Here is a 72,089-nt window from a genome sequence, read left to right as displayed (position 1 = left end):
ATCATTGTGCACAATTTTACCATGGGTTCTGTTTCTGCAAAAGCACGGTCTCAGATCACAAATTTAATACCAATTTTGAAATACAGAGGGATTCACAAAGCATCGCATGCAAGTGAGCTGCCCCTTGCTTTTGCAAAAAGGTCATTTGCGTGTGATATGGGGTAAGCCAGTCGAACAGTCAAGCATGCTGAGAGCAGCCCATGGCTAAGCTTGTCTGCCCTGCGCATGCTTCAAATGTTCACACCCGCTGCATGTATGAGAGAAACGTTTGTAGCCTTTTTTTCTGTTGGATCTTACCTTCAGCCACCTGCAGCAGATTGGCATACCCCCCCCCCCCAATTACCTTTGCTTCCCCCCTATACCTCATCGCTCAATAACTGTTCTGCACACAATTGTGGGATAACCATAGGCCGCAGCTAGATTTATTAACATTTAAACTTTAAATTAACATCGGTAAAAGATAACCCCACCCCGAGCTACAGTTGTCATAACATAAGCACAAACAGTTGCCCCCTCCGCCGCGCGCCATGATAGCAAAGAAGCAACTTCCGCTTCCTGTTGTCACCGCAACTCTTCCTCTTCTCGGCTCCACCCTAACAGCAAGAGCCCTGTCCCGTGTGGACCTCCACACATTTATCCCGGGTCGCCCGACCTGCCTTTAATGACCTGGCTATGAGCCATTGCTCCTGTAGCTCGGGTTTTTGCCGCTGCGACAACTCCAACGCCATTCACCTGAAAAACCAATTCCACAACACTACAAAGGAAGCCTCACCCCCTCAAATTCAATGTGAGGGCGGGAGGGAGGGCAAAGCCGCCTTCGAGGATCAGGAAATGCCCTGAGCCTTGGAGGAATCCCAGCCTTTATTCCCTCCCAACTGCCCCGCCCCCAGCAACCTCTCCACCAATCAGATGCCAAAATCGGGCTTAAGGGCTGGCCGACTTCTTTTAAGCCAATCATGCCAGCCCTTGAGCCCTCCAGCCGAGAACACTGACCCCACCCCCCCACCCACCCACACACTCCCTCCTTCCTGCTCAGAGCCTTCTCAAACGGGCCCAGCCCTCCTTTAATTGGGCCCCTGGAGACAAGCTCTCAGGCCTTTCTTTCTGTTGAGCTTGGCTTGGAGAGGAAGGTTTACAAAAAAAAAAAGTTCTCCCTGGAGGCTGTGATACTTTTGTTTCAGCAGCACTTGTACATGGCTTTCTTTGCCTCTTGTAGCACTCCTGTTTCCATCCAGGCTGCTTTTGATGCCCCCACCCCCTCCCCCTCTGAAATACATTGCCTTTTCCTTGTATGCCTCCTTTGCTACCATTCATTGTTTTTTTTTTTCAGAAAGGGATTTCTGACAGGGAAAAGTGGCGTGGTAATAAAGGTAATAGAAATAAAACAAAAATGAAGAAAAGAAAAAAAAATACCTTTGTTGGTATAACAATACATTTTTGATTAGCTTTTGAAGGCAATACCTTCTTCAGATCAGATATTCAGAAATGAGCAAATTACTTAAGAATATTAAGAATATATATGTGAAACAAAAGCATTCCAGGCAGTGGTGTAGCCAGACAGCCAATTTTGGATGGGCCTGAGCCCAAAGTGGGTGGGCGCAATATTTTCTCTGCCCGCATCTCTTCCCCTTCTGCCTACTACAGTCTGTCTCCCTCCCTTCCTCAGACCATGTTGTCTTCTTAAAATTTTTATTTCCCTTCTCAGAGGAGCCCCAGTGCGGCAGCCATCCTCACAAGCTGCCTCCCACTGTCCCGCTTTCCCTCTCTGCTGTGATCCCCCCAGGCAGAAACAGGAAATTGAGTCATAGGGGAGTGGATTGCAGCAGTGAGGGAAAGCTTCGGGGCTGCCATGCTGGGGCCCCTCTGCGAAAGGAAATACTTTTTTTAAAGAAGATCGGGAAAGGAAGAGGAGCCGGACTGTGGTGTGGAGAAGGGGAAAAGATGCCGGCGTTCGCACTTTAAAAATGGCCATCGAGACTTCCAGAGGCCTCGCGAGACTTCTGTAAGTCTCGGCGGCCATTTTGATGCGCGAACGCCGGCAGCGCCAGTGGGGGGAGTCAGCGCTGGCAGCGGGGCGGCAGGCAAGACTGTCTGCCTCGAAGAATTCGACTGGTTTGTAATGCTCAGCTTTATAAAGTCACTTTAAGACTCATTATAAACAATGTTTAAGCCCTGGCCTAGGCCCAGTTCCATAGACATTAATGGTAATCCTGAGCAATTTTAATATCTATGGTTTTCAACAGATCTGGATGTAAATCAGCACTGATTAGAACTTTTCCTGACCTTTAATGCAGTTTATACACATTCACCATGAATGATGCCAAGGAGTTGATGGAAAAGACAGAACAAAAAAAGAAAAGGAAAAGAATGTGGATTCCAGATGAGTCTTTTCAGCTCCAGTATGAACAACATATTTTTCAAATAATTTCAGTGGCGTCGCGAGGGCAACTGACACCTGGGGCGGGTCGCCGCTGCGCACCCCCCTGGGTGCAGCGCGAAGCACCCTCCCCCTTCCGGGGCGCCACCCCCCCCCCCCCCCCGCGAGAACATACCTGGAAGGCGGTGAGGGGCGGGCGGGAGAGCCAATCTGCCGAGTGCACCCCGCTGGGGGGGTGCACCCGGGGCAGACCGCCCCACCGCCCCCCCCTTCCTACGCCACTGAATAATTTAGTTGACAGTGACAATGACCAGAAATCAAATTCTACCTCTCTCATTGGATTTTTATTTCACTTCTGAGAAGATGACTTTGAAAGTTACTGTTACTTACTTAGCCACTCCTGCCATTTAGATTTTAGACAGTGTTGAGCAGGAGCCTTTTGTCTTGGTATATGTGGGTACCAATGACACAGGAACATGTGGGAGGGAGGTTCTGGAAGCCAAATTTAGAATCTTAGGTAGAAAGCCAGACCCTCCAGGGTAGCATTTTCAGACGTGCTCCCCATTCCACGCGCAGGACCCAAGAGACAGGCAGAGCTCTGGAGTCTCAATGATTCAATGAGGCGATGGTGCAGGGCATAGGCGCCCGGTATAGGTGGCTTAGGGAGGCTAAGCCTCCCCAGCCAAGGCGACGGTGGTGTGCTGGAGCAGGCTCGCACCGAGCCGGCTCTCCTCCCTCCAGATCTGGTCACCAACCTGACTCGTCGAATTCTTCGAGGCAGGCAGTCTTGCACTGCCAGCGCTGACTCTCCCCCGCTGGCGCTGCCGGCGTTCGCCCTTTAAAAATGGCCGCCGAGACTTCCAGAGGCCTCACGAGACTTCTGTAAGTCTCGGTGGCCATTTTGATGCGCGAATGCCGGCAGCGCCAGCGGGGGAGAGTCAGCGCTCGCAGCAGGCAGGCAAAACTGCCTGCCCTGAAGAATTCGAAGAGTCAGGATCCGGAGGAGAATTAGCGGAACAACTCGGGAGGGGGTGGCAGGGGAGAGAAGGGAGTCGCTGGGCATAGGTGGATGGAGGGGAGAGAACCAAGGGTCACACTGGGTATGGGTGCATGCAGGGCAAGACAGAGGAGGGTAACTGCTGGACATGAGTGGATGGAGGGCAGGGGAAGGAGGGTCACCGGGCATGGGTGCATGCAGGGCAGGGGGAGAGGAGGGCAGGGGAAGGAGGGTCACTGAGCATGGGTGGATGGAGGGCAGGGGAGAGGAGGGTCGCTGGGCATGGGTGCATGCAGGGCAGGGGGAGAGGAGGGGAGAGAGAAGAAATGCTGGACATGGATGGAGGGGAGGGAAAAGTGAGGAAGGAGATGAGATGAGGGAAAAGGAAGAGAAGAGAAAAACTGCACATGGATGAAGAAAATAGGCAGAAGTTGAGGACCAGAAATGAAGAAGAAAGGAGGAAAGGAAAGAAATAAATGGAAAGGAAGCCCTGGAAACGGAGTTAAGAGGACAGATAGCAGCAGAATCAGATACTGGACCAGCATGATCAGAAACACAGTCACCAGACAACAAAAGTAGAAAAAATCATTTTATTTTCATTATAGTGTTTGGAATATGTTCACTTTGAGAATCAGGTGCTCAACATTAAAAGTTTATATTTATTTACTTATGTATGGCATTTTATCCCACATTAAACATGAATTAGGATGTTTTGTGGCTCTACATGAGAATTGTGATATATTATGATCCCTTGTTTCATATTGTTGACAGTCTGCATTTTCCGTATGGGTGGTATATTGGTGTATTAGGTTCTGCCCAGTGTAATATTTATGGTACAGTAAGGTTCTGAGTGTGTTTTTGCACAAAGTTGTGCATAGTGTTTTGCAGTTGAGCAACTGTGGCTAGTATATGCTTTGAGCAACTACTTTATTCTTTGACATATGATACATAGCTAATATCTAAATTTAATAAAAGGTATTAATTGTGACTTTTTTATTTATTTATTTTTTCTGTGTGTTATCAGACATTTATGGATTTAAGCTCCACCCCTGGCCCCACCCCTAACCCCGCCCCCTTTAGCCTCCCCACCGACAGTTGGCCCACCGACCGCCTATGTGGTCAGAAACAACATAAAGAATTTTTATTGGAAATCCTATCCCCTGAGATTACTAAACATCTCCGATTGTTTGCTAAGGACTTAAAAGAAATTCCTTTCGACACTTTAATGCTCAGGATTGGATCTGTGTGGAAAACTCAGCCATCCCAGGTAATTACTGTGTCAGAAGCTAAAAAATGGCAAGCAGAAGGGCCATCCCACAATAATAGGTCAGGAAACACAGGACAGGCCCAGTGGCGTCGCGAGGGCAGCTGACAACCGGGGCGGGTCGCCGCTGCGCACCCCCCCCCCCCCGGGTGCAGCACGGCGCACCCTTCCCCCTCCGGAGCGCAACCCCCCCCCCCCCCCCCCCGAGAACATACCTGGAAGGTGGTGAAGGGCGGGCGGGAGAGCCAATCCACCGAGTGCACGCCGCTGGGGGGTGTTGGCGCCTCGCTGGTTCCCTGCTCTCTCTGCCCCGGAACAGGAAGTAACCTGTTCCGGGGAAGAGAGAGCAAGGAACCAGCGAGGCGCCGACACCCCCCAGCGGCATGCACCCGGGGCAGACCGCCCCACCGCCCCCCCTTCCTATGCCACTGGACAGGCCCCCATGGCAGAGGTAATTTTAGAAATGCCTCAGGCTACATCCCTTTTCATGAGCTGAAAGCACAGAAAGACCAGTTAGCACAGCAGCAAATTAAGTGGGAGCAAGATAAATATTCCATGCAGCTAGAATTAGACAGAATAAAAAGTGAATTGATAGCTGCCCAGGATAAGCAAGAAAAAAAGGATTAGGGATGTCCTGATCTCCAGTGTCCAAATATCAAACAATCCCAAGTCTTTTGTGCCCAGCCTGACTCCTTTCACTTACCTGAGCACGCACTTCCAGCACCTCGGGAGAGGGGAAAGGAGACAGACTCGGAATATAAATTAAGGTCTGTAGCATACTTGATATTGGACACTTATTGGACAGCCAGATAGGGGGGTCAGGATAAATTAGCGTTGATTGACACAGGGGCTGGAATCAGTTTTACAAGTAGGGCTTCCCTTACTGCAGACCAGGAAAATGTGCAAACATATAAAATCCAAGGGGTCAATGACACAGTTACCAACTGTGTGACTATCCCAGTTAAATGGGGTATCCTGGTGCACATGCAAGGGGAACATGATAATGAAATTTTGGAAACCAATGCCTCCACTATAGTGAGCACAGAAAAGGAGATAATTGGAATTGATGTCCTCAACCAGTTAAATCTGGTAGTGGATATGGCTAACCTTACATTGTGGCAATGTATTGGATCTCCAAAAAGGTCTACAATTTTGATGCACGAAGTAATTCCCATGCATTTAGCTACACAATGCACAAAAGCAGACCAACCATATGATCTGAGCGTAATTCCCATAGAGATTACAGACATCCCTGTCTGGGCATAAGACAAACTAGAATGTGGCAGAATGTCCACAGAAATTCTGTTAGAAGGAGAGGATCCTCTGCCACAAAAACAATATCCAGTACCTCATCAGGCAATAGAACCCATAGCTAAGAATATACAGGTACTGGAAGAGAGGGGCATAATTAGACCAATCTCTTCTACATGCAACTCACCAGCATGGCCAATAGTTAAACCAGGAGGCTCCTTTAGACTGACCATAGACTTCCGTACCCTAAATCTAGTATCAAAATCTGTGGTGCCGGTGGTAGCCTCATACCCGGAAATGATCTCTAAATTAAACCCCAATTGTACATTTTTTTCTGTCCTAGACATTTCAAATGGGTTTTGGAGCCTGCCCTTGGCCCCAGAATGCCAGTACAAACCAGCATTTCAGTGGCTAAATAAACAGTACGCATGGACTATGTTACCCCAGGGTTATAAGGATTCTCCATCCATTTTCCGCAAATACATGCAGGAAACCCTAGCTCAGGTGTCTTGTAGACAATATAATCCAATATGTTGATGACATTCTAATTCAATCTGAAACTGAATCTGACCACTGGGCCAATGTAAGAGAGATTTTAAAAGCTCTTTTGGAAGCTGGACTTAAAGTAAATCCAGCCAAAGCTCAGCTGTGTAAACCACAGGTTCCTTTCTAGGAGTCACCATTGGCCACGGTGATAAATCCATAGATTCTCAGAGAATAGATCTCATACAGAAATTATCTCTTTCTACAGATCAGAAATCCCTGCAATCATTTCTAGGGCTTACAGGGTTCTGCCGTGATTTTATGCACAACTATGCTGAAGTGGCTGCTCCACTATACTCCCTGCTTAAACGTAAAGAATATGTTTGAGAGGCAAAACACACAGAGGCAGTGACTAAACTCAATCAGACTTTGACTTCGGCGCCTGTCCTTGCTCCCCCAGATCACAAGCAGAGTTTTTTTCCTGTACCCAGTGGTTGGGGAGAACAGTATAGGAGCTGCCCTAACACAGCGCTTAGGAGGGACAGACCAGCCAATTGCTTTCTTTTCTAGAGTTCTTATATCTCCAGAACTTAAAATGGGAACCTGTGAAAAACACGTTCTGGCTGCATATGCTGCTATGCAAAAATTTACGTATATCATTGGTGCTCAAACCACTTACATATGTAGCCACCACACCCCCCTTACATTCATTGTGGAGGGCAAATTGGCTTGTAGTAGAATTAGGATGGTGAGAATAGTCCATTGGACCCTGATGTTGCAGGCACAGAATGTGAAATTTGAATTACTAAAAGAGACTAAAGTGCAGGTTGCAGGGATCTTACTTGAGGGACACCCTCATGACCGTCAGTCTTCACCTAGTATCCCCAATCATTTGATATTTAAAGAACTGGTACTGGACAGAATATCCCCTTTTCTTCCTACAGTATATATTGATGGCAGTAGTCAATGTGAGCGAGGAAGGAGACTAGCAAGTTTGCAATTGTGCAACTGGGCCCAGATAACCAAGTAATTCTGCAGAGGCAGTACTCCTGCGGGTCAGCCTCGGCACAATACTGTGAACTGGCTGCCTTTGTGGCCTGTTTGCAGCAATATCAAGACTCCCACCCTGAAATACAGATAATCTTAGATTCAGTTTACGCATTCAGAAGTGCCATTGCATTGCTGCCATGGTGGTTTATTTATTTATTTTTTGCATTTGTATCCCACATTTTCCCACCTATTTGCAGGCTAAATGTGGCTTACAATATTCCGCCCTGGCTATCGCCATAGCAGAGTAAAGCTACAATTAATAATTACATAAGAACATGAGTAACAAAGTGGGATAAAGCATTAGCTATAATGAGATCAAAAATGTAATAACAGTTAAAGCTTTAATGCACTAAAGTTCAAATGATGGATCGTTGTGGTATGTTTTATTGAAGAGATGGGTCTTCAGTGATTTCCGAAAGTTGATTAGGTCGCTCATTTTTTTCACACCAAGTGGTAATGCATTCCAAAGCTGCATTCCTATGCAGGAAAATCTGGATGCATGTGTTAATTTATATTTCAGTCCTTTGCAACTGGGGAAGTGAAGATTTAGGAATGTGCATGAAGATCTTTTGGTGTTCCTGGGTGTTAAGTCAATAAGGTCTGACATGTAGACCGGGGCATCTCCATAAATAATTTTATGAATCAGGGTGCAAACCTTGAACGTAATACGTTCCCTAAGTGGGAGCCAGTGTAGTTTTTTCTCTTAGGGGTGTAGCACTTTCGTATTTTGTTTTACCAAATATGAGTCTGACTGCAGTGTTTTGGGCTGTTTGAAGTTTGGTTAAGCCACAACTTTAAATCCACAGATGGGTCCATTGTAAAAAATTCAGCACTATGGCTCAGGAACTCAGCGAAAACTTTCAGAAAGTTCATTTAGTGAAGGTGAAAGCACACAGAAAGAAAGGCCCTTTAGTAAAAAGAAACACTTTAGCAGATTCACTAGCCAAGGAAGCATGCCATGTAGGCCCTATATGGCCCTGGTATGAGCCGATCCAGATAGTAGCCACGGCCACACATTCCACTGATTACGATCAGGTGGTACCACCAGATTATTTCAGTACACTGCAGGAAAATGACTCAGAGCTTTCCAATCTGAAGGGACTAGTGCAACACACCCCAGATAACACTTACCAGCATACACCCTTTCTCACACTCACTATACAGAAAGACATGCTGTGTGTGAAGAAGGAGGAAGGATTGGTTATAGCTATCCCCAGAGCTCAAGGGAAAGATTGGATGCATTGGGTTCATGGAGCAGGTCCCATGGGGAACCCTAAAACTGAAGAGATGCTGGCAACTCTGAATATGTTGGTCTGGTGGCCAGAAATGAAACATGACATACAGGATCATGTGGCCTCCTGTGTGATTTGTGCTTCATTTGGGAGACAACCTAACAAGAAAAGTTCAAATGATGGATCGTTGTGTTATGTTTTATTGAAGAGATGGGTCTTCAGTGATTTCCGAAAGTTGATTAGCTGATGAGAGTGCCACCACGGGGCCCATTTGAGAGGCTACAGATAGATCATGTGGGTCCTTTTCCTTTAACAGCTAGAAAAAAAAAGATTTTTACTCACGGTAGTTGATTCCTTTTCCCATTGGGTAGAAGCATTTCCTGTATTAGATCAAACTGCCAGAACCACAGCTGAGGTGTTAGGAATTCCCCAACGTGTAAAAAATTGCATAGTTAAGACTATTGAGTCAGATAATGGTCCTGTTTTTGTTTCTCAGCTAGTCAAGGAATTGTTTGATTTTCTAAGCATAGAACAGCAATTGCACATTTCGTACCATCCCCAAGCAGCGGGGCAGGTAGAACGCATGAATCAAACAATCAAAGCACATCTTAGCCCTATGCTGAATCTGACAGGGAAAAATTGGGATCAGGCACTTCCTTTGGTCCTTATGCGTATCAGAGCCAATGTCTGTAAGTCCACAGGTTTTGCCCCATATGAAGCCTTAATGGGAAGGCCAATGCCTCCATGGGAAAACCTGTTACATCCTTTTCTCCCAGAGGATCAGACTGTAGTTCTTGCAAATGAGTGGATGAAATCCCTGCAAGAACACCTAAAAGAAATCCAGACCACTGTGCTGGCAAACACAGAAAAGTCTAGGGATTATCTACAGGAGGTGCAGGCCAAAGGTTTGGATTTAAGACCACTCAAAGTGGGGAGTAAGGTCATGCTCCTAAACCCTAGACCAAACCTCCCCTTTGGCACAGCAAAGTGGGATGGACCATACTTGGCTACAGATACCTTAGGCCCAAGCTTATATCAGAATCTAAGGCCAGGCAACCAGCGATGTTGTAAACACATTACTCAGTTGAAAGCATATGGATAATGAGTGGTTACCAGTTTCTGTTTTCAGAGTCCACCTGAATACAGCACAGACGATTGATTCCTGAATACAGCACAGATGACTGATTCCTGAATACAGCACAGAACAAAAAGATGTTGGAAGAGTGGTAACTATAGTAGTTACTCATGATGTATAGTTGAGGAGTCCTATACACGCAGTCAATAGGGATGATATTACTTAGTAAACATTATTTCTGTTCAGGTGTTATATAAGTAAGTTTAGAAGTAGGTTAGCTATTGTACTGTAATAATCAGTGTGTTTCTAGTATGGCACATTTTCTGTTTAGTGTGATATTTGTTCTCCTTTACCCAAGTCTCAGTACAGGAACTATCGTCCGAATATGCACAATTGGTTGGGCCAATTCCACAGATGGGGGTATATCGCTATCAAGAAATACCCCCACCATTCCCTGAAGGAAAAGACCTTGTTATCCTGAGTTTCTGTTCGGCGCAGGCCAGACCAGTATACTATTCCTTAAACATCACTCACGTGGAGTGGGTTCCACCAATTTCCACTTCCCTAGAAAGAACACAAGAATTGATTGCACCCCCAGAGAAATACTTTATAGGCCCTCCTGCCTTGATTCTGTACAATATTTCCTGTCAGGATAAAGGTACTTGGCAGATCACTTATACGTGGATTCAAAGTAATCAACGGCACATTACTGAGACTTCTTTCTTTTTTGATGTAACTTGCTTACCTGCCAAGACCTCCTCCCACCTCCCCTACCACTCCAGCTCCTCCTATTCTGTACCTCTCAGATATTAATTTGTTCCAGGAGGGGAAACCATCTCAGATTAAATATGATTCACCTCATGATGTTTTATATGATGTAGAATACCACTTTCTTACTTGGCATCTGTATCCTAAAGTATTTCTAGTCACTACCAAGTATCCAAACTGCTCTCAATTTGTTGCCAACCACATACATATGCTTAATGCATGGTTGGATATGCAGTCAGCCACACCCCCAGCCAATCCCTCTAGATAGAAGCGGGAATTATTGGACACCATTTTAGGTGGCACAGGAACTGTACTGGGAGCCCTTAATACAATTGATATGGAAGTGCTCCGGAATAAGATGGGATCCACAGCACAACATGCTTCTGAAGGGTTTACCTCACAACATATTATTAATGAGACTTCAGCTAAACTATCTAATGTAATTGTAGATACCTTTGCTCTTATATCACCCATTATAGAACAGAAAATTGTGACTTTAGCACATGAAGAATACAGGTTGGGAAAGAATATTTCATGGGCTACGGCCTGTGATCAAATACAGATCGAACTTATTACTATCTTAAAGAAAATTCTGACCATGTCTAAGTTAGGCCACTTGCCACCATCTCTTGTTCAGATGGCTAGCACCAAATTACCGGAATTTACTATAGCTCACCTTGATTGGTGGATGGTTAGTTTTCCAATCTGTTCACAACAAGGATGCTCGATCTGTATTTTGATCCCATGGTCAGGACAACATACTGTTATTTACCCTGTTGTTAATATTGGTGTGCAAGTTAATAATGTGATAATGTATCCTTTGGACCATCTCGCATGGGTGCAGCCCCTGGACAATAACTGGACATCATTCAAACCAATGGACCCTAGCCTGTGCCAGCGGACACCCTTTCATTTCTAGTGCGAACCTCATCAGTTTAAAGAGAGGGACAGCTCCTGTTGGAACAATTCATCCTCCTGTACTCTGACTGCCAAACGTTTGTATTCACCCACTGTCTCACATAGGGTGTACTACCTTGTTTTAATCTGTTCTTTCCTCAAAATATTTCTTTTTCCATTGCTCCCCAATTACATGACATCCGCCTCCCTAAGAACACTTTGCTGTACAGTTTGAACTATGTACAGAACAATACTTGGTGCAGTCATACACCGCTGGTCACCATCACCATTAATGAGACAACATATTCTGCACCTCTGCTTACCAGTGACTCTCTTGACATTCCAGATTTTATTCCATATGCTGTACATCCACTCCCTCTGGGCACGGGAGAAGAGACTTTACACAAACTACTGAACTTTACTGAACTCCATGCCTATATGGACCATCTGAAAACAACCTCCATCGCCTATGAGAATGGACAAATTAGACAAACTGTTCAAAATTTGCTACTAGACTCCCATGTTTCAGCATGGGAACTATTCTTTGGATATTCACCTACCGCTGATCATGTCTTTAATGTTTTAATTCACCCTATCATTATTTTAACTGGTCTACAAGTATTGCTATGCATTGTTATGATTTTCATGTGCTGTAAACTTAGACACATGTACAACTGTTTGCAAAGTTTAACCTATAAAATACCTTCTCCCCTATAAGGCAGCCATACACACATATACACACACTACTTTTTTCCCAGCATTTACATTTTAATCTGGCATGCTAATTTGGCTTTTTAATAGTCCCATCATCTACCTTGGAACCACTCTATTCTGGCAGGTTAATTTGGGTTTTTTATACCGGGCATCCTGGTACCTGTAGGCCTTAACCTCCAAAGTGCTGCCTCCCTTATGCACGGTCCATTCTGCTCCAAGATGGGTAAGAGGTGGCATATTGGGTATCCCTGCCCACTAATGACTGCCCAACCTAAGGCACGAGGCTTGGATTCATACGGGGACTTAAACATCTCACTACTGTGAAGATATGAATAAGCATGACTGGAGGTATGGGAACATGACCAGCCGTCACTACAGTGACAGATCATGTATCCAGGTTTGCTTCCATCTTTCCTCCATGCACAAAAAAAAACCAAAACTGGTGGAGATATCAGGATTGCTGGACATACTTAGATTAATATGAAACCAGCTTCTGATAACTCCCCCCTCCCTCAGGAATCCCTGATGATGGCAGATGGACCAAATATTGCCCAGCTGCCTGATAGCCCTTTGTTTCTCAAGTACCCCCTACTTAACATAACTTTGTCCGCTCTGGGCATTGGGGACCAGGGCTCTCTGAGAACAATGAAAGCCAGATAGATAGGCTCCAAGACTAGGGACTTCAAAAGATTAAAACCTGTGAAAGTGCTTACCTTCCTGACATCAGGAAATCAAACTGGAGTTTGCAAAGGAAATAACTGATTACAAAGGCTGGGAAGGAAAGAAGTTATTTGATCCCTCTCTGTTCCTGTTAGGTATATATAAGTCAGAGCACATGGCTCTGCTCCTCTCTCTTGCTCTTTCTCTGCACATCCCCCTCTTTAGCCACCAGAGCACCTGGCTCTGCTTCTCCCCCTCTTTTCCTTCAGCCCTACCCCGAGGCTCTCTCTCCCTTTTTCTCTGAATACCCCTATCCTTACTTTTCTCCCATTGATTCCCATCTAAACACACACACAGATACAGCATTACAATATTTATCTGTACTAAGTGCTGTGAGCCCATATATGCAAATACAATATATATATATATCCAAACTCGTGTGGATTGTGCATTCTTGGGAACCCACTGCCTCTAGAGACTGGACCCGGGACCTTAACTGGACAATGAAGGCTGACACGGCTCTTCTAGTTAGATCTTCCACTTTCCTGTATTTGCAGTCTTCTTGCTGTGCCCAGAAGGACTCATTCATTTGGGCACTCGTGACAGAAGAACTAGAACTTAGCAGGAGATCAAAAATAACAGAGAGTTGGATGGTGCCCAAATGAATGAGCTGTTCTGGGCACAGCAAGAAGACTGCAAATAGAGGAAAGTGGGAAAAAAAGTAAGTTTTGATTTCTTTTTTTCCCCATGGCTGGACAAAAATTGCAGACAATTGGAAAATTCTGTCCAAATTCTCCCAGGAGTAAATCCCTTCCTAAAATACCACCCAGAAATGAGCATATTCTGATCCCGACATTCTGTGTAAAATGAGACTCAAATTGGAAGCTTTGCTCCATCCTGTATAGACTCCATACCTCATTCTCATATAAAATAGATTGGATGGCTATTAAATAAATGCAATGATAGCTTTACTGGCTGGGATTTCCGTGTAAAGCGATAGTAGAAGATGCCACAAAACCAGGCAAAGGAGTGAAGTAAAAGTTCTTTAATCAAAGCACCAGTGACTGGAGCTGACACGGTCCATGTTTCAGTGGGAATCATATAATGTAGAAATTAATAATTAATAAAACAATTTGTAAAACATATGAGCAGATTGTTTTATTATTACTTTTTGATTTGCACACGTTTGTCATATGATTCCCTTTTTATAAAGCTTATTATTATTGTTATATCACTCATATATAACTCATATAGCATGACTATTCGTAGTATTTATATTTTATGCTATTTTATACTGATGGTGATCATTTTGTTTTATTTATGCGGTTTCATTGTGATGACCCTTGTCAGACCTGGCCACTGGTGCTTTGATTAAAGAACCTTTACTTTGCTCCTTTGGCTGTTTTTTGGCAAATTCCTTAGCCTTGCGACATCAAATCCTCCAGTTTGTTTTTTACTCTCCTGACAGAGTAATGTCTGTATGTGAATGGTCTTTTTAAAGACCCATACAGAGCTTGCAGCCATTACCAAGAACAACAGACTCCTGAGGCAGGCATCTTGCATGCTGAAACACGGTTGCCATGCCGAGTCTTTATATACGTTCGAAGAATAAAGTGAATTGGTTGAACCAGAGGTTTGCCTAGCTGTTCTTCATTTCCCACTTCTGCATCCCTTGTTGTTCTTCCCGTGGGATTTTTCCTGTTCAGCTACCGTTGGGTTCCTGGTTTTGGTTTGTGGCATTCCTCTACTAATGCTTTTACATAGAGACATCTACCTGTTTGTGTGTTTTGCTTCCCTGGGATTTCTGCATTGCATAGAACCAGTTTAAACGGGTGTGGAGAGCAAGCTGAGAGGGTGGTGTGTAATCCTGTCCCTTGCCCCTGGGGAGGGGAAAACACTTCAGCCCTGGAGACTGGAATAAGAGAGACAATCAGACTTAGATCAGACTATATCTTAGGCTCAACCAGTAAAAATCTTTATTGATATCTCACTAAGCCAATACAAAATAATTGTTCTCTCTGGAGCAGGTTGTCACCCAGTAGCCAGCAAAACTGCTCAGCAAAAACTTTCTTAGCCATCACATATATACTGTTGTAAGTTTCGTTTCTCCCAAATCATGTGATTTCTCCTAAACTAACTTATGATCATGTATGGATTTTCCTGTTTCCTTCCATCACACAATATAGTAATATACAAAAATGGCAATTTCCTGTATTCTACCATCTTCTCCTCTTGTGTGCACATGCACACTTTGTGGCAATTGGCTAATTCCTTATTAGTAAAGCGTGCTCACAGCGTGCCAAAACCATGTAGCAAGCTAGTATGAACACCTGGTGTCCTTCTATCTGACAGGAACAACTCCTTCTTTGGAGTGTCCTCAGTCTCTAATCACCACCAAAGTTATATCCAATTGTGTCTGCCATATATGGGCCACATAGCCTCAGTTCCTCCTGTCACCTTGACATGTAACGTACTTTCCATTTCCTGAGAAAGCACTGTAACTTACATGCAGCTGCACGAAGAAACTAAAATTATGCTGACGACAGCAAAGCAAGGAATACTGAGGGCCAACAGAGCCTTCTTACAGGCCTAGTATAGGAAGGAATATACAGTGGACAATGTGTAGAAATGTCAGTTTGGTTTGCCCCCCTGTTGCCACCTGAGAAACGTGTACCTAGAGATGCCACTGTCCCAAACAACTGTCCATTGCCATGGACTAAAATAACCAAGGTCATCTGAAGACTCATTCTTTGAACCTCTTCTCTCACTCATGAGAGGCAACCCTAAGAGAAGAGAAGACTGAAGCACAAAGTCCCTGGTTGATTAAATTCAGACAGAAATTATTCATCTTTTCCAACACCAAGCTTTAGGGAAGTTACAGGCAGGTACTCAAGTTATCCCCTGTCCAAGTAGACTTACACTCTAAGGGACCCTTTTACGAAAGCATGAGGGCTAAGCCCTAGTTAAAGGGCTCCTAAGTTTGCACCTGAGGGTGAAGTCACTTGCCTAAGGGCACAAGGACCATCACTAGCTACTTTACGGGCTCTCACCCACTACACAGAGAAGGTTGACAAAAATGATAAAGGGGATGGGACGACTTCCCTATGAGGAAAGGCTAAAGCGGCTAGGGCTCTTCAGCTTGGAGAAGAAGTGGCTGAGAGGAGATTTGATAGAGGTCTATAAAATAATGAGTGGAGTTGAATGAGTAGACGTGAAGCATCTGTTTACGCTTTCCAAAAATACTAGGACTAGGGGGACATGCGATGAAGCTACAAAGTAGTAAATTTAACACAAATCAGAGAAACATTTTCTTCACTCAACGTGTAATTAAACTCTAGAATTCGCTGCCAGAGAATGTGGTAATGGCAGTTAGCTTAGCGGGGTTTGAAAAAGGTTTGGACGGCTTCCTAAAGGAAAAGTCCATAGACCATTATTAAGATGTACTGTTCTGGGATCTTGCCAGGTACTTGTAACATGGATGCTGGGCTTGATGGACCTTCGGTCTGTCCCAGTACGGCAGTACCTATGTTCTTATATCATGCACATTGCCAATGCTGGAGTCTCGTGAGGCCCGCCCTTTTCATTCTCGGCAGCCATTTTAAAGACGATGTGGCAGCGGGCAGGAAAGATTAGGGATCTTTCCAGCCTCGATGAATCCACTAGACCACCAGGGTGGCTACCTTCAGGTATGTTCTGGTACCCTGCAGCTCAGGGGAGTGGGGAAGAGGTCTGGAGTAGGTGGGGTGGGGACTGTAGGGAGGATACTGAAAAAAAAAGTATTTTCAAACATGCCAGCTTATGCATACGAAAGTACACAGAGGAAGTATAATGAGGGAATAAGTTTTCATAAGTAGAGTAGTAATTTGTTATAAATCGTAATCAGTGTGTCATTTGGAGGGGCTGGTTATAGGGACACCCTAACCCTGTTATATTCATGCAGAGATTTTTGGGCCACTAAAACAGACATATGTTATGAGAATCAAGTGCTCAACGTTCAGAGTTTCTATCTATTTATTTACTTATTTATGGCATTTTATCCCACATTAAACATGAATTAGATTGGAACCTGGGATTATTTAATGTTTTCTTTTTCCTGGAGAGAGTAATGCATTGCCCCCCCCCCCCCCCCAGTCTCTCTCTCTCTCTCCCCAGGTATAACCAGCTCTGCGATTTGGGGGGGGGGAGGGGCGCAGAGGTGGACTGGGGAGAGAGCCTGTTGTTAAAAATTTACCAGCACACCACTGGGTGACATGCTGTGAAACTGTTACAAGAAATGTTACAGTTCTTAATATCCACTTCCAAATGTATCCTTATTAATCCAAGCTTAATAGAGGGGGTATTTATTAGTATTCATAACATATAACCCAGCTCTCCATATACTTCAATCAAACTCAACCACCTTCATATAAGGGGATCAAATTCTACTGATTTAGGATCAATCAGATTTCCTAACACCATCATTCAGGCTAATAACGTGAGCCAGGCACTTTCATGATGGGTAGGTATTCCTCACTCGATCCATATTAACTTTTAACTTTTAATAGTGTTTTCTTATACTTTTCTTATATTTTCTTATATTTCATAAAATCAGTTCGTACTTGAATCAAATTGAATCAGAAAGAGTACTTAACTCAATGCTGAATATTCACTCATATTTCTTCTTCTTCATTATACAACGCTTTACATAGAATATTCATCTCGGAGATTTATACCGACATGAATTCACGTTTCGCACCTAGTGCTGTATCAAGGTAAATCTCCTAAGATTGAGAAAAAGAGACGCATTAATCTTTATCATTTCAACAATCCCCAATTATACATTCATACCACAAAATACCTCAGCCAGGTCTAGAAACATTTCACCGCTTTCACCTTCTTGCTTCAAAAGATGGCCGCGGCGTGCTAGTTATTTAAATAAGAATTCACTCCAGACCAAACGTCATTATTCTATTGGCAAATCACAGAGCACCACGTATTAACTCCTCCCCTACTATTAAATGACTGACATCCACTCGATTTCTCGATTTAAACCTCTAGGATACATAGAATTTAAAGAGAAAATCCATGATTGTTCTTTATAATTCAAGATGTTTTCAATATTGCCACCCTCCCACCCTACTGTTACATGATCAATAATTCTCCATTTTATATCCGATATTTTATGATCACATTCTATCCAATGTTGTACCAGCGGAGCTTCTTCCTTTTTATTTTGAATCCGAGATTTATGTTCATTTAAACGTATTTTCACTGGACGTTTACTTCTACCAACATAAACCTTTTCACAAGGACATATTATTATGTATACTACCATCGATGTTATACAGGATGTGGAGAAACGTGATTTAATAACTTGTTTGGTTTGCGGGTCCGTCCATACTGGACCCGATAATGTTTGATCACACCATTGGCATTTATTACAGCTATTGTGCTGTGGATATACATTCTCATCAACAAACATCCTTTTCTTCCTTTTAGAGAGCAATTCTCCTATATTTTTAGATCTTGAAAACGCAAACATTGGTTTTTCCAAAAACATCTCATCTAATTGTAAAATTTGCCAGTTGTTCTTTATAGATTGAATCACATACTTAACTAAAGATGAAAATGGAAGGACACAAATTAAATGATCATCATTACTATCCACATCTCTTCGTTCTTGAAGCAGTAGTTCCCTCTGTGCATAACATGCACGCAAATAGGCTTTTTTCAAACATTTCTCAGGATATCCTCGCTCTAAAAAGCGGCGCTTTAATATTCCTGCTTGTATTTTAAATTCTATTAATGACGAGCAGAGCCTTCTCAATCTCAAAAATTGTCCAATAGGCAAATTACTCCTTAGATGGTGTTAGGAAATCTGATTGATCCTAAATCAGTAGAATTTGATCCCCTTATATGAAGGTGGTTGAGTTTGATTGAAGTATATGGAGAGCTGGGTTATATGTTATGAATACAGTTCTTAATATGACATTTAAGAACAGGGGGAATTGCTCTAGTTTTAAGATATATATTGATTAAATCTCCACCAATTACCTATAAGGTAATAAGATTGACAATTGCAAGAATAAAGAGGAATTGAGTATTATATTTATTGAATTACATTAACCTGCACTGCCAGATTTAAAAACATGGGCAAAGAACAGAAAAGACCATATATTTAGCTTCAAAAGGGTTTATTTACAATACAGGTAATGTAATCATGTTACATGCAAGAGGTAATAGCTTTAGAATCTTTACAGGAGAAATATGCTGCAAGATAACAGATCTGAATCAAAGTTTAACTTACAAGTCCTTTGTTGTAGAGCATGAGGCAGAGGTCACAGAAAGAGCCCAGGGATTCTTACAGTCAGTGAGGGAAGAGAAGTGCTTCAGAAGAGGAGAGTCTGTCTGAGAGGGGAGCAGCTCCTGCTTTTATCATGTTCCTATGGAAAAGACCTAGGGACAACTGAATCCTGGGTATTGTAGTTCCTAGAGAAGCCACATGGTATATGCCTTTTGTCTGTACATGTGCTGGTAGTTGATGGGGGGGGAGGGGGCAGATAAACATCTGATAAGATTTGTCTGAGGTAGCCAGCTGCATTTCTATAGGTAAGTTAGTGTCTTTTGTTTAGAAGCAGTCTCTGTGGCGCTGCCCATCCTGGAGTTCTTATTATGCTGATGTACAGATATTCACATCCATAAGGCATCTGACAGGATTACAAGAGTCTGTGTCTGTGAAGTAGGTGGGCTTCTTTTGTCAGATAGGTGGGTTTTTTCCAGTCAGAGTTTGTTTGAGACTAGTCTTTTGTTAAGGGTAGTAGATGTGTTAATGGCTTTAGGTCTCAGTAGTTTTCCAGGGGGGATGGAAAGTAAAATCTTTGCAGCAGTACCTTTTATATGATTCAGATCTGATCCAGCAAAATAATTCTGACAATTAACTAAATCATGCTACAAAACCTGCGCTCATATTTTCAGCCACTGAGCGAGGGCAAGTTAGCTGGGCAAATAATTAATTTGACATTTCTGATCTTGCCTCCTCCCAGTCTGCATCCTTTCAGAGGCACCAAGGAAAGACAAATATTGTGGCACTCACAGTCAGATGCTCGGGAGTGATGTCCTGGGTGCAGAGCAATATGACACACTTAAATCTTTCTAGATTTTTAGCCTGGCTACAATTTTCAAAAAATCTCAACCATAAGACATTTGTGACAGTTTAACAAAACTCACTCCTCGAAGTTTGATGTAATTTTATCAAGATTATGAAGGGGAATGAATTCAAGTTGACCTCTTCAAAATGATTGGAAAAAAGTCCCCCCAAAAATACCCTTTAAAATGCCTGCAGTAGGGTTTTTGTTGTGAACGGATCAGCTTTAGAGATTTAATAATCAGTGCACAGACACTTATCCCTACTCAGTAACTAATGATGCAGCTCAGTCTCAGAGGATGATTAGCTCACACGTTTCTGTGGGGTCTAGAGGGAGGGGTTCCCCAAGTTGAGGGCAGCAGTGCTAATCTCCCTGTGTAAGGGGTTTCCTGGCTTGTCTCTTCTTTTACTTTGTTTAATAAATAAAAACACGATGGTCTCTGTCCGAGCACCTGGAGCTGGGGGCTGCAGTCTGGCAGTTCTGATAGTGATCCTGACTGTGCTGAGAACCCACTTAACTCACTGCGGGAACCCTCCAGGTAAGAAACCGAGAGAGAGATCTCTGATAGTAACAGTACGGACGGACAGCACTCACTACAGGGACCCTCCAGGTAAAGATCAGAGAGAGACAGTGGGGTCAAGAGACAACTGATAGTGACAGTGCAGAGGACTGACAGAACTCACTACAGGCCCCCCCAGGTAAGAATCAGGGGGTCTCTGATAGTGACAGTGCAGAGGACTGATAGCACACAGGGAAGTGTCAGAGAGGGGCTTAGGATGGGGTCAGGAGATCTCAGCACTGAAATAAAAATATTCAGTGAGTCCTTTCTATTGGACTAAGGACATTTTTCTTGACTAGCCTTTGGAACCCTTTTACTGATATGCGGTAGAGCTGATGTGTGCCAAATCGACCCTGCCATTGGGGTAGCCCGGCAGTAGTTCCAAAGTTGGCGTGCGCTGTTTCCTGTGGTAGAAAATAATTTTCTCCCACAGGAGCATTCCCGGAGGTAATCGGCAGCCCGGCCACATTGTTGCACAGTGCCTGATTACCGAACAAGTAGTGCGTGAGCCCTTACCGCCAAGTAAATAGGTAGCATTAAGGGCTCAGGCAGTAAATAGTTGAACAGTACTTTTAATATTAGCACACGGCCATTCCTTACCGTATGCAGCAGATGAATCCAAGAACTGGTGGGTTGTGTTCATCTACCAGCAGGTGGAGCTAGAGATCTACATGGATTCATCGGCTGCTACTAAATGAAAGAAAATTATCAGCAGGTAAGGCATACTTTTACCTTTACCGACCCATTTTTAAAAAGGCCTTTCTACCTACTGTGGTAAAAAAAGGGGCCAGCGCATGCCAATTTCACGCATCCAAACCAGCACAGCCCACTTTTTACTGCAGCTTAGTGAAAGGGCCCCTTTGTGAGCTAAAACTTGCTTCCTCAGCTCAGCCAAAGATGGGAAGGGATTTAGCTCATGTCTTTTCTTTTTTTTTTTTGCTGTAGTAGTTCAAGGGGTGTTACCAGGGGCAGCCCGACTATTAGTCCACCTGAAGCGGGGGCCTCAATAAGCACTTTTTAGGAGCGGCATCTTGGGGGGGGGGGTGGCTTCACTGCATTTTACCTGGTTAAGGTAACTTTCCGAACCCGGCAGCGGCAGATTCAGTTATGATCGATGCCGGTTCCTAGAGGAGTCTAGTCAGCTGTAATATCAATACCCCTGTAATCATGTTTAAACTGGGTGTTTCCTGATGAAGCCCTGAAGTGGGTGAAACGATTTGGGCCCCGTTGAATGACAATCAGCAGTTGGACTGTGAGGTTACTAAGCCAGCTAAGAGAAAGCTACGTTTATTCATGCTATGCTGTTGCTTGGGAATTTTTGTACTCAGTAATGTTTTGAAACTTATGTTCTAACAAGAGCAGTTTAAATTGTGAGTAGGTGGGAAAGTTTTACCCTATGAAAGAGACGCGACCACAGACACAAAAATCTTATATAGATATCAGAGTCTTGTTGGTCAGACCTTGGTGGAAGCCTTGGTTTCTGAGGGTAATTCTCATTTCTTTACTATTGTGGTTATCAATAGAAATCAAACAAAATAAAACATGGAAAAGAAAATAAGATGATACCTTTTTTATTGGACATAACTTAATACATTTCTTGATTAGCTTTCGAAGGTTGCCCTTCTTCGTCAGATCGGAAATAATTATTTCTGATCTGACGAAGAAGGGCAACCTTCGAAAGCTAATCAAGAAATGTATTAAGTTATGTCCAATAAAAAAGGTTATCATCTTATTTTCTTTTCCATGTTTTATTTTGTTTGATTTCTATTGATAACCTTAAGAGTGGACTAACACGGCTACCACACTCCTTTACTATTGTGGAATGCTCACGCTACACAACCGTTTTGGGATTGTGTTTGGCTGTTTTTCAGTTTTTGCTGTATTACATTACGGAAGTAGGATTAACAGCCCATACTGTCTATTTGAATATTAGCCAGCGGCAGCGATTCCCATACGCTGCCCTGCCGCCGCTGACACCCACCTCTTCCCTTTACTGCAGCCACCTGAAGTAACTTCCTGTTTCGCTCAGGCAGCTGCAGTAAGGGGAAGAGGCGGGTGCCTCAGGCAGCATATTGCCTTGGTTTGGTCCTGGGTGTTACAGTCAGGTACAGTGGGGATTTTCTTGTCCGCAAGGGGCTTACAGTACAAGTTTGTACCTGACTTGCCCGAGATCACAAGAAGCAAGGGTGGGATTTTCGCTGGGTTTCCTTGGTTTGCAGCTCACTGAGCTAACCATTAGGCTACTCCAGTGCTAGTCCACAGTACTGGAAAATGTAAGGGAATAATGAAAAGCATTCCAATGATATTGTGAAGGGGGAATTTGTCAGGGGGGGGGGGCAGATGCTGTCAGTCCTAATCTGAATGGGAACTAACAGCTGAGAATGACAAGTCACTTAAGGATCAAGGAGTGATTGAGGCTGATGGGAGGGGGCTTTGTGTGGGGTCTGTGGGTGGGGGAGGTCAGGTGGGGAGTGTGTGTATATAAAGGGAGGGTATGTGTTTGTGGATATGTGTACATATGAAAAGAGTGTCAGGCAGACTAGAATCTGCCTAGGGTGGTGAGATTTGGGGTGTTTGGCGCAGCTTCCACACTTCATGAGAGCAGCAATTTAATTCAGCTCTCAGTGCGACATGGGCTTTTCCTGCCTTGGAGGTGGGATGCAGCAGTTCTTGGACTCAGGGCTGTGCTCAAGGCCCCACCTGGGAGGAAGTAGGACAGTGGTGAGGGAGTTAACTCCTGCGCTCATCCCCCTTCTGCACTGCAGCCACCAAGGTCCATGTAAACTCTGCAGCAGGTCATGAGCTTTCTGCATCGGCCCCTAAGTTTCTACCTGAGGGGGCCAATGCTCAAAGCTACTGCGAGCATGAGCACATGATTAACCCCAGCTGTAGCCATGGGGGAGGAGGGGCCTAATTTGAGCTCAGGCCCCCTCCGAACCTGTAGCACCCCATTAAACAGCTGGTGGAGATGCTGAAACCCTACCAACCAAAGAAATTTGGCGCTCGAGTCTCCTCTTTGTGCTGCTGCTGTAATGCAGAAGCCGACAATGTACCTCCAGCCGCCAATACCAGGACTTCTCTCTCGTGTATGCTACATTTGTGCAAGAACTGAGCATGCTTAGGGAGTTCCAGAGTTGGCGGCTGGAGGCATATCACTGACTTCCACATACATCAGCAACACAAAGAGAGGGGAGCAGCTGGGGCACTGAGTTTCTTTGGCTGACAGGGCTTTGGCGGCATTCCCAATAATAAATGTATTGTTAATGCATAGGGGAGGAGGGAATGCATTGCCTCCCCCAACCAGTGGTGTTCCTTGGTCGGCTGCACACTCCCCTGGATGCAGCATCATTCTCCATGGTGCATCACCTCCAAACACCCCCAGGTGCATTGCTTTTACTTTCTGGGGTGCTGGGAGCAGCTGTGCGGCTGTCGGCTCCACCGGTTCCCTGCTCCGGAACAGGAAGTAACAGAGGGAGCAGGGAACTGGCGGAGCCGACAGCTGCATGGTTGCTCCCTGCACCCCCCCTTGCAGTGTGCATCTGGGGTGGACCGACCCACCCTCGGTACACCACTGCCCCCAACCAACCCCTCGGCTCCCCCCCCCCCCGCAAAAAAAATCAGATGGCTAAGCCACTGGTGCATACATTATTGTGTGCTGAATGCTCAGAGGACTCTAGGGCAGTTATTAACGTATGGTATAGATGGCCATGTAAAATTTATTGAAATGTATTTAAATGGATGCTAATGAGGCCAGTAAATATTCCTTTGTGATGCACAGACAGCAGAGCTGCAAGGCACAGTAGGAAATGACAGCCTATAATGCTGAAAGTTTTTGCTAAGTGAGGCAGTGTAGAAGGTTTTGAGGAGAGGATTTTGTTGTCTTCTCTTACAAGTGGATGGAGGCTTTTGCAAGTTTTAAAGACAGATAGGAAGGAACAAAGGTGCACATGTCTGACTAAAGCTGAAAGTAAAAGTTCACATATACACCTCATGAAAGACTCCAGAGGAAATTGGAGAGTCATGGGATAGGAGGTAGTGTCCTACTGTGGATTAAAAACTGGTTAAATGGTCAGTATTTTCAATGGAGAAGGGTAGGTAGTGGGGTTCCACAGGAGTCTGTGCTGGGGCCGCTTCTTTTAAACATATTTATAAATGATCTAGAGATAGGAGTAACTAGTGAGGTAATTAACTTTGCTGATGACACAAAGTTATTCAAAGTTGTTAAATCACGGGAGAATTGTGAAAAATTATAAGAGGACCTTACGAGACTGGGAGACTGCACTTGCTCACATTAAACATCATCTGCCATTTAGACGCCCAAAGTCATCCAAGGTTCCATATTAGGAGTCACTGACCAAGAAAGGGATCTAGATCTAGATGTCATCATAGATAATACATTGAAACCCTCTGCTCAGTATGTGGTGGCGGCTAAGAAAGCAAATAGAATGTTAGGTACTATTAGGAAAGGAATGGAAAACAAAAATGAGGACATTATAATGCATTTGTATTGCTCCATGTTGTGACTGCACCTTGAATACTGTGTGCAATTCTAGTAACTGCATCTCAAAAAAGATAAATTAGAAAAAGTACAGAGAAGGGCGATGAACATGATAAAGGGACGACTTCCCTATGAGGAAAGGCTAAAGCGGCTAGGGTTCTTCAGCTTGGAGAAGAGATGACTGAGGGGAGATATGATAGAGGTCTATAAAATTATGAGTGGATTGGAACAAGTAGACATGAATTGCTTGTTTACTCTTTCTAAAAATATTAGGAATAGGGGGCACGCAATTAAGCTAGAAAGTAGTAAATTTAAAACGAATCGGAGAAAATATTTCTTCACTCAGTGTGTAATTAAACTCTGGAAATCATTGCCAGAGAATGTGGTAAATGCAGTTAGCTTAGCAGGGTTTAAAAAGGTTTGGATAGCTTCCTAAAAGAAAAGTCCATAAGCTATTATTAAAATGGGGAAAATTCACTGCTTATTTGTAGAATAAGCAGCATAAAATGTACTGTTTTGGGATCTTGCCAGGTACTTGTGACCTGGATTGGCCACTGTTGGAAACAGGATACCGAGCTTGATAGATCTTCAGTCTGTCCCAGTATGGCAATACTTATGTACTTATATCTGATCTTCTGTGCCTAAATGTGAGCCTCACAAAGTCTTCAAGTGCTGGTAATATTTGTGAATGCTCCAATTAAATAGACCAAAATGTGTATAGATGTGGATGTTTGGGACACTATACATATTATATTAGTAATATTTGTGAGGCTCATAGTTAGCACACATCAGAACTTTTTCTTCAGAATATGACACTTCCATTTTTGTCTGGGCCTGTGCACAAGAGTCGTGCTTCGCTTACCCCAACACCTTTGTGTACATGTCAGGCGCCCTCCTCCCCCTGTTAGCTGTAAGTTTTCTGTGCAGAACATTTGTATATGGTTTGCTTTGAGCATTGTTGTTTGTTTTTTTTGCATTACTGTTGTGCCATCCATAGGAGCCAACTTTTCGTAATTATTGGGGGTGCTAAGCCCAATGGAAATAACTCCTCCCTCGACACATACAAGGAATTTTCTCAATATTGGGGGTGCTCAAGCACCCACAGCATCCACAGAGTCGGCTCCTATGGTGCCATCTGTGCACTGTTTTGAGCATCAGCCCCTGAGGCAATAAAGGATTAAGAGACTTTTTACCAAAAGTCACATGGATCAGCAGTGGGATTTGAACCTGGCTTCCCTGGGTCTGTTGCTGTGGTCACTCCTCCCTTCTGGTCCTCTATGAAAGGCAGTGGAATGGGGTATTTTAGCCAATGCTGCATCAGGAGAGGAAAAGGGGAAGGTGGGGCTGGAGATAGGTTTGGTTTGTAACCAAACAGGTGCAGTGTAGGCCACCCAAGTGGAGGAGTGGCCTAGTGGTTAGAGTGGTGGACTTTGGTCCTGGGGAACTGGAGTTGCCAGGTGGGCTGGTTTCCCACCCAATTGGGCTGGTTTTTAAGCCAGGATGCGGGAAATTATCGAAGGTTGCGGGCTGCGGGAAATTGGGCTTCTTTTTCACTGCAGCTGTGCAGGGTGGGGGCTCTTTTTTCGGGACTTCTATTGGTCTAATTTGGTCCAATAGAAGCTTTTCCGGGGCTTCTATTGGTCCAATTTGGTCCAATAGAAGCTTTTCCGGGGCGGGGTTGACATCGGGGGCGGGGTTTATGACGCCAGAGGTGTCATTGGGGGCGGGGAAATGACATCAGAGGTGACATCAGGGGGCGGGGCGGTGACGTTGGAGGCGGGGGTCGATGACGTTGGAGGCGGGGTTTGACATTGGGCGGGTTTTGGGCTGGTTTAAGGCTGATTTTGGGTGGGGAAAAGTTTTCCCATCTGGCAACCTTTTGATTCCCACTGCAGGCACAGGCAGCTCCTTGTGACTCTGGGCAAGTCACTTAACCCTCCATTGCCCCAGGTACAAATAAGTACATGTAAGCCACATTGAGCCTGCCATGAGTGGGAAAGCACAGGGTACAAATATATATATATAAAAAAAATTAGATTGGAACCTGGGATTATTTAATTTTTTATTTTCCTGGAGAGCGTAATGCATTGCCCCCCCCCCCATCTCTCCCCAGGTATAGCCAGCTCTGCAGTTTGGGGGGGGGGCACAGAGGTGGACTGGGGAGAGAGCTTGTTAAAAATTTACCAGCACACCACTGGTTGACATACTGTGAAACCTGCGCTCATATTTTCAGCCACTGAGCGAGGGCCAATTAGCTGGGCAAATCAGAGGCACCAAAGAAAGGCAAATATTGTGGCGCTTTATTTTCATTTGCAAAGCAATATGACACACTTAAATCTTCCTAGATTTATAGCCTGGCTACAAATAAGTACCTGTCATTCCATGTAGAAGCTGCCCTTGCAGATCAGGATCCCGCAGGACGTCAGACTCACAGAAACAGAAGCCTGCGCATCCTGCTAGTGGAGGAGTGGCCTAGTGGTTAGTGCAGTGGAACATGGAATGTTGCTACTATTGGAGATTCTACACAGAATGTTGCTAGTGGAGGAGTGGCCTAGTGGTTAGTGCAGTGGAACATGGAATGTTGCTACTATTGGAGATTCTACACAGAATATTGCTAGTGGAGGAGTGGCCTAGTGGTTAGAGTGGTGGACTTTGGTCCTGGGGAACTGGGTTTGATTCCCACTGCAGGCACAGGCAGCTCCTTGTGACTCTGAGCAAGTCACTTAACCCTCCATTGCCCCAGGTACAAATAAGTACCTGTATATAATATGTAAGCAGCATTGAACCTACTATGAGTGGGAAAGCACAGGGTACACATGTAACTAAAATAAAAAATATATATAAGGGTAACGTTTGATGGGGGGGCATCTCACCCCCATAGTTCAGAGCTTTAAGGTGCAGTTTTCATTACAGGATTAGGGCTGCCTGCCTTACTTTAGATTTGGAGACGTGAAACAGGGGGGGGGGGGATGTGTGTGAGTGAGGGGTCTTTCATGCTCTTTAAATTGCTGCCTCCCACCACCCCCTCAAGAAACTATTTGTGTTTCCCACAGCCCAGAACAAGTGAAGGCCCTGGTTGCAGAGGCAAGAAGTAGCTATCCGTCCTCCTTTTTCTGGAGCCATATGGTAACCCTAGTAGCTACGGACTTTTTCAAACTAATGTACAAAGTTCATTTACTTATAACATAAACTAAGTAGAGTGAAACGTCTCTTTCCTTTTATCTGTCTGAATATGATAGTCTCTTCCTCAGGATGTGATAGGTGGCCTCCTCCTGTCTCTCGGGGTGAGACGGCCTCTTTCCTTTTCTATCTCCCTGCTTTTCTGCCAGACTATTACAGTCTCTCTCTCTCTCTCTCGCAGCGGTTTTCTTGTGTCAGTGGAAGGCTGAGTGTCACTTCGGAGCCGGCGGGCAGGGGATGCGGTACCTGGAGCGGCAGTTCAGTAACCGGGAGGAGATCGCGTACTTCGACAGTGACATCGGGCGCTACGTGGGCAGGACGAAGCTGGGGGTGGCGTGGGCGGATTATTGGAACAATGACACAGTGATCATAGAAGACAGACGGGCTTCGGTGGAGACATTCTGCAAACACAACTACAAGAATAATGAACCCATCACCGACCGGAGAGGTGAGAGCCCTGACCCCTCCCCACCACAGGAGAAAAGCAGGAGGAGGCTCCCCGCCCCTTTCTGGGAGAAATATGGTATAGGGCACGGTCAGGGCTCCTTCCCAAGACGTCTGAAAGCTCAACCCCCTCCCCTCAGGCAGCTGAGATATGAGCACAGACCCCTCCCCCCCTTTCCACTCACACAGAGAAGAGAGCACAGCCATTCCTTCCCCCAGAAGGTGAGAATACAATGCCCTTCCCCCTCACTCAGAGACAGCAGAGCAAACAGGAGGCAGCCCAGCCCCTTCCCCACCTGGGAAACTAAAAAAGCACTAAAGACATTAAAGTGCCCCTCTCCCCACCACTATCTTATATATTAAATCTAGTCCACAATGGAAAACAATTAAAAACAAGCTAGCCAAAAAAAAAAGCCCCATCAGCCTTTCCATCCAACCTTTCTTAACTCACCCAGGGGCCAGTGGAGAAAACTTTCTACACAGTTATGGATTTTAACGTTGTTTTACCACAGAATTACTAGTTGAGCAATGCAGAAACAATTTCAGCATAGGTATCATTCAGAGGCGTATTTTCAAAGCACTTAGACTTACATAGGTAGTATCTTTATAAGTCTGTGCTTTGAAAATGTAACATAGTAGATGACAGCAGATAAAAACCTGTACAGTCCATCCAGTCTGCCCAATAAGATAACGTGTTAACATGAGGAAACCCTAACCGCACACAACAGTAACATGAATATTAACGCAGTGATTACCCAGTCTGTGGCTATGCAAGAAAAAACAAGTTTTAGATGCTCAGCTAACACAGGAAAAGTTTTCACCAGGTCCGGGACAGCATGGAAGGGTTGCTTGAGAGGAGTAAGTGTCTCCCCCATGCCACAGATGTCTTTTTACATTAGCCTCCCTGATGGTCTAGTGGCCACTCTCCCTTCCTGACCCAACAATCCAGACCCCCTACCCCCACTTAAACTTTCTTTGGTAGTTTAGTTGCCCTCCTCCCCCCCCCCCTCTTCAAAAATCTTAACCTGATCCAACCCCCTTCCCCTCCCCCAACTAAAAATGATTTAAATCCCTGGAGGAGTACCTAATAGTGCAGTGAGCTGAGATCATGGGGAACTGGGTTCAGTTCCCACTGCAGCTCCTTGTGACCCTGGACAAGTCACTTAACCCTCCGTTGCCCCAGGTTCAAAAACTACCTTAGACTGTGAGCCTACTAGGGACAGAGAAAGTACCTGCTTATAATGTGTACAGCATTGCATACATCTAGTAGCGCTATAAAAATGAGAAGTAGTAGTGACATCCTGCAGCCCCGCCCTCAAGCCCACTCACTGTACCTATTAATGGGGGGCAGGAGGGAATCCCTCTCACTCTTGTCCCCAGCACATATTGACCCTCCCTGATTTTCCCAGGATGAATCGTACAGGGCTGAGTGCCACCATTTTGAAGATGACGGCATGTGGGCATTGCTCCTGCCCAGGGGCGTAGGCAGACCTGCCATTTTGGGTGGGTCCAGAGTTAACCTTGGTGGGCCCTTCTCACCCCCAATGCTACCCCTGTACATACATACAATATAGTGGGGGGGGGGGTTTAATGACCCGTCTGCCCGTTTCTCTCTGAACCCCCTCCCCGGTCCTACCTCAGAGCCGTTGTTCGTCGCAATTCCTATAGGCATCCTGTGCCGGCCCTGCAGGCTTCTCTCTACCACATTCCCACCAAAAAAACAAGAAGTGACATCATTGAGGGCGGGACATGATAGAGAGAAGCTTGCAGGGCCGGCGCAGGATGCTGCCGGCAGTAGCTCTGAGGTAGACTGGGAGGGGGGTAGAGAGACAGGCAGATTTCAGGCCACAAGTGAAGAGGGAGAGACAGTAGTGAGGTGCTGCCACTGAAGAGTTTTGGGGGCCTTCTGGGCTGCTGACTGGGTGGGCCTGAGGCAAGAATGGGTGGGCCTGTGCCCACCCAGGCCCACCCTTAGCTACGCCACTGCTCCTGCCTCATTTAAGGTACAGTATAGGATCTGAGGGGAGGGGTGACTAGACACCAAGGATGTTTTTATGGGGTTGTCAGTCAGGGCCAGTCTTAGCAAGTGCGGGGCCCTATGCAGACCAATTTGGTGGGGCCCCATCCTAGCCCCGCCCACCCTAGCCCCACCCCCACTCTAGCTTCACCCCATTGATAAGATTATTCCATTTTTGGAACATTTTTTTATTTATGAAATTTCAAATAAAGACAAATGAAGCTAAACTTGTACAAAAAAACTGATTGAAATAATAAGCACAATGCTATCATGAAACCTCCCCTCCCCAGAAATTATTCAGTTCAAGTCCACTACAATTAGTAGTTCCAATTCTCATAACAAAGGAGAATAAAGGAAAAATATTAAGAAAAGAGCCAGTACTTTCAAATTCCCCTATTACTTTGTAACCCATCAAACCAGAGAGGCAAGTAGCCACATCAGTTACTAAATAGTTTGAACTGATTGTACCTACTTTATATCAGATTTTGCTACTTCATGATTTCCATTCTCAGATTTTAGCTTAGTAATCTTTTCTTCCTGTGATTGCAGTCTAGCTTCCAAATGACTAATTCAAGGTGTCATATCATTAATTACTGGATGGAGTGTTTTAGCTAAATCTGTTATTGCCATCCAAATTTTTATCAGGAGAAATATCTGCAGATCTATGTGAAAATACTACTACTACTTAACATTTCTAAAGCGCTACTAGGGTTACGCAGCGCTGTGCAATTTAACATAAAAGGACAGGCCCTGCTCAAAGAGCTTACAATCTAAAGGACAAGTGAGTAGACGATACGATGGGGGCAGTCAATTTGGGGCAGTCCGGATATCCTGAAGGTAAGAGGTGCCGAAGGCAGCATTGAAGAGGTGGGCTTTAAGCAGAGACTTGAAAATGGGCAGGGAGGGGGCTTGACGTAGGGGCTCAGGAAGGTTGTTCCAGGCATAGGGTGAGGTGAGGCAGAATGGGCGGAGCCTGGAGTTGGCAGTGGTGGAGAAGGGTACTGAGAGGAGGGATTTGTCCTGTGAACGGAGGTTTCGGGTGGGAACATACAGTGGGGGAAATAAGTATTTGATCCCTTGCTGATTTTGTAAGTTTGCCCACTGACAAAGACATGAGCAGCCCATAATTGAAGGGTAGGTTATTGGTAACAGTGAGAGATAGCACATCACAAATTAAATCCGGAAAATCACATTGTGGAAAGTATATGAATTTATTTGCATTCTGCAGAGGGAAATAAGTATTTAATCCCTCTGGCAAACAAGACCTAATACTTGGTGGCAAAACCCTTGTTGGCAAGCACAGCGGTCAGACGTCTTCTGTAGTTGATGATGAGGTTTGCACACATGTCAGGAGGAATTTTGGTCCACTCCTCTTTGCAGATCATCTCTAAATCATTAAGAGTTCTGGGCTGTCGCTTGGCAACTCGCAGCTTCAGCTCCCTCCATAAGTTTTCAATGGGATTAAGGTCTGGTGACTGGCTAGGCCACTCCATGACCCTAATGTGCTTCTTCCTGAGCCACTCCTTTGTTGCCTTGGCTGTATGTTTTGGGTCATTGTCGTGCTGGAAGACCCAGCCACGACCCATTTTTAAGGCCCTGGCGGAGGGAAGGAGGTTGTCACTCAGAATTGTACGGTACATGGCCCCATCCATTCTCCCATTGATGCGGTGAAGTAGTCCTGTGCCCTTAGCAGAGAAACACCCCCAAAACATAACATTTCCACCTCCATGCTTGACAGTGGGGACGGTGTTCTTTGGGTCATAGGCAGCATTTCTCTTCCTCCAAACACGGCGAGTTGAGTTCATGCCAAAGAGCTCAATTTTTGTCTCATCTGACCACAGCACCTTCTCCCAATCACTCTCGGCATCATCCAGGTGTTCACTGGCAAACTTCAGACGGGCCGTCACATGTGCCTTCCGGAGCAGGGGGACCTTGCGGGCACTGCAGGATTGCAATCCGTTATGTCGTAATGTGTTACCAATGGTTTTCGTGGTGACAGTGGTCCCAGCTGCCTTGAGATCATTGACAAGTTCCCCCCTTGTAGTTGTAGGCTGATTTCTAACCTTCCTCATGATCAAGGATACCCCACGAGGTGAGATTTTGCGTGGAGCCCCAGATCTTTGTCGATTGACAGTCATTTTGTACTTCTTCCATTTTCTTACTATGGCACCAACAGTTGTCTCCTTCTCGCCCAGCGTCTTACTGATGGTTTTGTAGCCCATTCCAGCCTTGTGCAGGTGTATGATCTTGTCCCTGACATCCTTAGACAGCTCCTTGCTCTTGGCCATTTTGTAGAGGTTAGAGTCTGACTGATTCACTGAGTCTGTGGACAGGTGTCTTTCATACAGGTGACCATTGCCGACAGCTGTCTGTCATGCAGGTAACGAGTTGATTTGGAGCATCTACCTGGTCTGTAGGGGCCAGATCTCTTACTGGTTAGTGGGGGATCAAATACTTATTTCCCTCTGCAGAATGCAAATAAATTCATATACTTTCCACAATGTGATTTTCCGGATTTAATTTGTGATGTGCTATCTCTCACTGTTACCAATAACCTACCCTTCAATTATGGGCTGCTCATGTCTTTGTCAGTGGGCAAACTTACAAAATCAGCAAGGGATCAAATACTTATTTCCCCCACTGTAAGGGGAGATGAGGGTAGAGAGGTAGTGAGGGGCAGCAGATTGAGTACATTTGTAGGTAAGAAGGAGGAGCTTGAACTGAATGCGGTATCAGATTGGAAGCCAGTGAAGTGACCTGAGAAGAGGGGTGATATGAGTATATCGGTTCTGGCGGAATATAAGACGTGCAGCAGAGTTCTGAATAGATTGAAGGGGGGATAGATGGCTAAGTGGGAGTCCGGTGAGGAGTAAGTTGCAGTAGTCAAGTCGGGAGGTAATGAGAGCGTGGACGAGAGTTCGGGTGGTGTGTTCAGAGAGGAAAGGGTGAATTTTGCTGATGTTGAAGAGGAAGAAGCGACAGGTCTTGGCTATCTGCTGGATGTGTGCCGAGAAGGAGAGGGAGGAGTCGAAGATGACTCCGAGGTTGCGGGCAGATGAGACGGGGAGGATGAGGGTGTTATCCACTGAGATAGAAAGTGGAGGAAGAGGAGAAGTGGGTTTTGGTGGAAAGACGATGAGCTCAGTCTTGGACATGTTCAGTTTCAGGTGGCGGTTGGACATCCATGTAGCAATGTCGGTTAAGCAGGCCGATACCTTTGCCTGGGTCTCTGCGGTGATGTCTGGTGTGGAGAGATACAGCTGGGTGTTGTCCGCATAGAGATGATAATGGAAGCCATGAGATGAGATGAGGGAGCCCAGGGAAGAGGTGTAGATTGAGAAGAGAAGGGGTCCAAGGACAGATCCCTGGGGAACACCAACAGATAGCAGGATGGGGGTGGAGGAGGATCCATGGGAGTGAACTCTGAAGGTGCGGTGGGAGAGATAGGAGGAGAACCAGGAGAGGACAGAGCCCTGGAACCCGAATGAGGACAGTGTGGCAAGGAGTAGATCATGATTGACAGTGTCAAAAGCGGCGGATAGATCGAGGAGGATGAGGATGGAGTAGTGGCCTCTGGATTTGGCAAGGAACAGGTCATTACAGACTTTAGAGAGTGCTGTTTCTGTCGAGTGTAGAGGGCGAAAACCGGATTGAAGTGGATCGAGGATGGCATGAGAGGAGAGAAAATCAAGGCAGCGGCTGTGAACAGCACGCTCAAGTATTTTGGAGAGGAAGGGTAGGAGGGAAATGGGGCGGTAGTTGGAGGGACAGGTAGGGTCAAGTGATGGTTTTTTGAGGAGAGGTGTGACTACGGCGTGCTTGAAGGTGTCAGGGACAGTTGCAGTGGAGAGAGAGAGGTTGAGGATATGACAGATGGAGGGGGTGACAGTATGAGAGATGTTGTTAAGTAAGTTGGTGGGGATGAGATCAGAGGAACAGGTGGTACTTTTCGAGCAGGAAAGAAGGTGAGCGGTTTCCTCCTCGGTGATTTCTGGAAAGGAGGAGAAAGAGGCCTGGGTTGGTTGGTCGAGGGTTGAAGGGTGAAAAGGAGGAGATGGTTTGGTAGTGAACTCAAGGTTGATCTTTTGCACCTTGTCGCGGAAGTAATCGGCCAGTGATTGAGGGGAGAGTGAGGGGGGGTAGGAGCGGAGGGCACTTTGAGGAGGGAGTTATGGGTGGCGAAGAGACGGCGGGGGTTGGAGCTGAGAGAATTGGTCAGTTGGGTGTAATAGTCCTGTTTGGCAAGGAATAGGGAGGAGTGGAGGGAGGATAGCATGAATTTGTAGTGAAGGAAATCTGAATGGGTGCGAGATTTCCTCCAGAGGCATTCGGCAGATTGGGTGCAGGAACGAAGGTAGCGGATGCAAGGGGTCAGCCAAGGCTGGGGATTAGTACGCTTTGTGGGATGGGAGGTGGATGGAGCGAGGGTGTCCAGAGCAGAGGAGAGAGTAGCATTGTATGCGGACACAGCCTTGTCGACAGACTCGGAGGACAAGATGGAGTGGAGGAGATTGGAGATATAAGAGGATAAGGTGGGAGGGTCAATAGCCTGGAGATTAAATAACCCAGATATGTTAGAAACAGCCTCTTCCAAGCCAGAAGATCTTACTTGCTCAGCTTCTCTAGCAACTAATGTTGTTGGGCCAAACCCCTCTCAGGGAGGCAGACATTTCCAACCCTTGCACCGTCCGCAAGCGTCGTTAGATGAGAGAGACACTTTTCCTGATCTCCTGCCTGCATGGAATCCGATTTCGATTTGGCATAAGTGCACAACTGTTGGCGTCAGCAACGATGGCTCACCTCACGTCCTCACCACCTCCGACCAGGCTCCAGCTTTTCCTGCTCAGTGACTCCCGCCCTCGCGTCCGGAAACAGGAAATACATCAGAAGGCGGGACATTGAGCAGGAAGCTGGAGCCTGGAGGTGAGCCATCTCGCTGCAACTGTCTGTCGTCACCGCCGGGGGCAGGGCCGTATCTGCCTGGGCTGGCTCGCTGGCATCGCTCAGTTAGTCGCCGGGGTCTGGGGACTCGGGAGCTGACGGCGGACTCAGCGGGCCGAAGCCGGGGGTGGGTGCCGTGCCGGTGGTGGCGGGAGCGGAGTGGCCGAGCCGCGGGAATGGGGATCATCTCAGGCGACTAAGGCAAGCAGCGGCGGAGGTCGGAGCGGAGGCACGAGCGAGGCAGAGTTGAGGCGCTGCGTGGGGCCCCCTTAGGTGCGGGGCCCTATGCGGTGCCTTGGTCGCCTCTGCCTAAGACCGGCCCTGTTGTCAGTCATGTTGGGGAGTGGGTACTGCTAGATACCCTCTCCCCAAACCAAGGACAGGTTGGAGGTGGTTAATTAGGGATTGTTGCAAAAATCAATTGGGACAGAGTGGTCATGTTGGGGGGGGGGGGAGAGGGGATGCTGCTAAACACCCACTCCTCTCAACCAACTCTTCTACGCTGCCTCGGACCTGGCAAAACATTTTCTGCATTGTCCACACATCTAAAACTGTTTTTCTTACATTGTCTCTGGCATTTTAGTTCTGGATGAGACCTGTGCCTGGTGGCTTCAGGTCCTTAATTCATTCAGCCCCAGGAGGATGCCTAATACTGAAGAGGTTGGGGGGGGGGACAGGGTGGGGGCACTGTTCCTTCTGGCCCACCATAGATATGTCCACTCATAGGCTGCTGCATTGGATGGTTGCATTGGACTTAATGCAGAAAAGAGTCCAATCAAGAGTCCTAAGGGATTTTTTTGTCTTGTCTCAATATCAGTTTCTCTGCAGCTCTTTACTGACTTGTTTTTTAAATACTCTTCTGACCCTGCAGTTTCCCCTCCAGCTCAATTTGGAACCAGAAGGGCAATTGGAGGAAGGGGGTAACTGCTTGGTGTGCCACACCCATAGGGGGTGCCAGTTTGCCTTAAGGGCAGAGTTTTGGCACTCCCTCCTGTCACTGTAACAGGAACTTTCTGGGGATTTAACATGGCTGCTGCCTTGTTGCTGCAACACAGAGGGGTCCAACCTCATCTGAGGGACTCCCCCCCCCCCCCCCCCACACACACACATACACACACAGTTGACTCTGTCCCCTGGCCTGCTTGAGGCACTGGTTGACCTGGCAGTGGACTTGGGAACCAGGGCTAAGGAACATCCTCATGGCCTTTCCTTCCACACCTCTCCGACTCTACTGCTAAAACTCAGCCTGTAATAAGGACTCATGTTTTTAATCATGACTATGAGTTCTGCCCCTATCCCAAGGGGTTGTGAGCGCTGCCTCCGGAGCACCCGAAACCCCACTCAACTCAAGAATTGAACCAGGCTTCTTCCACATGGCAATGTACTGCCATTAGCTCTACCCAGCTTTTTTTTTTTGTGGGGGGGGGGGGGGTGGAGGATTGAGCAAGTGAAAGTGTCCCTGAACCCCAGTGCTGCCTCCTCCCTCTCCCAGTACTGTGATGAATTTATACACTGCCCCCAGGCGATAACCAGATTTCTGTTTGTTTTCTAGTGCCTCCTAAGGTTACAATCATCCCTACCAAGTCCTTCAGACTGGAGCACCAGAGCCTGTTGGTTTGCTTTGTCAGTGGATTCTTCCCCTCCGAGATTCAGGTGAAGTGGCTGAAGAACGGGGTGGAGGACAGCAGTGTGGTGTACGCAGAGCTCTTACAGAACGGAGACTGGACCTATCAGGTGGATGCCATACTGGAGACTGTCCCGGAGCACGGAGACACCTACACCTGTGAGGTTGAGCACAGCAGCCTGCAGAAGCCCCTCAGGGTGGATTGGGGTAAGAGACTCCCTACTTTCTATCTCACCTGCAGGGTCCTTCTGTTAGGACAGAGGGCTGTGAGATTAGGTGCCTTGTAACCACTGTGACCTGGTAGCGACAGGCTTGCTGGGGGGGTCCACTAGTTCACCCACCTCCCCCCACCCCCTCAAATTTCCTATAGAACTTTCCCATATGCCCACTCAACCCCGATGCCTTATCCACTGACAAATGTTTTTATCGTGTGAAGTTTTTTGTTATGTTGTTGGTTTATACGCACTTCATAGATACCGTTCTGGTCCTCAGCCTCTCACAAGCTTCCCTCTGACAACTTAAGCATCAAAACTCCCTTAAGATATTCTTCCACTACCTCTGTCTGCGCTTGTCCTCTGGAATTTAATCTCTTATAAAAGTGCATAAATTGAGTTTTTATTGCCCCGTCTGAATGTCCACAACATCTCTTTCCCCCTTCATTCTGCACCATCTTAGTTTACGCTCTCACCCTTAACTTTCTAGGTTCTTCTCCATTTTGTTCTCTAACTCAAAGAATTTAGCTGAGACTGAACTTCTGTCTGAGGAATCTCTCTTGACTGTGAGCTTCAGGCCCTAGTAGCTGATTCACCTTACACAAGGTTTCATCATAACATTGTGGTTCTTCACACCCATCCTAAGTTCCTTCCTAAGAAAGTGTCGGAATTCTACTTTAACCGGTCAGTTGTTCTGCCAACATTCTTCCCGAAATCTCCTGCCCATCCTGGTGAAAGCGCACTGCGCACTTTGGACTGCAAGAAAGGCTTGGTCTTATGTCTGCTATTTTTTTATTTTATTTATTTATTTCTTTATTACATTTGTACCCCGCACTTTCCCACACATAGCAGGTTCATTGCGGCTTACATAGTAAATAGAATTACAAAGTCTTGAAGGACAATGTTACAAGTTGTAGTAAACATAGTGGTAGTGGGGTTTTGAGGATATGTAAATTGAGCATGGAGAGGTAAACAAAGGATGAGCAAAAGGAGAAGAGATTGGGAGGGGTAAGGAGTAGGACGGATGGAGAGGAAAAGATTGAGGAATGAGCATAAGGAGATTGTGAGACATGGTCAAAGGTATAATAATCGTCGGGGCAGGAATCATGTGGGTGGGCTTAAAAGGTTAAGTTGGGTCATTAGGGTAAGCTTTCTTGAAGAGATGGGTCTTCAACATTTTTCTGAATGGTAGATAGCCGTTGATTGTTCAGATGGATCTTGGCAGAGCGTTCCAAAGCTGGCTGCCCAAAAAGTAGAAACTGGATGCATAGGAGGTCTTGTATTTAATACCTTTGCAGTAGACAGCAGGACAGCAAATGAAGGCAGACTAGAAAGAGGAAGGGGAGAAGGCGAGATGCTGGACCAGGTCGGAGGTGGGGGGAGGATGGAAGGAAGGAAGGGAGATGCCGGACTAGGGGTGTGGGGGGGGGGGGGGGGAATGGAAGGATAGATGCTGCACCAGGTTGGGAGGGTAGAGGGTAAGTACATAAGCATCGCCATGCCAGGACAGACCAAGGGTCCATTGAGCCCAACACCCCGTCCCCGACAGCGGCCAAAAGAACAAACAATTTGTCCCGCCCATCCCAGAAATAGTGGATTATTCCCACGTCCATTCAATAACATTCCATGGCCTCCTCCAGGAAGCTGTCCAATCCCCTTTCAAAGTCCGCCAAGTCAACTGCCCCAACCACCCCCTCCGGCAATGAACTCCAGAGTCCAACCACACGCCGAGTGAAGAAAAACTTCCTCCGATTCGCCCCAAATCCACCACACTGCAGCCCCACCGCACACCCTTGCCCTTAACTTTCGAGGTAGCATCTTCACCAGCTTTATTCTCTAACTCAAAGAATTTCTGCTGATACTCAGTGAACTTAAGCCAGGGTATGTGGAGGATGATCTCAGTCTGTCAGATTTACTGCCTACGCTCGAAGTTCATAAGATGCAACATGTATAGGCAACTTATCCAGATGCACATGGGAGCTCTTTTTGATCAAGCATGTGACATCCAGAACAATGAGAAATATTTCAGCATCTTTGTGTCGCATTTTTTTGGTCTCAGACTGCATTGTTTACTTGAGGATCTCCCCTCTTTCCACACAATTCACTGAGTAATTGCTTGAGACCGATACCTCTATAATCAATGCCATTGTGGTGTTTTTCTCATTTACTACTGATCTGATGATGAAGAAGGATTAACTTTGAAAGCTAATCAAAAAATGTATTTAGTCCAATAAAAAAGGTATCATCTTATTTTCTTTTATATGTTTTATTTTATTCTATTTCTCTTGATTACTCGTTTACCACTGTATCTGGTTTTCTGTGTCATTTTTTCCAGCTGTTTTATCTGCTCTAGCAAAGCCAGAAGCCTGGAACCTTCTTTTTCGTGGCTCTCATTTCACAAAACTCCCCTAACTATTTTCTACAAGTCATCCTATAATATCCCATCCCCTCCCTCTCCCTCATCGTCATGTTCCATATACTCCCTTATGGTCTCACCTCTCAGCAGGGACTTGCTGGAAAAATAGGCAATATTCAGACAGCTGATTTTACACTACAGAAATGTTAGCCAGTTAAATGACTTTTGCCCATATAAATCAAAGATCGGCACATGATCTGTAGAACTCAGGGGGATTGGGGGGGCTAAGTTCAGAGTTTTCCTGACCTGTGGTTGTGTTTTATCTCCAGGCTCATAATAGTTGTCTGTGCTTTATACAGAATTTGAGATGTCAGAGTCCGCAAAGAGCAAGCAGCTGTCAGGGATCGTGGGGTTCGTTCTGGGGGCCATTTTCATCATGGTGGGACTCATCATTTACCTGAAGAATAAGAAAGGTAAAATGATCATAATTTCACCTCTCCTATTACTTTCACCATCACTGCTAAAGGTGACCACACTCACAGCCAGATAACGTCACCTCTCCTATCACTTTCACCATCATTACTAAAGGTGACCACACTCACAGCCAGATAACGTCACCTCTCCTATCACTTTCACCATCACTGTAAAAGGTGACCACACTCACAGCCAGATAACGTCACCTCTCCTATCACTTTCACCATCATTACTAAATGTGGCCACACTCACAGCCAGATAATTTCACCTCTCCTATCACTTTCACCATCATTGCTAAAGGTGACCACACTCACAGCCAGATAATGTCACCTCTCCTATCACTTTCACCATCATTACTAAAGGTGACCACACTCACAGCCAGATAACGTCACCTCTCCTATCACTTTCACCATCATTACTAAAGGTGACCACACTCAGAGACAGATAATTTCACCTCTCCTATCACTTTCACCATCACTGTAAAAGGTGACCACACTCACAGCCAGATAACGTCACCTCTCCTATCACTTTCACCATCATTACTAAATGTGGCCACACTCACAGCCAGATAATTTCACCTCTCCTATCACTTTCACCATCATTGCTAAAGGTGACCACACTCACAGCCAGATAATGCCACCTCTCCTATCACCTGAAAAAGACAGGTACAAATCAAGGTAAGGTATACACAAAAAATGGCACATGTGACTTTATCTTGTTGGGCAGACTGGATGGACCGTGCAGGTCTTTTTCTGCCGTCATCTACTATGTTACTATCCAGCTTATAATCAAAACTTTTCGCCGGCGATCTTCCGACACAAATCTGGAGATCGCCGGTGATTTCACAAAAGCGGCTAAAAGCATATAATCGAAAGCTGGCTTTTTAACAGCATCGCCACTTTCCCGTCGCCTTGCAGGTGAAAGTTCAAGGGGGCGTGTCGCCGGCAAAGCGAAGGTGGGGCATGGGCGTGGCTACCAGATGGCCGGCTTTTGCGATAATGGAAAAAAAAAAAGCGGCGTTAAGTGGTATTTGGCCGGGTTTACTCGGTCCTTTTATTTTCACGACTAAGTCTCAAAAAGGTACCCCAACTGACCAGATGACCACCGGACGGAATGGGGGATGACCTCCCCTTACTCCCCCAGTGGTCACCAACCCCCTCCCATACTACAAAAGTTAAAATGAAAACCTTTTTTGCCAGCCTCTATGCCAGCCTCAAATCCCGTACCCAACTCCATGACAGCAGAATGTGTTGTATCGTCTGACAGCTTTTCCGTGGTTGCGATGTGGCTCTCGGGTGAGTGTGACACCTTTTCTGTTAGGTGCCCTGCAGAGTCACATCAGCAATGCATTGTGGTGGATGAAGGGTACTGGGCTCTACTCCCATGGTGCTTTTCCCTCTGCTTACTGGGTCAGAGTGTGCCCTGTTTTGTTTCCGGTAGTCCATGAGGTAGTGGCCATTTTTGTAAGCCAGTTTTAGATCCCTTTCACGTGTTAGCCATGTTACAGAACTTAGTTCTTACCTTGAATGTGGCTTAAAGAGAGCATTGTACACCATTCTGCCAGCTCGGACCTACTGCTAATCTCAGTATCAGGGAGACTCTTTGCCAGTGGGGCACAACCTCTGATCTGCAGTTAACTGTGAGTAAAGGTGCTTATTCAAATAAAGCACTTTTTCAAAGACATTAGTCTTCAGATGTCAACTGCTGTGCCAAGGTTATACAGCAGCAACAAGTCCTAGAGGCCTGAGTGTGTGCAGGTCCCTGGAGCACTTTTAGTGGGTGCACATTTGTGGGTAGGGGTTTTTTGGGGGGGCTCAGCACCCACAGTAAGGGAGCTATGCATGTGGGAGCTGTTTCTGAAGTCCACCACACTAACCTCTAGGGTGCCCAGTTGGTGTCCTGGCATGTAAGTGCACTACAAATGCTGGCTCCTCCCATGACCAAATGCCTTGGATGTCGCTGGGTTGGAGATGGCCGACATTTTTTTCCATTATCGCTGAAAAACAAAACCATCCATCTCAAACCCAGCGACATCCAAGGCATTTGGCCGGTCTAAACCGTATTATCGAAAAAAAAAGATGGCCAGCCATCTTTTTGATAATATGGTTCCAGCCAGCTGTTGCACCACTGGCGCCGGCGACGTTCGATTATTCCCCTCCACGTTACTACCACTGCTATAAATGATCACACTCACAGCCAGGTAATGTCACCTCTGCTGTCACTTTCACCATCACTGCTAAAAGTGACCACACTCACAGCCAGATAACTTCACCTCCTATCACTTTCACCATCACTTCTAAAGGTGGCCACACTCACAGCCAGATAATTTCACCTCTCCTATCACCTGAAAAAGACAGGTACAAATCAAGGTAAGGTATACACAAAAAATGGCACATGTGAGTTTATCTTGTTGGGCAGACTGGATGGACCGTGCAGGTCTTTTTCTGCCGTCATCTACTATGTTACTATGTTACTATCACTGCTAAAAATGACCACACTCACAGCCAGATAATGTCACCTCTCCTGTCACTTTCACCATCACTGCTAAAAGTGACCACACTCACAGCCAGATAACGTCACCTCTCCTATCATTTTCACCATCACTGCTAAAGGTGACCACATTCAGTCAGATAATGTCACCCAGTTGGTATGCCTATCAGCTATGCTTCACTACGTTTCTGGTGGCAGAAGCTGGACTGCATTGGGCAAGTGGGGGAGGAGGCCCAGGAGGGTTATTTCTGTGGAACTTCTAATCTGGCTCATTTTCTAACTTGATGTGTCTTTTCACCAGTTTTCTCCCGCATGCCTAGTTTCATCCCATTCTATAAAATTTTCAGAGCTACTTTTCCACTGGTTTGCAGTGAAGAGTTCTCAGAGCTGTGTTACACGTACTCCTTTGTCACCATCACAAATCCCTTACAGTGGTGACAGTAATCGGAGCACAATTTCTAAAAGTTATTTATCCAGTTAAATGAGCTATGGTGAAATTGCTCACCCTTCCTGCAGGTAAAAATGTGTGTTGATGATTCTTCGACGTTTTGTGGCTATCAGGATCTATTTTGCTTTGACTGGAGTTGCTCTTTGCTATCCTCCAGAAACTGTTGCCCTAGGTGACCTTTTTGTCTTGCCTAATAGTGGAGTCAACCCTACAATCGGTCCTTTTAGTTGAAGTTCATGATACTAGTGCATGTTGTGGTACTATCAGGCTTTGTTAAAGTCTTGCTGTGATTAGTTAGAACTTCATGAGGTCATCACTGTACATGACATCAGTGGGGAATGAAGGAGTTTGCTGATTGGCCAAGAACACTTCCTGGAAGTGTGTGTAAATTTGTACACATGCAGTTCAGATTTCTCTTTCTTTGCACCAAGAAATAGAAGAGTCCCTTTTTGCTATTGTTACTAGTGAACAAATGCAGTGACTGTGGATTGTTTGTTTGTTTTTTGCAGGTACACCTCGAGTTCAGATTCCTCCCAGTGAAGGTAAATGCTTAATCCATGTGGAAAGTGAGAGTGACTGTGCCTGAAGGTTTCCCTTCAGCTGCAGAGAGCTGATAGTGTACTGTAGTCAAGAGAAGAAAGGAGGGTGACCTTTGCAGATTATTTCCCAGGGGACACGTTATACTAGTGCTATTCATTACTGGTCTTCATGCCTTCAAACTGGTCAAGTTTTCAGGATATCCCTAAAAAATATGATTATTTTCTTACATAACTATGCAAGTAATAATCTTAGGTCATATAATTTTATTGTACTATAAATGTCAAATACAAAACCATCTCTTTATTAAACAATAAAACACAGTTTCCCTAATCCAGTTACACATCTTATAATTTAGGATACTTCCCAATGTCACTTGCGGATTCCAAACTGATAATGGTTCAATCTTTATAACACCTCTCTCAAACTGCATCTCTATTGCTAATTCATTTGTAGTAACAATGTTGAAACTTCCTTGTAAGCCACAGTCATCGATCTTCAACTGTGATAATGTCTCCACTATTCCTTGCCAACTTTCAGTTTCCACAATGTCACTTTCCAAACTCTAAAATGCTGAATCCTTGTTCCACTACAGCTTAATGTCATCAGCCTGTTATAGACAACCCTAGGCTGATAATAGTGGGAACATTATCACAGTTGAAGATCGATGACTGTGGCTTACAAGGAAGTTTCAACATTGTTACTACAAATGAAATAGCAACAGAGATGCAGTTTGAGAGAGGTGTTATAAAGATTGAACCATTATCAGTTTGGAATCTGCAAGTGACATTGGAAAATATCCTAAAACTGTGTTTTATTGTTTAATAAAGAGATGGTTTTGTATTTGACATTTATAGTATAATAAAATCATCCAGCTTATAATTAAAAAAGAAAAACGTCTATATTGCGACCCAAATCGGGAGATAGACGTTTATCTCACAAAAACGAATAAAGCGGTATAATCGAAAGCCGAATTTGGACGTTTTCAACTGCACTCCGTCGCGGATGCGGACAAAGTTGATGGGGGCGTGTCGAAGGCGTGGTGAAGGCGGAACTGGGGCGTGGTTATCAGAGATGGGCGCCTTTCGCCGATAATGGAAGAAAAATATGCGTTTTTAGCGAGAATTTAGGGCACTTTTCCTGGACCCTGTTTTTCCACGAATAAGGCCCCAAAAAGTGCCCTAAATGACCAGATGACCACTGGAGGGAATCGGGGATGACCTCCCCTGACTTCCCCAGTGGTCACAAACCCCCTCCCACCACAAAATATGCCGTTTCACAACTTTTTATTTTCACCCTCAAATGTCATACCCACCTCCCTGGCAGCAGTATGCAGGTCACTGGAGCAGTTATTAGGGGGTGCAGTGGACTTCAGGCAGGTGGACCCAGGCCCATCCCCCCCCCCCCACATGTTACACTTGTGCTGGTAAATGGGAGCCCTCCAAACTGCCCCCCAAACCCACTGTACCCACATGTAGGTGCCCCCCTTCACCCCTTAGGGCTATAGTAATGGTGTAGACTTGTGGGCAGTGGGTTTTGAGGGGGATTTGGGGGGCTCAACACACAAGGGAAGGGTGCTATGCACCTGGAAGCTCTTTTACCTTTTTTTTTGTTTTTGTAAAAGTGCCCCCTAGGGTGCCCGGTTGGTGTCCTGGCATGTGAGGGGGACCAGTGCACTACGACTCCTGGCCCCTCCCACGAACAAATGCCTTGGATTTATTCGTTTTTGACCTGGGCGCTTTCATTTTCCATTATCACTGAAAAACAAAAACGCCCAGCTCACAAATTGTCGAATAAAACATGGACGTCTATTTTTTCGAAAATACGGTTCGGTCCGCCCCTTCACGGACCCGTTCTCGGAGATAAACGCCCATGGAGATAGACGTTTTTGTTCAATTATGCCCCTCCATATGACCTAAGATTATTACTTGCATAGTTATGTAAGAAAATATACATTTATATGTGATAAGTATGGTGGAATTAAATGAACCTTGATCATATATTAGTTAATAAATATGTATGAGAGAGATTTCTATGCGTATTACCTCCAGTGTATGCAAATCTCTATCATACATAATCATTAGGGACATCTTGAAGATCCAACTCATCTGTGGCCCTCAAGGATTGGGAAAGGATACATGCCCTGATGGGGGGTGGGGGGAGGTCTTGCGTAATATACATATCCAGTGGCCGCTGCCCAGTCTGTATCCTCATCTTTTAATTTCTGAAGCAGCTTTCAAAAAACAGCCCTGACCAGGATTTACTTAGCGAAAGGAAGAGACATTGACAAGGAGAGACAGGGACATAAATGGATCATGAGGGAAAGATGCAAGGGACAAACGGACCTGTCCCTGCACTGGGATAGATAGAGTGGAGAGACCTAGATAAGTCCAAAATCTACTTCAGCATTTTGGAGACAGGCCACCTCCTCCCCGTTTACACTTCTCACATTCTTCTCCGCAGGTCTCCTGAACTGATCTATAAGATGTTGAATCCTGCAGCTGTAATAGAAAAAAAAAATATTTCTCCCCAAGGATCAGTGCAGCAGCATCCAGGACCACCGTACTGACCCAAACTGTAAGAGGCCACCTGCACACTCTGTTCTATAGAACAATCTATAGGAACCTGCCAGCCCAGAATATTCCACTCACATTAATAAATGTCCCCTACGGGATCAATTCCTCCTCCTTCCTAGCTGTGATGGAAAATATTATGGATTGCTTTTCAGTCTTGCTTTGATTGATAATACATTTTTAAAATCTTCCGTCTTTGACCAAAAGCGGCTTTCCTTGTATATCTCAAAGAACAGGCTGGAATGTAAGGCACATCTCAAGAACAATGTATGAGATAAGGCACATCTCCAGAACAGGTTGGAATGTCTCTGAAGCCAGGTTGTGCAGGAGGGAGATGGGGTATGCTTAAGGTTCGGGAGATAAGCCACCTGGCCAGTGGTTTGTTTACCTGAACTGAGAGCATATGACTGAATCCTCATGTACATTCCTGGATAAGTTTTACCTTAATAAAAAGGGGGCTTGTTGCAGCAGAGCTTTGGGGCTCATTCTGTGAATGGACGCATCATGCAGAAAAAGACTTGTTCCTGGTCATATGGAGATGTAGGGCTTTCGCTGCAATGGGCCTCCCAGCTGATCAGATAAGGGCCTGTTGTATGTGTGTATATATATATATATATATATTTATATCTGTTTTATAGCTTTCTTTTAGTTAGATGGTTTGATCAGTGTGCATATCTCCTAATCTGACTTAGTCAGTTTGTATATTTCTTAATCATTGTGATGCAGTAACAGTAATGACTTATACACTCTCCATTTAAAGTACTAATAAAGAGTTTCATTTACCCAATACAAATCCAAAATAATCTGTAGTATTTTATTCTGTGTAAAAACCAAAAAAGGCAAAAAAAAATCTGCTTACAAAAGCAGTGTAATAATATGAAAGCAGATAAAATGTAGATATATAAAAACACAATTTATTAAAACAGAACCCAGAGGTAAAACAATACCCAACGTGGCCACGTTTCACCCTCAGGCTGCGTCAGGGGTAAAACTAAAAAAAGGGGAGTAAATTACTAAACCCCAAAACATGTACTAAGACCTCTACATCTGTCTTGTCCAGCATCAAACCAAACCAAACGTGGTGCTTGAGATAATAGTTTTATTCTGTGAGCAGTCTGTGGTGATCAAGTGAGCAGGCTGCAATACCAAAGCAATACAGTAGTTGGTGCTATGAGCAGGATTTGTAGAGGGGAATGGAATTTTTTAAGCAAAAAATTAGAAAGAATAAAGCGAAGAGTGTTATTGAGATCCCAGGATGGGATGCAGTACCATATGATATAATAGCCACTGAGTGGTCAAAATGTGCAGGTTTGTGTGAGGAGTGGGACTCCTGTTTAAAGGGGTCAGAACCCTTAGTGTGGTTAGATGTATACAAAAAGTTAAGATAGAACGGGGGAAGGAACAATATTCTGTCGGAAGGTGTGGATGGATTCTGTTAACCACTTATCGGAAAATCCATCGGAACCGTGATGAACAGCTAGGAAAATTGCAGAATTAAAGCGACAAATGTGTGACTTGAGTAATCAAAATGTAATGCTTAACTGTCAAGATAAATTGTTAGCTGACAAGCTGGATACATATCAGACCATTGCAGAGCATGCCGCAGTATGAGTGGCACAATATAAATACAAAAAGCGGAAAGGGAGAGTTAAAAAGCAGGGATTAAATGGGGGCAAGGTAGTATGCTGTCAGGGATGCCAAGTAGAGATGTGAGCCCTTGTGCCCGATGGAGGAAGATTCCCCACTGAGCTGTCGGCCAACCCCGAGCTCCCCCTGTGTCTCCCTCCGTTCCCCAGGGGTTGAGCCCCCAGGTGCGGGAAGCCAACAGCAGGAGGACCTGAGTCCAGAACAAAGTCCACAGGGCACGGCCAAGCAGCGGGCAAAAGAAGGACCAGGAGTAAACAGAAGCAAAATCCAGATCAGGCAAAGGTCAATACCAGGCAGCAATCCGTAAAAGAACCAGGAACAGGCAGTGGTCAGTACCAGGCAGCAAGCAGAAGCAAATCCAGGATCAGGCAAAGATCAAAACCAGGCAGCAATCCGAAGAAGAACCAGGAGCAGGCAGTGGTCAGTACCAGGCAGCAAGCAGAAGTAAATCCAGGATCAGGCAAAGGTCAAAACCAGGCAGCAAACAGAAGAGAATCCAGAAGCACTGCAACTACCCAGGAGACTGAATAGAAGCTGAAGCGTGGGAGGACTGGAGGCAGGGCTTTAAATGTGCAGGAATCAGGCCCAAACATGCACAGCTGTCTTCAAGATGGCTGCCCCAACTGGAGACGCCCTCAAGCCCAAATATGGTCTTCCTGAGGCTGCCCAACACCAAGATGGCCGCCCCATCCTAAGACGCCCACCTCTAAGATGGCCGCCCTCTCCTGGATATGCCCAAATCCAAGATGGCCACCATATCCTCAGATGCCCATACCCTGCACAAGCAGGGAACATGACATATGCAGTCAGCGAGCTCAGGTATATATATCGACAGATCAGTTCCTCCGCCCCCCTGAGGCCAGAACCCCTGGTGCTAGAGTTAGTGCTAGCATGCCCCCACAAGTGGAAGAGGAATGGCAAGGGTATGAGGATTTGTATCCCTGGAAAGAAGTGCAGCATCTTAAAACAAGCAGGAAAGTATGATTGACAGAATGGCCAGGCTTCCACCCACTTAGCGCGTTTAGATTTGCGGCCCCATGTAAATATAGAAATTTGTTGGAAAAATAGGTCCTTTCAAAAAGTGCGTGCTCTAGTGGATACTGGAGCTGAGGCCACTTTTTTATATGGGAATTCACATAAATTTAAGGGACAGAAAGCTGTCATTACCAGATTGGGGGGGGAAACAAATTGAAGCTGTATAGACTTGGGTGGCATTAAAAATTGGAAATTACCTAAAAAGAATATAAAGTTATGATTGTGCCTATGCCTGAATATATACTGGGTATAGATATATTAAAAGGATTGACATTAACATTAGATGATGGGAGATATCAATTTGGAGTTAAACCTTACATCCAATCTCGTTCAATTACTGTGGGAGAGGTGAAAATGACCCCAATAGAGATTCCCCAGCCACATGGACTATTCATTTGAAACAGTATAGAATACCAGGGGGGCTACCTTGAGATCAGTATACTATCAAAGAGTTAATGGAGAAGGGGGTGATTAAAACTATCACCACAGATTGGAATAATCCGGTCTGGCCAGTCAGGAAAAGTGACAGTTCCTGGCGTATGACTGTGGATTATCGGGAACTAAACAAAGTTACACCCGCTTTAACTGCTGCAGTCCCAGATACTATTACTTTGAAAGAGAGAATACAGACACATTCTGGCAGATGGTATGCTGTAATAGATTTGGCTAATGCCTTTTTCACAATACCAGTCAATGAGAAATATTGGGATCAATTTGCCTTCAGTTGGCAGTGCAGGCAATATGCATTCACCCAACTACCACAGGGCTGGATTCATAGCCCCACTATCTGTCACTGGATGGTGGCAGATCATTTAGATGAGTTTCCTCTAGCTGATTATATGCAAATTGTGCATTATATTGATGATATTATGATTCAAGGGAAAACACAGGAAGATGTTCAGACTCAGTTGGAGTTGTTAATTGTACATTTAAAGGACAAAGGATGGGAAATAAATCCTGATAAGATACAAGGGCCATCCCAAACAGTGAAATTTGTAGGCATCCAGTGGCATAATGGTCTGAGGGAAATGTTGACAAAAGCTAAACAGAAAATTTTGGATTATTTGGCTTTCAGAGACAACACATACCCCACCTGGGGCAAATTTTAGCACCATTATATAGAGTGACTAGAAAAAAAATATGATTTTGAGTGGGGAGAAAAGAACAACAGGCTTTTGAAGCAGCACAGCAGGCAATACAAACTGCCTTAGATTTGTGGCCAGTGCAGCCAGGAGAGGTAGAGCTAAGTGTCTCAGTAAGTAGTCAATATGCAGAGTTGTATGGTGCCTATATGGCTTTGAAGACTGAGAATTTAGGACAATGTTACATTTATACTGACTCATGGGCTGTGGCAAATGGATTAGCCACGTGGCTACCTACCTGGCACAAGAACAAGTGGAAGATTAATACCAAAAATTTGTGGGGTAAAGAATTGTGGCAAGACATTTGGAATTATGTACAAAATACTACTGTTACTGTTTTTCAATTAGATGCTCATTGCAAGGGTGACACTCTAGAACGCCTTCACAATGCAGTGGTTGATGAACAGAGCAAAATGAAAGCTCTCAAGGTGGAAACTTTGGAAGAATCAGATTAATTGCTCAGGTTTGGCGACATGGGCGCACCAGAAATGTGGACATTTGGAGAAAAGGCCACTTACAGGTGGGCAACAGATCGTGGTATTAGTGACAGTTTTAATAACATCCGTAGTTAAACTAAGGGGCAATTACAAAGGGGAAAGTTACCTGGACAGATTTGGCAAATGGATTATATAGGACCTTTACCCAATTCACGGGGATGTCAGTATGTATGTACAGCAGCCGATACTTATTCTGGATATTTAATTGCATATCCTTGCAGACGAGCTACCCAGATTAATACCATCAAAACTTTAGAATTGATATCCCTTTGGTATTCCCCTTCAAATTCAGACTGATTATGGTTCCCATTTTAGAGGTCAATTAGTACAACAATACGCTTCAGACCATAATATATATTGGATTTTTCATATTCCCTATTATCCACAGGCAGAAGGTTTAATTGAATGAATGAATGGGCTGTTGAAACAACAAATACGTAAAATAGGAGGATCATTAAAGAATTGGAAAATAAATTTGATAGAGGCCTTAAGAATACTTAACAATTGGCCTATTGGGAAGTCAGAAACACCCCTAATACGAATGGTTACTCCTAACCTACAAGACGTAACTACTAAACATGACCAATTAGAATATTGGGAAATTATAGCAGGAGCTCTGATGTCCTACAGAGCCACTCCAGGAGCGGCAGGGCTGGATTTATATGCTCTACGAATGGTTAAATTGTTACAAGGAGATATTTAAATAATAAACACAGGAATAGGATTGGCTATCCCAACCGGATATTTTGGGTTGATAGCCCCCCCCCCCCCCCCCCCCCCGCTCAAGCTTGGCAGTGAAAGGAATACAGGTTTTAGGAGGGGTGATTGATACAGACTATCAAGGAGAAGTAAAGGTTATACTTAATAACCAAGGTCCACACGATGTGTTAATTCAGGCTAATGATAGAATTGCTCAATTATTAATTTTACCTGAGTTACAATCTGGGATTGTGAAATTGGATCCACCCACCACCTTTACCATATGAGGTGATAAAGGATTTGGATTCACTAATTTGCAGGTGCAAAGGTGTGGGTTACCCAAGAAAATGGGACCCCACAGCCTGCTGAAATTATTGCCCAAGGGGCAGACAATACTGTCCTGATCCTCTGATTTGGGCAGGAAAAATGGACTTATGTTCCAGCGAATAAATGTTATCTTAGAGAATAACTAATCTGTTAACTTGTTTCATTCATAGATCCTTGTAAGAGTCAGTATAATCCTCCTTCTTATGGTACCTTTGGGTAGTGCCATTACCCCGGTTGGACGACTACATCTTACCACCGAAAGGCAAGGCAAGCTGATTTGGCAATGAAAGAATCAGAGTGAAATCCGAAAACAAGACAATTACACATGCACGGCTTATCGAGCATGCTCTGTGGTAACTATGGTTTTCACAGGAACAAAGATACAATCATGGAAAGAAGTTCAGCCATATGGAACGCGCTTATGTTCAACCGCGAGATAAGTGCTTATAACAGTTCACACCAATATAATACAGAAACAATTTTTTGTTTGTATGTAGAGTACCCTCAGATATTTTCCACTATTTCTGCAGTCAATAATGCTGCTATAAAGTGGCATAGCACTTCTTTCATCAGGTAACTCTCACAAATTTTTTGGGGGAGCAACACTTGCTCATTTTTACATGCTTCCCATCACCTCATTGCTATAAAATCACTTATTACTTAAAATATATGTATACTTGGTGAAAACTGTGCACTTATCTTGTCTCGCTGAACAATTCATTCCTCGCCTTCCCCTGAAACCGCCCAGGTACTCTACATACAAACAAAAAATTGTTTCTATATTATACTGGTGTGAACTGTTATAAGCACTTTTATTGAGTTGGTGGCTAACAGTCCTGGTTTGTGTGTATATGTTATCGGATGTTACCGGAGACATTGATATTGTGGAATCGTTTCCAACCACAAGATAAACAATTACTTTCTGCTCGGGTTACTAATAACACCCAGATTCAGTGTTGTCGATTTAATATGGCTTGCACAGCTAAGCTTCGCTCAAATCAGAGACTGACAATACAACAGTGCTGTCCTAAAATTGCAAGCTTTGTGGACATTTATAATCGAAAGTGATCGCCGGCCATCTTCCGACACAAATCGGGAGATGGCCGGCAATTTCTTAAAAGCGGCAAAATCGGTATAATCAAAAGCGGCATTTTTAACAGCATTGCCGCTTTCCTCTCACTTCGCCGGTGAAAGTTCAAGGGGGCGTGTCGGTAGATTAGCAAAGGCGGAACATGGGTGGGCATGGGCGTGGCTACTAAATGGCCGGCTTTCACCGATAATGGAAAAAAAAAAGCGGCGTTAAGCAGGATTTCGCCGGCTTTACTTGGTCCTTTTATTTTCACGACCAAGCCTCAAAAAGGTGCCCAACTGACCAGATGACCACTGGAGGGAATGGGGAATGACCTCCCCATACTCCCCCAGTGGTCACCAACCCCCTTCCATACTAAAAAAATAAAACTAAAAACCTTTTTTGACAGCCTGTATGCCAGCCTCAAATGCCATACCCACCTCCATGACAGCAGAATGTGTTGTATCCTCCGACAGCCTTTCCCTGGTTGTGATGTGGCTCTCGGGTGAATGTGACACCTTTTCTGTTAGGTGCCCTGCAGAGTCACTTTAGCAATGCATTGTGGTGGGTGTAGGGTACTGGGCTCTACTCCATGGTGCTTTTCCCCCCTGCTAACTGGGTCAGAGTGTGCCCTGTTTTGTTTCCTGTTGTAGTCCATGCGGTAGTGGCCATTTTTGTAAGCCAGTTTTAGTTCCCTTTCCTGTGTTACCCACGTTAGAGAACGTAGTTCTTACCTTGAATGGTGCTGAAAGAGAGCATTGTACACCATTGTGCCAGCTCTGACCTACTGCTAATCTTAGTACCAGGGGACTCTTTGCCAGTGAGGCACAACCTCTGGTCTGCAGTTAACTGTGAGTAAACGTGGTTATTTCAAGAAAGGACTTTTTCAGAGAGATTAGTCTTCAGGTGTGAACTGGTGTGCCAAAGTTATACAGCAGCAATAAGTCCTAGAGGCTGTTTGCAGGTCCCTGGAGCAATTTTAGTGGGTGCAGTACATTTGTGGGTAGTGGGTTTGGGGGGCTCAGCTCCCAAGTAAGGGAGCTATGCACATGGGAGCTTTTCTGAAGTCCACTGCTGTGACCCCTAGGGTGGCTGGTTGGTGTCCTGGCATGTCAGGGGAGCCAGTGCACTAAAAATGCTGGCTCCTCCCACGGCCAAATGCCTTGAATTTTGCCGGGGTTTGAGATGGCCGTTTTTAGTGCACTGGCCCCCCTGACATGCCAGGACACCAACCAGCCACCCTAGGGGTCACAGCAGTGGACTTCAGAAAAGCTCCCACGTGCATAGCTCCCTTACTTTGGGAGCTGAGCCCCCCAAACCCCCCCCAAACCCACTTTCCATTATCGCTGAAAAACAAACCCGGCCATCTCAAACCCGGCAAACTCCACGGCATTTGGCCGGGCTAAACCGTATTATCGAAAAAAAAGATGGCCGGCCATCTTTTTCGATAATACGGTTTTGGCCAGCTGTAGCGCCGCCGCCAACATAGATCGCCGGCGATCTATTTGGCCGGCGACATTCGATTATGCCCCTCTATGTTACTATACTTGATTCAAATCCAGGGGTACACACTAACAACCTAGTTCGTGTACCTTCTACCTGTATAAATATTGCTATAAATCATCAGAAGAATGTTCTTCATTTCAATATTACTTTTCCTCAACTGCCCAAATGTAGAGTTAAACGAGCTTGGTATGACACCTTATTGGGAGCTTTTGGTGCAAGTGCAGGAGTAATAAATGCTATTGATTGAGAGCGATGTGGGGGGAAGAGGGGGGAATTAAAATGGAACTTGCAGAGGTTTATCTAACATTGTGAGTGCATTTGACATTTTGAATTTGTACTTCCTGTTGATATTGGCTTAAGCTATGCATAATGTTGTCATTACCATTGTCAAATAAAAATTATTAAAACATAAATGCTATTGATTCTGAGCTGATTAATATCAGTTCCAATACGCTTAGCTTTATAAGCTAATTACTTTGTAAGCTCAGTGGATGCCAACGGTGTTTGAACCACAACAGATGACTTTACAATATGATAAAAAGTTTTCTAAACCTTTTCAATTATACTCAAATAGCCCAATTACAAGTAGATGTCAATATAACATATTTTATGAATTGGACTACATGCACGTTGCAGCATTTATTTGCCCTCATACAAAGGAATAAGGCTCAGGATGATTTAATGACTAATTCTGAATATTTGTGGAGGTGAATCTTTCACCGGTGGATTCCTTCCGCAAATTGGATTTTAATAACTCCAAATACTGTAATATGTACTGACCTCTTTTGTTCTGGGCAAATTGTGCATTTTAATGTAACCAAGCAACGTGTTTTGTGTAAATTTATAATTTTGCCCATTGTTTTTGCTAATGAATTTTGGTTACCACATTTTTCTGGAAATTATATTGGGACAGATAATATTACTTATAACTTAGAATTTTGCCAACATACCATTAATGGGGCTATTTGCGGACAACATTCTCCTTTATATGAGCCGTGTTTATTACAGCATTCTGTTAATGTTTGCCCTTGGACCATCCTACTACTGCTATGTTTATTGAAATTAATGCTCAATATATTTGTTTAGCTTCTTATGATGTCAATGCAACCCATTTATATAATTTATCTTATCTTTTTTCTGGTTGTTTTACCAATGTCACTCATTTATGGTTGGCATGGACAATTATATACCTTTGTACCAGATATAGAGCAACAATTGACCCTACATTGGTATCCACAAGTACTAAATATAGCCGACATTTCATTAAGTTTACAGCCTTTGAGAGATGCTATACAAAAAAACCTGAACTTTTACAACAATATTTGCAGAAGTGCAATAAAACTTTGTTTCAACACCAGATTGATACAACTCTCACTGGAGATACACTTGTGGACATTTCTTCACGCTTGCAAAAAGCTACCGCCCATAATTGGTGGGACATTTTCTCTGGACATTCACCTTCAGCTACTTCGAAAGCTAATCAAGAAATGTATTAAGTTATGTCCAATAAAAAAGATATCATCTTATTTTCTTTTCCATGTTTTATTTTGTTTGATTTCTATTGATAACCTTCAGCTACCAAAGCATTAAATTTGCTATTTCATCCTATCTTAATCATACTTTGCATAATCATAATTTTGACTATATGACTATATCTTTGCTTAAAGCCCACCTCTTCAATGCCGCGTTCGGTACCTAACCCTTACCGTTCAGTGAATCCAGACTGCCCCAATTTGACTGCCATTATCGGACCGACCGTTCACTTGTCTATTAGATTGTAAGCTCTTTGAGCAGGGACTGTCTCTCTTTGTTAAATTGTACAGCGCTGCGTAACCCTAGTAGCGCTCTAGAAATGTTAAGTAGTAGTAGTAGTATATGGAATTGTTATCTTACTCATTATATGCAAAACATATCTCATAGTTATTCTATTATACCATTATTGTATAAGCAAAATTGAAAAGCAAAGATCTGAATGTGATGGAAAATATTACGGATTGCTTTTCAGTCTTGCTTTATTGATATACATTGTTCTTGAGATGTGCCTTACATTCCAGCCTGTTCTTTGAGATATACCAGGAAACTCAATACACTCTCTTCTGAATTCTCTTCCCCCGTATTTTCACCACACTTAAAACTCTACCCACAGATAAAATTGTCATACCCTAATGTTCTCTTGATATTGTTCTATCACCCTATCATTCCCCATTATTACATTCCATCGTTTCTATTCCCAAATGATGTTTTGACTTTGACTTTGTCTTCCCATAACTCTTCACAATGTAACCCATAATCGTACTGTAACAAATTGTATTTCCATCATTCACAATGTATTGTAAGCCACACTGAGCCCGCAAATAGGTGGGAAAATGTGGGATACAAATGCAATAAATAAATAAATAAATAAGTCACTTTCGATCAAAGACAGAAGATTTAAAAAAATGTATTAAGATAAAGCACATCTCAAAAACAATGTATGAGATAAGGCACATCGCAAGAGCAGGTTAGAATGTCTCTGAAGCCAGGTTGTGCAGGAGGGAGGTGGGGTATGCTTGAGGTTCGGGAGATAAGCCACCTGGCCAGTGGTTTGTTTACCTGAACTGAGAGCATATGACTGAATCCTCATGTACATTCCTGGATAAGTTTTAGCTTAATAAAAAGGGGGCTTGTTGCAGCAGAACTTTGGGGCTCATTCTGTGGATGGACGCATCGTGCAGAAAAAGACTTGCTCCTGGTCATATGGAGATGTGGGGCTTTCACTGCAACGGGCCCCCCAGCTGATAAGATAAGGGCCTGAATGATGTAATTCCTGACCAGTGATGTATGTATAAATATATATCTTTCTTATTTTACTTTTCTATAGCTTTCCTTTAGTAATGTACTCGATTTTATGTGTATTTCTTAATCATTGTGTAGTTGGAACAATAATGACGTATACGCTCTCCAATTAAAGTGCAAATAAACAGTTTCATTTACCCAATATGAATCTGTAGTATTTTAGTCTGAGCAGTCTGTGGTGATCAAGTGAGCAGGCTGCAATACACTTCCATGGAACTTCATTGTGTCCCCTACTCTTTGTACTTTTTGAAAGAGTAACAGATGGATCCACTTCTACTTGTTTTATACTACTCACGATACTGTAGACCTTAATCATATTTCCCTGTCTCTTTTCCAAGCTGAAGAGTCCTGCCCACTCTGTCTGGCACATGCACAGACCTTCAACACAAGTGCTGTATCCTTCACATCAAATCATTGGAGATTCTCTCCTTAACAATGTGGAGCAATAGAAAGTGAGGTATTTAAAAATATCTTTTTCTGTTTGGTCATGAAAAGGTTTGCTTAGTGTGGTGCCATTTTGGTACCCACAGCAGTGCACATAATTTGCAGATAAATATTGAAATGGAAATAGTTGTGAGTTAGAAATTATAGTTTATTAAAACTTGCAGAACTTGGAAGTTTACAATAATTAGAGTAGAAAGGAACTACAGAATTATGATAGGAAATAACATAACCCAATCAGACCAATTTTGTAATAGTTGCCAGGTGGATGTTTTTAGGAATTTATAGCATGCAGCTATGGAAGCTGCATGGGGAATGTTGTTGTATATAGAGGGCTTAAATTTAAGTGTTGATGATCTGGAGGCATGGACATACTTACAAAAAATGAAAAAGGGAGAAATCTTTCTTACATTCAAAGACTTATATGGTCTTTGCCAGAGCCGGTGGTGGGAGGCAGGGTAGACTTATACGGTCTGTGCCAGAGCCGGTGGTTGGGAGGCGGGGATGGTGGTTGGGAGGCAGGGATAGTGCTGGGCAGACTTATACGGTCTGTGCCCTGAAGAGCACAGGTACAAATCAAAGTAGGGTATACACAAAACGTAGCACATATGAGTTATCTTGTTGGGCAGACTGGATGGACCGTGCAGGTCTTTTTCTGCCGTCATCTACTATGTTACTATGTTATGTAATTAATCTCTGGAACTCACTTCCAGAGGATGTGGTAACAGCAGTAAACACTGCTGGGTTTAAAAAGGTTTTGACAAGTTTCTAGAGGTAAAAGCCATAGTCTGTTAATGAGATGCACATGAGGGAAGCTATTACTTGCCCTGGGATTAGTAGCCTGGAATGGTCTACAAACTGGTTTCTGTCAGGTACTTGTGACCTGGATTGGCCACTGCTGGAAGCAGGATACTTATGACCAGAAGAGCATCTGGTGGTAGCTACTTTATGTTTGCCAATGCGAATTCTGCTGTGAAGAGTAGGACGAGGCAGAAAGGAGCAGTGGGGGGGGGGGGGGGGGGGGGGGGAGAGGCTGAGAGTGGAGCTATAGGCAGACAATAGGAAGGGGTGATGGCCTGGGAGTGAGAATGGAGCAGTAAAAGGTTAGAACAGAAAGGCAGTGTAAGGAGGAGAAATGAATAGAGTGGGTAAGGAAGGGGTGAAGGGAATTGAAAGGGTTATTGGTTGGGGAAGAGAATGTTGCTGTAAAAAGCCAGAAATGTCTAAAAGGTAGATCAGGTTTGTGAATAAAGAAGGATCAGGTGGGGTGCCTTGTTGTTTTACACCGTTTTCTGTCCTGTGAAACATAGGAGGGTGATATAATCCATCTCACCAGCTGAAATCTCCTATCTGCTCAGGGCTGGGTGAGGTTCCAGCAGTCAGTACTGCAGGGATCTCAGAAGGATCAGTCTTGGAGCCAACAGGAACCTCTTTAGGTTGTGATTCTTTCATATCCCACGAAAAGCTGGCATTGTACAAGGACCTCCACCAGCCCCTTCCTCTAAATTCATTCAACAGAAACAATGAGAAGAGCAGGGGCTTCTGGTAAAGCACTTTAGTCAATAGCACCTGACGAGATAAAAATGAGAGAGAGTCTACTGAAACTGGTTACAGAAGAATTTGTAAATGTCATTTCAATAGAAGAAAATACTCTTGTACCGTAACAAAACTGAAAAGAACAAATATATCTTTATTGGACTAACATCACTTTTTTTATTAGCTTTAGAAGGCAATACCTTCTTCATATCAGCTATTCAAAAATGATTAAATGACATCAGCACATATGTGACTGACAAAAGCATTCTGATGACAGTCATGTGGAAAGGTAGGAGTGGATGGGATGGGGGAGATGGGTGATCAGAGGGTGACAAAGCAGTATAATGTTGGTTTATAATGTGATAGGAAACCCAGATCTTTGAGTCCTGTCTGGTAGATGTCATTTTTAACATCAAAAAAGTTTCACATTGCTGAATGGTTATGAAGTTTTCTTTTAGTATTCTCCCCATGTCACAAGACTGCTCAACACAAAGAAAAACAATTGGTGAGATCAAAGTAATTGCAACCAGGGGAAACATTTATTGATAATACTAAAAAAATGTAAGATACAAAGACTGAAAGGCTGGTAGGTCCAAAATATCAAGACTAGATGGACTCAACAGGCCTGTGTTTCAGTGCAGCAAGCACCTGCCTCAGGAGTCAGATATTCCTCAGGGGGAAGATATTCCTAGAATATAGAAGTGCATAAAAAGTACGTAAGTGTCTATAAATATGATAAGATAAAAACCAAAATTAAAAACAAACAGTCTAGTTGACGATGCAAAATTGTGAAACTCCTGAAAAGCTACTAGTTAGTTTTTGTTTAGATGTTGTATGTCAGCTTCCAGAGTGATCAGAACCCCACCCTCACTTAATTTGAATTTTCAGAGTGAAAGGTGCAATTGGGTAATCACAGGCATAAGAAGCCTCCACCTAGAATCAATAACTCTGGGCTCTCTGTTATACTGGTGAACCTTAAGTGACTCACTTATACTGGTGAACCTTGAGTGACTCACTTATACTGGTGAACCTTAAGTGACTCAAAACACTTAGATCTTGAAACAACCAATCAGCAAAAATTGGCCACAGTTGGTGGTGAGTCCAGAGTGAAGAACGTTTGATTGAAAGCTGTCAGCTTGTTCCCACTGTTTGCATTTAAGCATCACCAGTGCTAACAAGCTGGATTCCCTCTGTCCTGCGAGTTATAGGAGGGTGATATAGTCCATCTCTCCAGCAGTCCCAGCACCTGCCTGTATGAAATATATAGTGTAAATACTACCAAAATGATGAAACTTAAAAATAAGTATAGAAATAGTAAATACCAAAAGAAAAAACAAAGCCAAAAGAACAAAAAGCAAAAATAGCTAGAACATAGTACACCTAAATGAGAAGTGCCAGAGTGGTCTGCCTACACAGGGTGAACCATTTGAAGAAGCAAAGTAAATCAGAAAGCAAGTGCAGGAACACTGGCTTAGTGAAACAGACACCATAGAAAGTGAAAATATCCGAGGCAAAAACACCCCCCACAGTGCCAAATGAAAAATTATAGGTTTCACTGAGCTGATTTCTGCAAACTAACCATAGAAAGTGAAAATATCTGATGCAAAGAGACCCCCACACAGTGCCAAATGTAAAAACTAAAAAAAAAGTTTAGCAGCATTTTTCATATGAAGGAGGCAGAGACCACGGGAGTCGCAGCCCCCACGACAGCCAGCGGAGGAGGAGGAGGCAGAGACCACAGGGCACAAGAAAAAGAAACCCAATGAATGCTAGAGAAAAAAACAAAACCGCAAATGACAACCTCAAGGAATGCTAGCAGAAAAGGAGGCAAAGTCCACAGAACTCAAGAAAAAAAAAAAAAAAAAAAAAACAGACCACAAAACACAACCCTAATGAATGATGTTAAAGAAAGAGGGAAAGACCACAGAACACAAGAAAAAAACCCAATGAATGCTAGAGAAGGAAACAAAACCACAGAAGACAACCCCAATGAAAGCTAGCAGAGGAAGAGGCAGAGACCACAGGACACAAGAAAAAAAAATCCCAATACAAGAAAAAGCAAATGAATGCTAGCAAGTTATGGGAAAGAAAGTTCATATGTAAATATAACAAAGAATGAATGTGATCTTGAGAAATTAAATTGTAATTGTACCTTTTTGAGTACTTTCTACCTGTATGTGAATTTCAAACAGTGATTCTCAGAAGTAATGGCAGAAAGAGAGCAAGACACTTACCAATGTGTTGAAATCAAAGAATGTGTCCAAAAAGACAGCATAACAGCAAACAGGGTGGCAGCCTACCACCTTAAATAGTGAAAAATCAAGCTTCATTTTGATGTGAAACAGTGAAAATAATTGGATAATTGAGCCTCATTGTAGTGCGAAACCGTAGAAAAATCAAGCCTCAGTTTGGTGTAATTGCAAACTGTACATAGAATTATGCCAAGCCTCATTGTGGTGTAAAGCACTTTCACTACTGGAACAGGCTTTCCCTGGGTATTTCAAGGGAAGAGGCAATGTTCTTGAAGATTTTGGGGCTGTGTACTTTTTGTTTGAAGCAGTGGCGTTCCTAGGGGCGCTGACACCCGGGGCGGATCGCCGATGCGCCCCGCCCCCCGGGTGCAGCGCAGACCCCCCCCCCCGGTGAAAGGACACCCCCCGCTGGGGGGTGCCGTGCGCGCCTGTCCTCCGTTGTTCCATGCTTCTTCTCTGCCCCGGAACAGAAAGTAACCTGTTCCGGGGCAGAGAAGAAGCATTGAACATCGGAGGACAGGCACGTGCGGCACCCCCCCCATTGGCGTGCACCCGGGGCGGACCGCACCCACTGCCCCCCCTAGGAACGCCACTGGTTTGAAGGTTTCAGTCAGGATTTTGAGGTGTTTATCTCTGTATTTTGGGTCAGAGCAGATACAATGGTATCCTGTGTCTTGGCTGTGTATAATGGGTTTTTTTTTTTGGTATGTGAAGGGTGGAAGCTGGAGCTGTGGAGGTAGCTGCATCTTTCAGTTGTTTGTTTATATATTGATGCTTGTATATAGCCATTGTTGAGAGAGACTGTGATATTTAGAAAGTTTACTTTTTCTGTGGAGTACTCAATACTGAACTTGATTGAAGTATGCTATGCATTGAAAGAACTATCGACTTGTTTGAGAGTCTTTTCTCAGCAGAGCTGCCAAGTTACCCATTCCAGGAGGGAGACTTTTTGGCCAGTCCTGATTTTAAACTTACATCTCAAAGCAATATAGTATTTGAAGTCCATGATTCTATCCATTGAAATCAGTGCTGCAGGTCCCATAATGCACCAGGATGAAGTTGGCAGAAATCCAGGACCGGCCAAAAAGTCTCCCTCTTGGATCCTGGTGCCCATAGCAGTGCCTATAATTTGCAGGTAGATATACTACACTAAACATTTCTAAAGTGCTACTAGGGTTACGCAGCGCTGTACAATTTAACATGGAAGGACAGTCCCTGCTCAAGGAGCTTACAATCTAAAAGACAGGTGTACAATCTAAAAGACAGGTGTACAATCTAGAAACAAGTGCACAATCTAAAAGACAAGTGTAGAGTCAATCTGATAGGGCATACTAAATTTCTCGAAAGGTTAGGTGCCGAAGGCAGCATTGAAGAGGTGAGTTTTAAGCAGAGATTTGAAGATGGGTAGGGAGGGGGCTTGGCGTAGGGGTTGAGGAAGATTGTTCCAGGCATAGGGTGAGGCAAGGCAGAATGAGCGGAGCCTGGAGTTGGCAGTGGTAGAGAAGGGTACTGAAAGGAGGGATTTGTCCTGTGAGCGGAGGTTATGGGCGGGAACATAGGGGGAGATGAGGGTAGAGAGGTAGTGAGGAGCTGCAGACCGGGTGCATTTGTAGGTAAGGAGTAGAAGCTTGAATTGTATGCGGTATCTGATCGGAAGCCAGTGAAGTGACTTGAGGAGAGGGGTGATATGAGTCAGGGGCGTATCTGCGTGGGGCCACAGGGGCCTGGGCCCCCGCAGATTTCGCCCTGTCCCCCCTCCCCGCCGTCAACCCTCCCCCGCTGCTTACTTTTGCCAGCCGAGGTCCGACCCGCAATCTCCATATTTCGTCTTCCTCTGTGGCCATGTGCTTCAAGGAAGTAATGCTGCAGCCTGCAGTGCTGATTGGTTGAATCCAGTTCGGCGTCTGACGTCGCTGCGACGTCAGACGCCGAACTGGATTCAACCAATCATCACTGCAGCGTTACTTCCTTGAAGCACATGGCCATGGAGGAAGACGAAATATGGAGATTGCGGGTCGGACCTCGGCTGGCAAAAGTAAGCAGCGGGGGAGGGTTGACGGCGGGGAGGGGGTGGAGAGAGGCGGAGGCGGCGGCGGGGGGGGGGGGGGGAGAGAGGCAAAAATGTGCCCCCCCTCTCTGGCTCTGGCCCCCCCTACCGCCGGATTCCAGATACGCCCCTGATATGAGTATATCGGTTCTGGCGGAATATAAGACGTGTGGCAGCGTTCTGAACAGATTGAAGGTGGGATAGATGGCTAAGTGGGAGGCCGGTGAGGAGTAAGTTGCAGTAGTCAAGGCGAGAGGTAATGAGAATGTGGATGAGAGTTCATGTGGTGTGCTCAGAGAGGAAAGGGCAAATTTTGCTGATGTTGAAGAGGAAGAAGCGACAGGTCTTGGCAGTCTGTTGGATATGTGCAGAGAAGGAGAGGGAGCAGTCGAAGATGACTCCGAGGTTGCGGGCAGATGGGACGGGGAGGATGAGGGTGTTATCAACTGAGATAGAGAGTGGAGGAAGAGGAGAAGTGGGTTTAGGTGGAAAGACGAGGAGCTCAGTTTTGGACATGTTCAGCTTCAGGTGGCGGTTGGACATCCAGGCAGCTATGTCGGATAAGCAGGCTGATACCTTGGCCTGGGTCTCGGCGGTGATGTCTGGTGTGGAGAGATATAGCTGGGTGTCATCAGCATAAAGATGATACTGAAAACCATGAAAATCAGTGAGCCTAGGGAAGAGGTGTAGATTGAGAAGAGAAGGGGTCCAAGGACAGATCCCTGGGGAACTCCAACAGATAGTGGGATGGGAGTGGAGGAAGATCCATGAGAGTGTACCCTGAAGGTGCGGTGGGAGAGATAAGAGGAGAACCAGGAGAGGACAGAGCCTTGGAACCCAAAAGAGGACAGTGTGGCAAGAAGTAAATCATGATTGACAGTGTCAATTATTATTATTAAAACAGAAATAGTGGCTTAGAATAAATTTGATTAATTTTTTAATAGTTTCTGGTGTGTATTGGGGATCCAGGGTGGATGTTTTTAGGAATTTATCATGTGCTATCTGCATGAGGGATGTTGCTGTATATTGTTACGTCCTCTCGCTCTCCAGCTGACCTCACTGGTCTGTGGATCCTGAGCAGGACTCCAGCTGATCTCTTTCCAACACCCTGAACACACTAACCTTCAGGCACCTGGGTCCTTTTTCAACTCAGGGTGACCTGTTCCTTCTGCCCTCCAACTGCTGCCAGTTCTTCTGGGGTGCACCCTCTGTTCCTGGGTCACTCCTCAGACCTTCCTGTGCTTCCTCCCCGTACACCTCTAGAATGGCAACCTGGATTTCTTTAGCTTGTATGAAATATGCAGATTAGGTGCAAATGACACAAGCCCAACACAGCACGTTCACCGGGCAGCCCTTTATTCCAGCCCTCCTAGGCACACTTCTTCCAGCTTAAACTCTTTCACAGGTCTTCTACTGAGCCCCCCCACACACACATACACCTGGCTCAGTGTTAACAGCCTTTTGTGCGGGACAAGATGTTTTCCCCTCACCAGAGGCATATAGCTCTGTCCTCCAGCCCTTGGCTGCTAGTTCATTGGTCTTACTACACAGTTCTATCCACCACCGACCAACACCCCAATGTCTCTAGAGCTCAGCCAGTACCGCCAGGGAATCTTCTTTACTCCAGCTGCCAAGACTCCTTCCTTACTCAGGGTGACTGCTCTGCCTTGCCTTCCTCCTGCTGGAAATCCTTTCCTGTGATGTCCAGTGTGCCCCGGTCACTCCTCTGGTTCACGGACAGTGACCCACTGCACTTTTCCTGGGACTCTAACTCGGATTCTCCAGACTTCACAAACATACAAATTAGGCAGTCCTCATATGCAAATTCAATTTATTATTACTTGGCTTCAGTCTTGTGGGGAACAACTTCATTCCAATTATCCTTTACTAGCAAATACACTCACTGAGCCCACTTACTTTGGGAGACCTGGGTCTCAGTGTAAAACAGCCACCACCCCTGGATAGGACTTTCTTCATTCTCATTAACTTTACAGTCCTATCCTCCACCCCACAGCTGTTAGTCCATTTTAAATAACTCACAAGTCCATCAATAACATGGCCTGGCAAGTACCTTCACTTTTAGTCATCGTCGTACTCCTCCTCCTCCTTCTCCAGCAGGCTTTCCAGGCTTCTATCTCGTCTCCCCTAGCTCCTCGGGAGGTACTGTATATATATGGCTGCTAATAGTCCACCACACCCCTTCTGGGCCCCTCCTCCCAGTTGAAGAGTCCAGAGCCTTCTGGGTGCCCTTCTCTTAATAGGGAACCTCTGCTACAGATACTCCCTGGTCCCCATGTTCAGGCCTTAGCTGGAGCTCCCTCTGCTGGCCCCTTCAGCCAAGGTCATTACCTTGATGTCCCAATTGGAGCTCCCCCTAGGGACCATATCATGGCATTTTCCCTATTTCTTGTAGGAGAGCGCCCCCTAGTGGCCTCCTCAGGGTAGGGCCAGCCTGTGTTTATCACAATATGTATAGTGATCTTACATCCATTGTGACCAGAAGAGCAGCTGGTGGTAGCTGCTTGATGTTTTCCAATGAGAATTCTGCTGTAGGCAGATGAATAGGAAGGAGTTACTGCCTTGGAGTTCAGGTTTGTGGATAAAGAAGGTTCGCCTGAGGTGTCTCATCCCTTTGTGGTTCCCAAACCTGGTCCTGGAGGTACCCCAGCCAGTCAGCTTTTCAGGGTATCCACAATTAATATTCATGAGGGAGATTTGTATGCGCTGCCTCCACTGTATGCAAATCTTTCTCATGAATATTCATTGTGGATAGCTTTGAAAACCTGACTGGCAGGGGTGCCTTCAGGACTAGGCTTGGGAGCCACTGTTTTACACTGTCTCTCCTCTTCTGTCCTGTGATTCCCAGCAGGGTGGTATAAGCTCTCTCTCCAGCACTCCCAGCAGCTGACAGCTCCTAGCCACTGTGGTTGAATCTCCAGAATAGTCAGAAATCAGACATGAGACTCGGGGAGGGAGGGGGGGGGGGGGTAGTGGGAGAAACACTGAAGAAGACTTCACATTAGTTGATATCACCTGATAGAGATTAAGAAATACTGATTACAGAAAATGTTTTATTATTTGTTTGAAAATGTCTAGAACAAGATAATACTCTTGTTTTTCAGTAATTGTAAATTAAAAAAACAAATGAGATTTGAGTCCCCGACCACCTGCTTTGTAGTGGGTAGATTGAATCTGTGAGCAACCAGTAGCTCCTGAGAGTTGGTTTGTATTCAGATGTTCTTTTCTATCCTGCAGACCTCAGAGCCCAGATGAGGAGAAGTACAAGTTCCGAATAGGTCCTATGTGAAAGCCTAGGTGGCCAAGAGGTTGGGTGTTGGGTTAGTAACAGTACACATGCGGGTTCAACTCCCACAGACTCCAATCGATGAGCAGCAGGTAGTTTTACTAATTTTTTGGCCTACTTTCATAGGAAAAAGCAGCATAACCTTGGCTGGTGGCCCATCCGCAGTTATTAAGTTTTCACCAAATATACTCAGTACACAGGTCTATCTGTGCTGTTGCCCCCTCTACCCTCACCTGCCTTGGCCCCACCTAGCTCTGACTAAGCTAGACTAGAACCCACAACCTCCTATAGTTGATCACAGGCTCTTTAGCTGCTGGGCCACCAGTCAGCCAGTTACTCAGGTTTCACGTTTTCCTCCTCTTATACCTGTCATTCCTCGACTCCACTGTAAAATAGGTGGATAAAGAACAGTGGCAATGAGAGAGTCAAACCAACAAACTTTCAGACATAGGACAGGAGCCGTTCCGCAAAGCCACTCGATGCTGCTTACTCTAGCTTTTCTCCTTAAGTCATACCTCTCTTTCTTGAACTCTACTCTACACATTTATAGAGATGAGTACTGAACAGGTGAATAGGACTTAAAAGCAGCCTGAAAAAGGTGAGCTTTTAGTTTCTGTTTCGCAGGGGCGTAGCCATGGGCGGGCCTGGACGGGCCCAGGCCCAGCCACTTTCCCTCCAGGCCCGCCCACCCAACATCCCCTCGCATGTCCTCAGTGGCGGACCGCCCCAGGTGCAGCTCGTGAGGGGGTGCTGCCATGGACATCTTCCTCCCCACCCCACGACTGGTGCGGTGCTGCCGTCTTATAAGTACGTAAGTAATGCCACACTGGGAAAAGACCAAAGGTCCATCGAGCCCAGCATCCTGTCCACGACAGCGGCCAATCCAGGCCAAGGGCACCTGGTGAGTTTCCCAAACGTACAAACATTCTATACATGTTATTCCTGACAGGGCCGCCGAGAGCTGGGGCTGGGCCTGGGACAAGACCGCCCCGGGGCTGCCCACCTGAGATTGCGTTGCGCCCCCCCCCCCCCCCCACACCTGAAGTCTCCGGGCAGCCCCTCCACCCGCTGCCGGGCCCTCTGAACTAACCTGAAGTGCCTTCACCTTCGGAGCAACCAGCATCAGCAGCGCAGACCTCTCCTTCCTTCTGTGCCCCGCCCTCACGGACGTTACATCAGGCGAGGGCAGGACACGGAAGGAAGGAGAGGTCTGCCCTGCTGCTGCTGGTTGCTGCGAAGGTGAAGGCGCTTCAGGTTAGTTCCGGGAGCGACGGCGGGCGGGCCGGACTGCAGCGGCGCCGGTCCCCCCCGGAGGCCCGGGGACTTTTGTCCCCCCTGTCCCCCCCTCTCGGCGGCCCTGATTCCTGGAATTGTGGATTTTTCCCGTCCATTTAGTAGCGGTTTATGGACGTGTCCTTTAGGAAATCGTCTAACCCCTTTTTAAACTCTGCCTTTACCCCCCCCCTTTCCCCGGTGCGGTGCTGCACGGGTGTCCTTCCCCTCCGTCACCCGACTAGTGCGGTATCACTCTTCCCCTTTTCGCTCCATGTCTGCCCCACTCTGCTCGTCTTTAAACTTCGAGGCTTCTGGCAGCAGCATCAGCAATATAAGCACTGCCTTCGGCCAGCCCCCCCCCCCCCCCCCGAAGCCTTCTCTGGACAGCGTCCCACCTACTCGGGAAGCTGTATAGAGGGTGCTTCCAGGGCAGGCAGAAGGTCAGCGCTTACATTGCTGCTGCTGCTGCTGCTGCTGCTAGAAGCCTCGAAGTTTAAAGATGAGCAGGAGCACAGCGGGCATGGAGTGAGGAGGGGGAGAGCAATACCGCAGTAGTCCGGGGGGGGGGGGGGGAGCAATGCCAGCCAGCCACACCAAAGGGAAAGAGGGGTGGAGAGAGGAGGATGTGATTCCATTTTCTAAGGGGAAGAGCGGGTGGAGACTGCATTGCCAGACCTTATGGGGAAAGGGTGGTGGAGAGAGGAAGGAAAGCAATGGCAGGGGAATGGGAAAAGGGGGGTGGAGAAAGGAGTGAGATTGGTGGTAGTCTAGATCTAAGGGAAGCAAGAAGGGGAGGGAAGAGAAAGGTGGGATGGATGAGGGAGAGGAGACTGGGAAAAAGCTGGATCAGGGGAGGGGGAGGACAAGATGCAGTACTATGAAGCAGGGGAGAGAGATACTGGCCCTGGGTTTGGAGTGCAGGAGAGAGGGAGAAAGAAGGGTGAAGAACATGGGAAGGGATGGGAACGCAGCAAATGCTGAACATGGGGGAATAGGGACAGAGACACAGAGGCGAGGTTATGGATAGGAGAGAGAGGGAGTAAGAGGGAATGACAGTGAACATGGAGAGAAAAAAGTCAAATAGACAGGAGATAAGCAGAAGATGGATATGGATGGGGAACAGAGAGTGGACAGAGAAAGATGGCAAGAAGGGGAGATGCTGGAATGCATCATATAAAAAGGAGAGAGGGAGGCAGTGGATGGAAGGGGCAGAGATGCAGACAGACGCTGGATGAAAGGGAGAGAGGTAGAGAGCAGATGCTGGATGGAAGGGAGAAAGTGAAGAGAAGACGAGGAAAGCAGAAACCAGAGACAACAAAGGTAGAAAAAAAAGATTGATTGATTTATTTGCTTTAGAACAAAGTAGTATTGTGGCTGTGGTTTTACATAGAAAATGAAAATAAGGTGATCTTTTTGTTGGACTAATTTTAATACATTTTTGACTAACTTTCAAAGCCCAAAACCTCCATCCTTAGGACAGGACCGTATCAGCAGTGTACTGACCTGAGGAAGGAGGTTTTGGCCTCTGAAAGCTAATTGAGAAATGTATTAGTCCAATAAAATGGTATTATCTTATTTTCTATTTTTTGTTTTATTTCTATTTGTTAATCTGTAAAGTGGTGATTGGTATTTGTCAGTTTTTCAAATTTATGTCTGCTATCTTTATATTTTGCACAGTACTAGGGGACATGCATCACTGTTTCTGTGATGTTGCATTGTATGTGGAATCTGGCCTATTGGGGGTTCAGTTTCATTTTAGTTTGTGGTTACTTATTCTATACTTGGTGAGGATGTATCTGTGTTTTATGTTTGTGAAAAAGACGTGATTTTCTGTTGGCAGGATCATTTTTACTAATGTCTTGATTAGTTTTACAATGGGTGTATTGATGTTCTAGTGCTCACTGCAGTGTTTAAGATGCTGCCTTTCCTAGGTACACCCTTGTTGTGTGACTCGTGGATTATTACTAAAAATAATATTTTCATATAGAGGAGGGGTTGTTAAAAAATGATCGGCTCCGGGTGTCAAATACGCTAGGTACGCCACTGCATGTCCTCCCCGCCAGCGCCACCTCGGTCCCTGCATTATTCTTTTCTTCGCCCGTCGTCGGCAGCGCTGCCATTCATTCACACAGGCAGCTCCGCTCCCCTCTGCCGCGCCCATCTGGCCCTACATAAACAGGAAGTGCATCAGAGAGGGTCAGATGGACATGGCAAAGGGGAGCGGAGCTGCCTGTGTGAATGAATGGCAGCGCTGCCGACGACGGGCGAAGAAAAGAATGCTGCAGGGACCGAGGGTAGCATGCAGGGTTACAGCACCCCCCCCCCCCCCCCCCCCCGCACACATTTTTCATTTTGGTTTTTTTTTTTTTTTTTTGCAGGGGTGGTGGAGAGAGAGAGGCAGGGAAGGGCAGAGCAGAGCATGGTGCCCATCCATCCAAGCTGTTGGCCCACCCAAAAATTGCCTTCTGGATACACCACTGTTTTCCAGTGGCTGTTTTAAGGGGACAACAGTCACATGTTTGCTACCCTCACAGCAGCCTTAAACAGACCAACCTCAGCTCCCTAAACCTGATGTGTTAAATGTCTAAATGTTGGTTTATACGTGACTGACATAGGGCAGATAGTGAGAAAATAAGGAAACCTGCACCAGAAACAGAGGCACAGACTGAGCCAGGAGAACACTTCAGGGCATAGCAGAGGATATGAAAGAGACTGTCCTAATTACCTCCTGAGGTCATTAGACAGTATAAGGGAAACTGTCTTGTTAGAGGGTACAAGGGAAACAGTCCTAAACCTCATTAGACTGGTAAAATACATTGAAGACTGTGCTTCCCATCTGAGGTCCTGCTCTACCATCAGCTCGGAAGATCACAATTCAAATAAAAATAAAAGTGAATGAATCCCACCCCCACCCCCACCCCCAGACACAAAGCCCCACCTGTAAGAGCAGTATGTCTAGTGTGTCCGTTTGAAATCCCACCGATTCAGCCTTCATGCTATGTCCAAACCCTCTTTACCGACCAATGCTAGAAGCAAAATCAACGCTCCAGCCTGTGTTTTTGGACACTGCTTTCTACAGTACTGGAGTTCCCTGTACCTCCCTCCCAGTTCCTGGTCCTGACAGATGGGAGATTTAAACTGCAGGCAGGTGGAGGAGCTGGAATTTTAGGCTCAGGAAGGAGAGGAAATGCATCTCCTCCTAAGGGCAGGAAGTGGGAGGGAGATACATTTCCTCTCCTTCCTTGTCCTAAAAGACTTGTTGGCAAGTCCTGGTTTTGAACTGATGTCCCAAGGCAGTCTGGGAGTTCTAGTTCCTGATCCTAACCTTGAAATCAGTGCTGCAGGTCCCATAATGCACAAGGGCAGGGTTCAAAATCCAGGACTGGCCCAAAATCTCCCTGCTGGAACTGTAGTGTCCAATGTTCCCATCAATCTGTTCCCATATGGCTTATTACGGGAACATTGGACACTAAAGGGTTAATGTCAGAGTACAAGCTTCACACTAAGTCATCGATCGGACATGCGGCTCTACCGTGTGGCTTTCTGCATCGGTCCCAGAATTCAGATTTCTCTCCCCTTATATCTGAAAATGGGAAGACCCTTGTTGGACTGTGTGGCTGTGATACTCAGTAACTGTGATTTACTTTGTACTTTTTTTTCCCAGGTGTACCTCGACTTCAGCTTCCTTCCAATGGAGCTAAATCGTTAATCCTAAGGTGGACAGGGAGAGTGAATGGATCTGCATACAAACATGGTGTCTACACAGCCAAGGGGTTGGGGGGGGGGGGGGAGGAGAGTGATCTATGCAGGGGGAAGCTTACTACCATTAGAAATCACTGCCAGTCCACAAAACTCCTGATAGCGCAGTTTTCAGGATACCTCTAATGTATGAAAGAGATTTGCATATAGCGGAGGTAGTATTCAGGTAAATCTCTCACATGCATAATTAGGGATATGTTAAACACTCCACATTTGTGGTTCTGAAAGTGAGTGCCACTGCCTTGTACACATTTTAGTGGATGGAGGGGGGGGGGGGAATCCCTCGCTGAATACCCTGGGCCCCACTGCACAATATATACGTTGTGTGCCCTACCCAGAACATCCATATTCTTACTTTTTCTAAGGAAATAAAACAGCTCTGATCAGGATTCACAGCATGAAAAGAAGAGGCACGGATGCACCGTGAAGAAAATGAAAAGACATCCTATACAATAATTCTCACCACCAATGTT

At 45.2% G+C, this 72,089-nt stretch overlaps 1 protein-coding gene across 1 annotated transcript; it reads left to right on the top strand.

The window, feature by feature from the left end:
• The first annotated feature begins 20,293 nt into the window (after positions 1–20,293).
• LOC115466165 (HLA class II histocompatibility antigen, DRB1-10 beta chain-like) lies at positions 20,294–52,595 on the top strand. Its single transcript, XM_030197250.1, has 7 exons — positions 20,294–20,430; positions 28,311–28,577; positions 37,084–37,362; positions 40,083–40,196; positions 43,645–43,677; positions 46,136–46,249; positions 51,763–52,595. Exons 1-6 carry the CDS (start codon positions 20,325–20,327, stop codon positions 46,147–46,149), a joined length of 813 nt encoding a protein of 270 aa, XP_030053110.1. The 5' UTR covers positions 20,294–20,324; the 3' UTR covers positions 46,150–46,249; positions 51,763–52,595.
• The last annotated feature ends 19,494 nt before the right edge of the window (positions 52,596–72,089 follow it).

The sequence above is a fragment of the Microcaecilia unicolor genome, chromosome 3 (genome assembly GCF_901765095.1).
Source record: "Microcaecilia unicolor chromosome 3, aMicUni1.1, whole genome shotgun sequence".
In the NCBI taxonomy this organism is placed as follows: Eukaryota; Metazoa; Chordata; class Amphibia; order Gymnophiona; family Siphonopidae; genus Microcaecilia; species Microcaecilia unicolor.
The sequence above is the reverse complement of the archived record's forward strand: the minus strand, read 5'-3'. Positions and strand labels throughout refer to the sequence as shown.

What these genes read in the sequence shown, in the direction of transcription:
- LOC115466165 (XM_030197250.1), top strand. Translation starts at nt 20,325, where the DNA reads ATGGTCTCTGTCCGAGCACCTGGAGCTGGGGGCTGCAGTCTGGCAGTT. An exon ending in TCACTGCGGGAACCCTCCAG is followed by an intron (nt 20,431 to 28,310) that starts GTAAGAAACCGA and finishes TCTCTCTCGCAG; the next exon opens with CGGTTTTCTTGTGTCAGTGG. An exon ending in GCCCCTCAGGGTGGATTGGG is followed by an intron (nt 37,363 to 40,082) that starts GTAAGAGACTCC and finishes TGCTTTATACAG; the next exon opens with AATTTGAGATGTCAGAGTCC.